Raw genomic sequence first — 71,223 nt, forward strand, 5'->3', positions numbered from 1 at the left:
CTCCTGTGTTCCCACAGAAGTCAAAACAGATTTTTCCCCCCCCCTGGGGAATGCTCCTGGTAAAATCCACAGTACTGCAGATGGAGGGCTCCTAGACTTAAAAAGACTCTTCAGGGCACTATGTGAAAATAGAAGAGATCCTCTGACTTGAGACAGAGCAAGAACCTATGGGGAAATTCTAGACTCCAGAAAAGAATCCAGACCTTTTATATCCATTATAAGAGGGAGCAAAAGGAAAAAAAGTACAGAAATTCCAAGTTGAACACCAAGTTCACAGTCCAGTGTGATGTCAGAACTGGGGACCAGGCAGAGCACATGATGTCAAAGTAGGAAAACAGGATTTCATTCCTTCTCTTCTTCCCTCTCTGTCAGGGTCCAGAGAGAGCCTGGGCTGGGTCTATTTTCTCCAGAATAAAAATATATATACACTCAAAAGTGTCCCAATTCCTTCTTTTTTTTTTTTTTTTTTTTTGAGACGGAGTCTCGTTCTGCCACCCAGGCTGGAGTGCAGTGTCGCAATCTCCGCTCACTGCAACTTCCGCCTCCCAGGTTCAAGTGATTGTCTTGCCTCAGCCTCCCAAGTAGCTGGGATTACAAGCATGCACTACCACGCCTGGCTACTTTTTGTATTTTAGTAAAGATGAGGTTTCACCATATTGGTCAGGCTGGTCTCGAACTCCTGGCCTCAGGTGGTCTGCCCGCCTCAGCCTCCTACAGTGCTGGGATTACAGATGTGAGCCACCGTGTCCGGCCCCAATCCTTTCCTGTTTCTCAAGGCCATGTTTACATTTAGCATGCCCCAGGGACCCTACTCTGAACCTCTCACCATCAACTTCCTCTCTACCCTCTCCCCTTAACTCATAGGTACTGACTGTGAGTCCCCTTATGCTTTGTTATCATGCTCTACTCTGGACTCTACTTGTCTATATTATAAAACTTATAATGCTGAAAGGCATGTAGCTACCTTATCCATCTGTGCATGAATACCTGTCCCTTTTCCTATAGAGAGGTATCAACCCAGGCACACAGTAGCAATTTTATAACCTCCTGTTGATTACTTAATGGAAGTTATTAAATTTTAAAATGAGCCTATTACAGGTTATGTGGATCCTGAAAGAGTAAATGACCACTAGTGGAAATGAAATCAACTAGGCAAAAAGGACAAATCTAATACTTCTTAAACCGAGGAATAGGTAATAGTACCTTTGAGTACTGCTACTTTGAAGGCTATCCTTCCATGAAGGAAATTAAGGACAACTAGAGGAAACAGAGGAATGGTCTTAAGAAAGGAAAAAAGAGGGTAAGGATAAATGGAGAAGCAAGTTGAGGGCACCTGTGGATCAGTTATGGGGATATGCCCATATACGGGTGGTTGCTTCCTACAGATATTGGGTACATTTAGAAGGGAGAGGTCTTTGGGGACCTGGTCGAGAAAAAGTGGCTATGTGATGAGTGGCAGGGATGGGAAGTCAGTGAAGAAGTCAAAGCTCTTGGACAGAAAGAAGAGTCAGGTACGTGGCTTTAATGAGGGAAGCTAAGGGTGCTGGAGATGGAGTAGTAGAAGCAGAAATCCTAGGTCTGCTTGATTGGAATATCAAGGCTGGGATATTCTCTCCCATGGAAGTGGGTCCAGGTGAAGCAAGGAGGTAACCCTGCCTCCCTCTCTTCCTTTCCCATCTCCCACTGATGGATCGGAAGGCCAGGTAACCTTGGCCATTTACTTGTCAGTCCAGGCACATCTCTCTCTGGTCAATGTAGAAATCCATATATGAATCCATTTGGAAGTGCCTGAATAATAATCCACCTGTTGGGATTGTGTCAGGGCAGGTAGGTATGTACAACAGGCTGAGGAACCTTGAGAATCTACCCTTTTCAAACTTAACAACCCTTCTAGACTCCAGAATCCATGGATTTAACTGCTTCTTAAGAAAGCATCCTCTTTGTACTCTCCAAGTCCTGTGTTTGCTTAAACTCACTCCCTTTGCCTGATCTGCTCCTGCAGTCTCCCACAGGATCCACAATGTGCTGGCCTCTGGAGCTTCCCTATTTCCCCTTGGCCAAAATGAAATCTACTTTTATCATCCCAAACTCTAATGAAGTCATCCAGTGAAATCCATACTCATAGAACTCGAGATCCCAAAAGAGCCTGAGAGTTCCTCTAGACTCTCACCCATATCTTATCTCTCCCTGACTCTTATTCTCTCTCCACTGTCAATCACTCACTCCAGTCGTCTTTCTAGAGTCCTTCTTTAACCTTCTTTCCAACCTCTTGACCTTTCCACTATTACTAGTGTCATAGCTCATAAGTATCCAGACTTCACCATCTTCTCCCTTTTCTTCAGCACAAAGTGAATGCATTAAGAAATAAGTAATTTTTTTTCTCCCTTGGAATTGATCAAAGCTACATACAACTGGTTCTTGAATTCTTTTTTTTTTATACAGAGTCTTGCTCTGTCGCCCAGGCTGGAGTGCAATGGCTCGATCTTGACTCACTGTAACCTCTACCTCCTGGGCTCAAGCAATTCTCCTGTCTCAGCCTCCCAAGTAGCTGGGATTACAGGCGTGCACCACCATGCCTGGCTAATTTTTGTATTTTTAGTAGAGATGGTATTTCACCGTGTTGACCAGGCTGGTCTTGAACTCCTGATCTCAAGTGATTTGCCCGCTTGTGGTTCTCAAACTCTTGACACATCAGTTGAGTGGCAGTGTCCACCGTGCCAAAGCCTTCCCAACTTCAGATGACCTGACGTTTTCTTTCGTTTTGCGGGGGAAATGTAAGCAAAAGTTCCTGGAAATTTCTCAGTTAATTCTTACAGGTCTGGAAGGTGGTCTGTAAGGAAGTCTTTGGATGAAGCTTGAAAAGGGTGCAATACTCATCAAAGCAGTGAGTTCAGCACCAGGCAGATTGAATGTACCACCTTCTCTCCCCTCTTCAGGTCCTATCCTTACCACCCATGTGGTCTCAGGGCTTGGGTCATCTAGTATGAATCACAGCAAACCAGGGGTCATAGAAGTTAGAGGTTTATGATGTTAAGTATATGTGCATCTCTTAGTGATGGATGCCTCTTGGAATAGTGAGGAAGAAGGGAGGAAAAATGGAGAAGGCTGTGCCACACATAGACCAAAACAAGAAGGCCCTCTCTTTGAGGGGCCCTCCTCTAGCTCTGTCATTTCCCCATAGAGCAAAAAGCTTATGGAACCGAGAGGATGCTCACCTGGAAACTGCACTGCCACTTCTAGATTACCATGGGTAGCAAGTACCCAAGAACACCCTTTCCAAATGGCTCTAAGCCCATCTCCAGACCTGTGCAGGCAGATATATCCTAAGATATATCTTCCAAAAAATGGACCTTGTCATTGGTGTGCATATACCTGAACCCAAGCATTGGCCAAGGGGCAACGGTTTGCAGGTACATGTGGAGAAAGCTTAGAATTGTGGGCTTTTGTGTCTACTAGACTGAGCTTTCTACCCATTCCTCCATATACTCCTCATTATTTTCTTTTTATGATTACAAAAGCAATCCATATTTATTGTAGAAAATTTTTCAAAAACTGAAAAACAGTAAGAAGCAAATAGAAAATTACCAGCAATTTAATGACCCTGAAATTATCATGTTATCATTTTGGTGTATATGCTCCATGTAGGTGCATCTCCATGGGGGGGGGTGTGTGTGTGTGTCTCTGTGTGTGTCTGTGTGTGTGTCTGTGTATCTGTGTGTGTGTGTGTATGTGTGTGTGACCTACACACAACTAGGCATTCCCTAGTGGTGCCAAACAATCAATATCTTTTATGGGCCCTCCGTTAAACATCGCTGTACTCACAAAGAAACATAAATCCAATTCTATAAATATTGGGAATTTTACTGATGGTAAAATTAAAATAGGAGGAGGAGGTTACATCACTATCATATGGTAACATTCCCTTAAAAATCATCTCTTTATCTTTCCTAAATATTCCACTGTCTTTGACTGCTATACCTCTCTCTCTCTTCTTTCACCAAGCCTCTCTCTTTGCTTTCCTTCTGGTAAAAGCAGTCTCTCTCTCTCTCTCTCTCTCTCCCTCCCTCCCTCCCTCCCTCTCCCCCTCCCTCCCTCCTTCCCTCCCTCCCTCTCTGTCTCTCTCTCTCCCTTTCTCTCTCTGTCTCTCCCTCTCTCTCTCTGTCTCTCCCTCTCTCTCTCCCTCTCTCTCCCTCTCTCTCCCTCTCTCTCCCTCTCTCTCCCTCTCTCTCCCTCTCTCTCCCTCTCTCCCCCTCTCTCCCCCTCTCTCCCCCTCTCTCCCCCTCTCTCCCCCTCTCTCCCCCTCTCTCTCCCTCTCTCTCCCTCTCTCCCTCTCTCCCTCTCTCTCCCTCTCTCTCTACCCCTGAATCTGGCCTTTCTAAACACCCTCAACTTGTGTACCTGTATACTATACTGAGCTACACTAAAGTTTCTATATTTAGCCAAATCCAGCCCATCATACCAGCTCTTCCCCTGGTATATTCCTGGGAGTGGAGCTCGGTTCACGCTGTTTCACACTTTCCTTGGGAAACACTCTGTGTTCTTCTGCAAAGAGGAGTAGGCAATATGTTTTCAGATTCACAGACAAGCTTCTCCTTCCACCGTCTTGCTCCCACCCTATGCTAACCTGTTCACAAAGGTTAAGCAAGCAGTTGGAATTATGGAATCTCCCATCTGGTTTCCTAATCATATTTTTACCATCAGTATCAGGCCCATACTCATGTTTCATCCCCACACTGCTCCTAGCCAGGTTCAGAACCTCTCTCTAGGGTCTCCTCCTCTGGTAACAACAGAAAAGAATGGGTTTACCATGTTTGTTTCTCATTAGCATAAGTGGTTATAAGATGCACCTCATTTGCTATAATTGAAGAAAAGACAAGTGTATTTCCACTCTCAGAGTCCAAGGCAGTCCCAAGTGTGACTTTTAATATGTCTCACACTTTCTGGGCTCTGAGAAGGGCAGGATGCTAGTGCTCAAATGACCACAACAATGACAATTATAAACATTTCTGACATGAGACATGATGTATACAACTGATTGTACCTGTGTCCTGGGTTTATTTGCAATGCCTGCAAATGAATTCACCCTGTAGGGAGATTATTAAAACTACCATGGATATGTTTGAACTGTTGTGAGAATTACCAAAATGTGAAACAGAGACATGAAGTGAGGACATGCTGTTGGCAAAATGGCACGGGTAGACTTGTTCAATGCAGGTTGCCACAAACCTTCAATTTGTAAAAAATGCAATATCTGCGAAGCATAATAAAACAAGGTGCAATAAACGAGGTATGCCTGTATATCCGACTGATTGATGGTGCTGTTGAGTTCAACTGTGTCCTTACTAATTTTCTGCCTGCTGGATCCCATTCATAACTGAGGCATGTTGAAGTCTCCAACTACAGTAATGGATTCATCTATTTCTCCTTGCAGTTCCATCAGTTTCTGCCTCACATATAGTTTTTAAATGTATTTTTAAATGCACATTTGACTTTTTAGAATGTATATATTTAAATGTATATATTTTAAATATATATATATTTAAGGTACACAATTTGATGATTTAATATACATATACACTGTGGAATAATCACCACAATAATTTGTCTATCATCTCAGATAGTTACCATTTTCTTTCTCCCCTTTATTCCTTTCTTGCTTTTTTTCCTTTTTTTTTGGTGAGAATGCTTAAGATACATTATCTTACCAAAGTTCAACTATACAATAAAGTATTGTTAATTATAGTCACATTGCTATTCATCAGATCACAAAAAAATATTGATTATGCACAACTAAAACTTCGTACCCCTTTGACAACTTCTCCCCACTTCTTCCTCCCTCCAGCTCCTGGTTATCACCACTCTACTATCTGTTTCAACGGGTTTGACTATATTAGATCCCACAAATAAGTGAGATCATGCGGCATTTGTCTTTCTGCATCTGGTTTGTTTTACTTAGCACAATGTCATCCAGGTTCATTCTTGTGTCAACTGATAGAGCTGTTATTTCTATCTTGGTGAAAGCTGAATAATAGTCTAGTGTGTATGTATGTGGGTGTGTGTTTACCACATTTTTTAAAATCCATGCATCCATCAATGGACATTTAGTTTGCTTCCACATCTTGGCGTTTCTGCATAATGCTTAAATGAACATGGGCATGCAAATATCTCTTCAAGATCCTGTTTTCAATTCTCATCGATATATATCAAGAAGTAGGACTGCTGAATCACATGGTAGTTCTATGTTTAATTTTGTTTGGAACCTCTATGCTGTTTTCCAGAGCCACTACACCATTTTCATTCCCACCAACAGTGCACAGGGTTCCCATTTCCCCATGTCCTTGCCAACACTTGTTATCTTCTGTTTTGTTTTTGTTTTATGGGAGGGGTGTGTGTGTGTGTGTGTGTGTGTGTGTGTGTGTGTGAAATAGTGGTAGTCCTAATGTATGAGATGATATCTCATGGTGGTTGTGATTAGCATTTTCCTGATGATTAATAATTTTAAGCATTTTTCCAAATAAATGGCCATTTGTGTATCTTCTTTGGAGAAATGTCTGTTTAATCCTTTGCTCATTTTAAAAATTTGATTATTTATTATTCAGGGGGCTGTTATTGAGTTAAAGGAGTTTTAAAATATATTCTAGATATTAACCTCTTATCCAATATCTCTCTTGCAAATATTTTCTCCAATTTCATAAGTTTTTTAGTTTGACGTCACCCTATTTCTCTATTTCTGCTTTTGTTGCCTGTGCTTTGGTATCATATCTAAGAAACCATTTCCCTTTTCAATGTCATGATTTTTTAATTGCTTTCTTCTGGGAGTTTTATAGATGTTTATAAAAAATTAACTTCTTTTTGAGTTAATTTTTGTGTATGGTATAAGGGTCCATACTAACAACATTTATTGAAGAAACTACCCTTTCCCCAATGTACAGTTTTGAAACTCTTATTAAAGATCATTAGACCTTGTATATGAGGGCTTATTTCTGGACTCTATATTCTGTTCTATCAGTCTACATATCTGTTTTTATGTCAGTATTATACTGTTTTGATTACTGTGACTTTGGAAATATGTTTTGAAATCAAGAAGTGTGATGCCTCTAGCTTTATTCTTCTTTCTCAAGATTGTTTTGGCTATTTGGAGTCTTTTAAGATTTCACATGAACTTTAGAATTTTTTTCCTATTTCTACAATAAATGCCATTTGGATTTTGATAGGGTTTGCATTAAGTTCGTACATTATTTTGGGTAGTGTAAATATTTTTAACAATATTAAGTCTACCAATCCTTGAACACAAGATATCTTTCCAATTGTTTTTCTCTCTTAATTTTGTTCAGCAATGTTTTGTAGTTTTCAGTGTACAAGTCATTGGTTAAGTTTATTCCTAACTATTGTAAATGCGATTTAAAACAAATCTATTTGGATTGTTCATTGTTACTATATAAATGCAACTGACTTTTGAGTGTTTATTTTGTTCTATTCTGCAACTTTACTGAATTTGCTAGTCTAATAATTTTTGATGGAGTCTTTTTATATACAGTTTTCTACATATAAGACCATGTCATCTGCAGAGATAATTTTACTACTTCTTCTTTTCCAATTCAGATGCATTCTATTTATTTTCCTTGTCTAATTGCTCTGGATAAGACTTCCAGTACTATGTAGAATAAAAGTGCTGAGTTTGGACATCCTTGCCTTATTGCTGATCTTAGAAAAAAAAACTTTCAGTTTTTCACTATAGCATATGATATTAGTTATGGCTTTTCATGTATGAAATTTATTATGTTGAGGAAATTCTTTCTATTCTTATTAATATATTGTTGAATGTTTTTATCATGGAAAGGTTATTTAATTTTGTCAAATACTTTTCCTATGTCTATTATGATAGTCATGATTTTTTTTCTTCATTCTATTAATATGGTGTATTACATTTATTGACTTGTGTGTATTGAACTATCTTTGCAACCCAGTGATAAATCCCACTTGGTTGTGGCATATAATCCTTTTAATGTGCTGTTAAAATCTGTTTACTAGTATTTTGGTAAGGACTTTTGCATCAATAGTCACCAGGGATATGGGTTGTAGTCTTCTTTTCTTGTAGTATCTTTGTCTGGCATTGGTATCAGGGTAATGCTGGCCTCATATAATGAATTTGGAAGTTTTCTCTGATTCTGTTTTTTTGGAAGAAGTTGAGAAGGATTCATATTCCCTATTCTTTAAATGTTTGGTAGGATTATTCAGTAAAACCATCTGGTTCTGGGTTTTTCTTTGTTGAGAATTTTTTTCTTTGTTGGGAGATTGTATGTTTCTAAGAATTTATTCATTTCTTCTAGGTTAGCCAATTTAAATAAAAATTTCTGTGGCACCAGTTGTAATGTCTCCTCTTTCATTTCTCACTTATTTGAATGTTCTCTACTTTTTTCTTTTTTAGTCTGGCCAAGGATTTGTCCATTTTGTTTATCTTTTCAAAAATCCAATTCTTAGTTTTATTGACTTCATGTTTACTATTTTTCTATTCTCTATTTTGTTTATGTCTGTTCTGATTTTATCATTTTTGCTGACTGTGGGCTTAGTTTTTCTTCTTTTTCTAGTTCTTTGAGGTATAAAGTTAGGTTATTGATTTGAGCTCTTTGTACTTGTTTTTTTTTTGGGACAGAGTCTCGGTCTGTCACCCAGACTGGGGTGCAGTGGCGTGATCTCAGCTCACTGCAAGCTCCGCCTCCCAGGTTCACACCATTCTCCTGCCTCAGCCTCCTGAGTAGCTGGGACTACAGGCACCCGCCACCACGCCCAGCTAACTTTTTGTATTTTTAGTAGAGACAGTGTTTCACCATGTTAGCCAGGATGGTCTCGATCTCCTGACCTCGTGATCCACCCACCTCGGCCTCCCAAAGTGCTGGGATTACAGGCATGAGCCACCGCGCCCGGCCTCTTTGTACTTTTTTAAATGTAGATGTTTATTACTATGAATTTCCCTCTTGGTACTGCTTTTGCTGTATTCCATAAGTTTTGGTATGCTGTGTTTTCCTTTTCATTTGTCTTAAGGTATATTCTAATTGTATTTATTATTCCTCCTTGAAGCAATGGTTGTTCAAGAGAATGTTATTTAATTTTCACATCTTTAAAAGTTTTCTAGTTTTGTTTCTGCTGTTGGTTTCTAGTTTCATTCTACTGTGGTCTGAAAAGACACTTGACATAATTTAAATCTTCTCAAATTTGTCAAAATTTGTTTTCTAATCTAACACGTAATCAATCTTGGAGAAAGATCTGTTTGCTCTTGAGAAGAATATGTATTCTGCTGTTGTTGGGTAGAATGTTCTGTATATGTCTGTTAGGTCCATCTGGTAAACAGTGTTGCTCCAGTTAGCTCTTTCTTTATTGATTACCTGTCTGGAAATCCTATTCATCATTGAAAGTGAGCATTGAAGTTTCCTATTACAGGATTGCTATCAATTTCTCCTTTGAAATCTGTCAATATCTGCTTTATATATTTATATACTTATATTTAAGCTGATGTTGAGTGCACATGTCTTAATAATTGTTTATTCCTGTTGAATTGACCCTTTTATCATTATATAATGACTTCCTTTGTCTCTAGGGATAGTTTTTGATTAAAGTCTATTTTGTCTGATATAAGTATATCCACCCTTACTTTCATTTGATTATCATTTACATGAAATATATTTTTCCGTCCCTTTACTTCTAGCCAATTTGAAGTGAGTCTATTTTAGACAGCATATTGATGGATCTTTTTTAGATAATTGTTCAGCCACTCTGTTTTTGCTTGGAGAATTTAATGCATTTACATTCAAGTTAATTACTGAAAGGTGAGAACTTATTCTGCCTGTGTTGTGGTTGTTTTATTCTTTTCCCTCTCTTTCTGTCTTCCATTGTTATTTGATGATTTCCTGTAGTGATTTGCTTTGACTCATTTCTCTTTATCTTTTATATCTATTGTAGGATATTTCCTTTGTGGTTAGCTCCCAACTTGTGTAAAATATCTTGTAGTTATAACCACCTATTTTAAGTTGGTAACTTCAACTGCAAACAAAAACTTTACTTTGACTTCTCCCATAACCACCCACTTTGAGTACCTGTAGTCAGGGTTTGCTTCTTTTTATATTGTGTGTTTATTAACAAATTTTTATCTTTTACTTTCATATTAAGGTTCAAAGTAATTCATGCATCACCTTCACAGTTTTACATTATTCTGTATTTATATATTTACCTTTCTCAATAAGGTTTATGCTTCCTTATGCTTTTGCATTGCTATTCAGTGCTTTTTCATTTAATTTGTTTTTGTTTGTTTGTTTGTTTTCTGAGACAAAGTCTTGCTCTGTCGCCCAGGCTGGACTGCAGTGGTGCGATCTCAGCTCACTGCAAACTCCGTTTCCTGGGTTCAAGCGATTCTTTTGCCTCAGCCTCCAGAGTAGCTGAGATTACAGGCACCCACCATCATACCCAGCTAACTTTTGTGTTTTTTTTAGTAGAGATGAGGTTTCACCATGTTGGCCAGGCTGGTCTCAAACTCCTAACCTCAAGTAATCCTCCCACCTCAGCCTCCCAAAGTGCTGGGACTGTAGGTGTGAGCCACTGTGCCCAACCTTTCATTTCAATTTCAAGAACCCTCTAAAGATTTCTTATAAGGCAGGCTAGTGGTGACAAACTCCCCCAGTTTTTGTCTAGGAAATGTTTTATCAGTATTTTTTTTAAAGGATAATTTTGCTAGGTATAGTAATCTTAGTTGGCAAGTTTTTTCTCACACTACTTTGATTATGTTGTCTTACTCCCTCCTGGCCTGCAAGTTATCTGCTGAGAAATCCACTGATAATTGTATGGGGGTTCCCTTATATGTGATGAGTTGCTTTTCTCTTGCTGCTTTCAGAATTCCTTCCTTAACCTAGGCTTTTAACAATTTGATTAAATGTATTTCATTGGACAGGGTGATATGGAGGCCAGGGTCTTGGGTCTGTGTCGAGGAGTCTGGCTTTGCATGAGTAGACAGGTCACAGATTGCCAAGTACTTGCCAAATCCCATTTTCTGTTCTTCTTGAGAAAACAGCTAGATTACATTTCCCAATCTCCTTTGCAAATATGTGGGACCATATGACTGTATTATGGTCAATGGAATGTGGATTAAAATAATAAACTTTGCTTCTAGGCCTAGCCCTTTAAAAGCTTCTGTGTGAGCCCCCATGATACCTTTCTTTCCCTATTGCTGGTTGAATGTAGAGGAACCAGTAGAGAAGCCCCTGGGAGATGACAGAGCTACAGATTTAAGGAGCTACATTCCTTGAATCATGGCAAGGATGACTGCCCACTGACCACCCTCAGTGAAATGCATTGTGAATGAGAATAACCTTTCATGGGTTAACTGTATTACCCCATGAGGTTTGTAAAAATCTGCTTGAATATTTGCTCCAGCAATTAACCAAGCTGGTTCATACATGGGTCTAACTGGGAAGGCAGAACTGGGCACCTCTGCCCATGATTGAGTGGGAACAACTGTTGGGACTGCTGAGGATTGCAATGAGAGAAATTAAGTCATAGGGAGGAAGTTTAAAAAAATATGCAGAGCCCTCAGGTTGATGTAGCAGTTTATTTGACAAAAGCTTCAGGGTAAAGAGGTCAAGGAAATAGCAGAAAGGTTACCAGCTAGAGCCAGTGGGTGTCCCCAGAAGGAAGTAGGCAGCACTCTTCTTAGACCAGATGGTCATCCTTCAGCCCACAGTAGTGATCGGCCAATAGAATCTAGGGGTTTAGCATTGATTTAAGGGGCTCTCTAGAAGAGAAAAGTTAGTCAAAAGTCAAGAATCCTGGGATAAATCCATTTCTAAAATTAATAGCATCCTAGGCCCCAGATGAAAAAGGACAGCAATTCTTCTGTTAAATCAGAAGTTACCCACTTTTAAGCAATTTCCCCCAAGAAGTTTGCCAACTGAACAGACAGATAGATACCAGGTCTCCTTGGGCCTGGCTGAGAGTAGAGGGCCCATGGAGACGCCCAACTAAGGGGTTAGTAATTGGAACTTTGGATAAAGGAGGGATGTATGAACTGTTGGGTGATATGTTGAGGGAAGCAAAGGGAACTGAATAAGAGTGAAGAAAAAAGTAGAGGACCTCATGTTGGTGTCTTGGTTTATTTTGCAGTGAGGAGCAGCCTAGGTTTGGAGATAGGAGGACATTGTCTTTTGCTGCCTATTTCTTTAACCAGGATTTGGGTGGCTGCGGTCTTTTGAATAGTGGGTAAGGACCAGTGATGAAGCATGCCCAGGCCCTAGCCTTCCCACCCCAACCAACTCACTCGTTGTCTAAGCAGATGTTTCCACAGTAGGTCCAGCAGCATGTATGATTTGGACGTACACAAGTCATTATTTTAGTACACCTTTTCTCACAGTACTTATATGGAGGCTGTACCCAGCACTGCTCAGTTTCTCTTATCATATCTAGAACTGAGATGGAAGAAGTTAGCAGGGTCCGTCTATTCACAACTCAGAAAAGAAACCTTTACTAAGCTTAACAATCCCTTCTGAAACTTGAGCTCCAAGCCACAAAGTATTTCTCTGCCTTCCAAGAAAATCCCTTCCTCAAATTATAACCAGTGTCTTGTCACAAGACCATCCTTGCATGGCCTGTGTTCCTCCATCTACATGTCCCTACAGCATTTCAGACTCTAAAGATAGGACCTGGGACACCCTGACCATATATGACACCAACCACCAAATTTATTCTCATGTAACCTTAGATTTCAGGGCCTGCAATATCCTCTAACTCCAATTTCCATAGCCAATTTGCAGAATGGGAAACTGAGCCAAGGGAGAATAGAAACTTACTTTTTTCCCCCTTCTTTTTTTTTTTTTTTTTGAGACAGAGTCTTGCCCTGTCGCCCAGGCTGGAGTGCAACGGCACGATCTCAGCTCACTGCAACCTCCACTTCCCGGGTTCAAGCGATTCTCCTGCCTCAGCCTCCTGAGTAGCTGGGATTACAGGAGCACACCACCATGCCTGGCTAATTTTTTGTATCTTAATAGAGACGGGGTTTCACCATGTTGGTTGGGCAGTCTCGAACCCCTGATCTCATGATCCGCCCACCTCAGCCTCCCAAAGTGCTGGGATTACAGGTGTGAGACGCCGTGCCCAGCCATTTTTCTCCCCTTCTATTTGTTTCCCTGATGATGCCACCTAAGAAGTCAGTCTTTCCATAAATTTTGTTTATTTCCCTGGCCCACAACCCTCCTGCTCAGTGCCTTTGTTGTCCACATTTTCTTATCATATGAACCCAAACTTTGACCCACTAAGGAGCCTTTATTTGTCTTTTCCATTTTTCATGTTCTAAAAGACTCTTCCCCTCCAACTAAATTAACGTGTTAAATATTACCCTTTTGGCATTCATCAAAGGCTCACCCAACTGAGGCACAAAGGTTCTGAAAATATGGGCTTGGAGGGAAGCTCTGTGTTGGTTTTTCCTCTACTGGTCTGATATTGGAAAATATTATTTCCTGCTAGCTGATGGAATATAGACAAAAGATATGTTCCCTTTTCACATACCTAGTGTTGCTTTCAGAGCTGAAAGAGAAAACTTAAAGGAATTGGGAACATCTAACCTAATATTGCTTGAATATCTCTACTTAAGAAGAGATCCTTTAAAGCCTGATTCTTGAAATGCAGACCCTGAATCAGCTACAATAGACATCCCAGGACTGGGCAGAGCACCCCATCCCTTTTCACACCACCCACGGGGATCTTTGGTCCAGAAGCTTCCCAGCACAGGCAGAAGCATCACAACTCCAGAGATGAACATGATGAGTAGAAGAATCCAGGGCTTCATGGTGCTCTCTGTGTGTGTTTGGGTTAAGTTCTGGCAGAAGGCAAGTCTTTTCCCAATACTGCTAGAGGTAGAAAATGGATTGAGGAGAATAGGGTAAGCAACAGGGGGAAAGTGCTTATGACTATCATGTTATTCTTTCCCTTTCTAGTACCCAGTAGCATACCAAGCAACTCCCAGGCTAGCCAGTGACTTCCCCAGGTTTCTTCTCATCTCATATTACATACCCCTTCCTTTGCAAAATTATTTCTTTTTAAAATGAATTTCTCCTCTCTGATTAAAAACAATAAATCCTCAGATTATACAATATGTAAAATAAAAAATACAAAGAGGAAATAAATAAGCATTAGCAATTCCACCATCTAGAGATAATCAATATATGTCTATACTTTTATGTTGTAGTCATTATTTTTATGAAATTGGACACATCAAGTGTCCTGATATTTTATTTTGAAGCATATGAAACATGATGATGTAAAGAAGTTTTAGTGAAGATCCTAAGACAAAAGGCACTAAAGCAATTTAAGAGGGAATTACAGATAGATAACAGGACTTGAGAAAAGATGATGGCCAAGAACTGTTAGGGGACTCAAAACTTTAATGCACTAAGATGGTCCAAAGTTGGAGGAATTGTAGAGAAGATTTTGAAGGAAATTTTATTGGTAAAAAGCTTTGCTCATGAAAGCCGGAATGCTGCCTCCTAATTCCAAGTTGAGAGAAAAGGTTTTATGAATACGACTCATTGAGCTTGCTATGTGATCCTAGAAGTCTATGGGAACACAGTAGACTTGAATCATGACTGAAGACTTTAAAGGGTGACTTTAAATCTGGCCAAAGCGGCCTGTAGTAGCAGAGAAGAGGGCTCTAATTTGTGAAGTATCTGAACTGCAAATGGCCAGACGACATTTCATGTTTCCAATGAACCCTTGAAATCTCCCACGAAAGAGTCAAGACCAGAAGCACAGAACCAGCTCATGATAGTATCTATTACACAAGAACTTTCCTACTACTCTTATTGGTCCGTCCTCCCTCTACTCCCTAGGAGACAGAAACTTGCTTTAGTCCAGAGTGGGTGGAGGAATAGAATTACAAAGAGCCAGAGTGGGGGTGGTGGGCGGCGGGGGAGAGAGATTCACCACGTCCTGTTCCATAACTGGAACTTCTGAGGGAGGGAGGAATCCATAGTTCTGAACAATTTATGTAGTTGTGACTAATTTCATGGGCCTGCACATTTTACTTATTATATTGAGAAGATGTTTCATGACTGGAGAATCACATAAAATTTGTGGAGACCTACCTAAATTTTCCTGAAGAAGCAAGGAAATAAACTAACAATTCTGAATGAAATATACAGGAGAGGCAAAAATATGCTCACATCATACAAGTCATGACAAGAATTCAGTCATACATATTATTATCATTTCCTCATATCATCAAGACCTGAATAGTTTCAATTTCTTCTTGTTATAAAAATGTCCTGATGAACCTCCTTATAGTTAAAACTTTGGTACATATATTGTTATTTTTATAGCATGAGTTAATGAAGAAAGATTTCTAGGCAAAAGACATTGTCTTTCCCAGGCTTTGGATAATTGCCGCCACATTTCTCTCACTAAGGGTTAGGTTACATTTCCACCTACCGGATATCAAATGCATGTCCCTCCACCCCTTGTTCTACTCTAGGCTATACAAAGGTAATTTTCATCACCACACTATTTGCTGATGGGTATTTTAAGAGGAAAGAACATGGGCCCCAGAGTCAGATAGGCTTGAATTAGAATCCCAACCCCACCATCTCCTAGCCGTGGAGCCTGGGCCAGCCACATAATCCCCAGAGCCTGGTTTTCCCCATCCATATTACAGAAAAAAATATCAATACTCATCTCATCTCATAGGGTCACTGGGAAGATTAAATAATATGTATGAAACACTAAGCATAGGACCTGGAATATAGTATATACTTCATAAATGTTAACTGTCAGCATTAAGCTCAGAATATCCTCCTCTGGATATTTGAAAACTATTTTCAATTACAATTTTTTTCTTTTTACTTTTTTTTTACACTTAACATTTTAATCTGTTTAGATTCTATGCCTCTGCGTGTGGAGGGAGACGGCGGGAGTTCATTCACTCAATAAGTACTTATTAAGTGCCTAACTATATTCCAAGTTCTGGGTATTGGAATATATTCCAAGTTCTGGGTATTGGAATATATTCCAAGTTCTGGGTATTGGAATATAGTGGTGAACAAAACAGACAAAAATCCTCCCATTTATACAGCTGGCATTCTAGTTAAACAAGATAAGGAAATGCATAGATGGTAATCAGTGGTAAGGAGAAAAATAAGGAAATGGAAGAAAATAAAATAGCCTGCAGCTGAGTGACAGCTGAGGGGTAAGGGAAACTGGAGTATGGGAACAGCAGAAAAATCTTAATAAAATGGAATAGATAGACATTTTCTTAACATTGTAAAAATTTAACTATTGCAATCCAAAATCCAGCGTTCCACATTATAAAACTGAAAGTACTCTCATTAAAATTAGAAATAGGAAAAAAAGATATGCACTATTAAGACTACTTTTTAACATTATTTTCAAGTGTTTAAGCCACTATAATTAGAAAAGAGAAAAATTTGAACTATAAATAATAGAAGAGTGGAAGAGGAACGTAATTACAATGGAAACTTCCCAGCCTTCTCCCATCTACCCCCCCCCCCCATTCTCTATTGCTCTACCTTTCTAGAACCAGATAGGAAGGAAAATAAGAGTCAAAGAAAAGGATAAAATTCTGACATGAATTGCATCATTGCATGAACAAGGCAGTGATTTTCCCTCTGCCTAAAAGTCTTTATATTTGTTCAGAAATTTTCAATGGAGCAGAAGAGATTTCTTTGTGCTGTCCAATGTGGTAGCCACTAGCCACTTATGACTGTTTAAACTCATTAAATTAAATCAAAATTTAGTTTCCAGTCATTTCAAGGATTCAATGGTCACATATAGTTAGTGGCTATTGTCCCCAAAGTCTTTCTCTGATGCTTCTCAATCCATTTATACATAGGACGATGGGAACAGTCTACATCAACCTTTGACTTCTTGTGTGTCCTATTTAACATTCCTTATTTCTCAGGCACGGAGCCTTTCCATCATCACAGAAAGTTCTACTGAACAATGCTGCTCTAGATGAATCCACCAAAATGACTCTGCTGAAAAGCAGAGGTAATACTAGAAAAATTTTAAAGCTGCCAAATTTTTCAGAGGAGACTTTGAAAATGTATTCTCCTCTTAGCTTCTGTGAAATTTGGAAGGTGAAAAATACAAGTTTTAGGCACATGTCATTAGATGTATTGACTTTTAGACAAATCACTTTTAAGAGATTCGAGCAGAGGCAAAAGCAACAACATCTTAGCTTGGCAACTTCATCAAGTCACGCTTAGGTAAGCTGGCAGAGACACAGGTTCTTAATGGAGAAGCTTGGAGAGCAGGAATAAGCATCTAAGAGTAGAACCCCCACACACACAAATATCTGATCTGATCTACAATTTAAGGGCTTCTCTTCTCCTTTCGTTTCTCTCCCTAATCTCCTGCTCTTGCTAGCTACCAATGGCAAGATACTCATTCCTTGAGCCTGAGTCCTTGAGAACCTCAAAGTGTTCTTCTGATTATGTGAATATACCAGCACATGGCAAAACAGGTGAACCATGGAGATACTCTGTTATCTGCTTACAGCCAGGGATGTGAGGGATGAGGTAAGTGGGTGAAAGTGGGCATGGATTGCAGTAGGCCTCTGGATTCCTGGTACCAGCCCTTTGCATAAAGAAGGAGGAATACTGATATACAGTGACAGGAACACCATAAATCCAAAGCATTGGATTCCATGAAGCTGTTTCTTTGTATTCCATAATACCACCCTAGACCCAAGTTTTCCAGAGCTTTGAAATCTGTTCATTCACACGGCCTCATTCTTACTCTAGTTTTCTTTATTTCTTTCTTTCCCCTTGCCCCTTAAAGGTGTTCAGGAATCTGAGGATGCCTAGTCTCCTTTTTTGCACACCCTCAAGTGTACTAAATGATCCCAGACAAAAGAAACATCATTATGCCCAGGCTGGGTACTTCTCAACTTCTCATATACAGAGTGCTGTGAATTTTTTGGTCATCCTGAGACAAACTGCAGGACAATTCAAAGATCCCCCAGGATCAGAAAGACACAGAACTACTGCTCTCCACCAATCTGGCTTTCCAGATAATGTTAAAGAGGACAGAGTGCTGGATTTAGTGTCAGGAATGCTGAAATCTTTAGTTTCTGTCCCTTTTACCTATGGAACCTCAGACAGCTCATGTCACCCCCTCTCAATTTTCTTATTTGAACAAAAGAAACAATAATCCCTACCTCACAGGAATAGTGACACCATCTGGGCTAGGAATTAATCCAAGCAAGCCACAAATAGAAGCTCATGTCTCAAGACCTTTATCCCCACCTACCTCTGAAGGTGTCTGCATTGAGTGTCTGTAGTAACTGGCTGACAGCTCTTTTGTCTGGCCTTTTATTATGAAGTTGTTTGAAGTGGGGCTCGAACTGGGGGCAGAAGAGCAGAAAAACAATGTTCAAAGGCCAGGAACTTAATGGTGATTTTGGTTGTGACCAATTTTTAATTTCTACCCAGAAACTACATGTTGGCTGTATCACAGATTCTTTCCTTTGATATTCACCCATCCAGACGTACTCAATTTTCTAAGGTGCAGGTGGGATCTTCTGATAAGCTGGGAAGAACATTGTGCACCTGGATTGCAGCTCAGGCCACCCCCAGCAGAAGTACATGTCCCCAAAGTCTCTCAAATACATCTCAGTCCATTCATATGTAGGAAGTTGGGAACAGTCTACATTGACCTTTGACCTCTTGTCTGTCCTATTTAACATTCTATCTTTCTCAGTATTGATTCTCTTTTACCAATAAAATCATAACAAGATCTCCCACCAAATGCCCTCTGACTTTTATGTAGCTAAAAAGAGACTGAATAGGAAGAATTTTAGAAAAAGTAGATGACCACCTAGCAAATGAAGGAAGCGACGTGACCAAATCCAGCACCAAGTTCTTGCCATGAGCTTGTTGGTTGAGGTGCAGAGGGATTTGTTCACCAAATGTCAGGGAAGGGCATTATATTGGGCACACAATACACATGATTTGGAGATCACTAGCTCATGAGAAAAGAGAACAGTCAAGTGGGCAGGAGGCAGGGACTTCCAAGGGGTAAACCTTCTCTCAAAGCCTGTCTGCAGGAATATTATACGCAGTGACAGGAGATGTCAATATAAAATTCTTCCTAGGATACAGGCATACCTCGGAGATATTGCAGGTTCAGTTTCAGGCTACCATAAAAAAGGTAATATTGCAATAAAGTGAGCCAAGTGCACTTTTTTGGTTTCCCAGTGCATATGAAAAGTATGTTTTCCTGACGTCTTTTATTTATATATTTATTTAAACTAGAAAATGAAATATTTAATAGTTGAAAGTTGTTTCTCTGAAAAAGCTAGTAAAATTTGCAAACTTCTGATACAAATCTGTATATGTTTCAGTATACAACTGTACCTCTTTCATATTCTAAACAGTTTCTAATAGTTTTCTTATGATGAATTTCATTATTACTTATTAAAATATTAAAAAGGTATGTTTACACTATGCTGTAGTCTGTCAAGTGTTCAATAGCATTATGTATAAAAAATAATGTGCATACCATAATTTTAAAATACTTTACTACTAAAAATTGCTAATGATTATCTGAGCCTTCAACAAGTCATCATCTTTTTGCTGGTGGAGGGTCTTCCCTCAATGTTGATGGTTGTTGACTGATCAGGGTGGTGGTTGCTGAGGGTTGGGGTAGCTGTGGCAATTTATTAAAATAAGAACAATGATGTTTGCCACATCAATTGATTGATCCTTTCAAGAAAGATTTCTCCATAGCATGCAACGCTGCTTGATAGCATTTTATACACAATAGAACTTCTTTCAAAATTTCAGTCAATCCTCTCAAACTGTGCTGCTGGTTTATCTAAGTTTATGCAATATTCTGAATCCTTTGTCATCATTCCAACAATGTTCACAGCATCTTCACCAGGAGCAGATTCCATTCAAAGAAACCACTTTCTTTGCTCATCTATAAGAAGCAACTCCTCATGCACTCAAGTTTTCTCATGAGATTGCATCAATTCAGTCACATCTTCAGGCTGCACTTCTAATTCTCATTGTTGCTATTTTCATCACATTTGCAGTGACTTCCTCCACTGAAGTCTTGAAACCCTCAAAGTCATTTATAAGGATTGGAATCAACTTCTTCCAGACTCCTGTTAATACTGCCATGTCGACCTCCTTCCATGAATCATGGTATCTAGAATAGTGAATCCTTTCCAGGAATTTTTTAATTTACTTTGCCCAGATCCATCAGGGAAATTACTATCTATGGTAGCTATAGCCTTCCAAAATGTATGTTTTAAATAATTTTGACTTGAAAGTCAAAATTATCTCTTGGTCCATGGGCTGAAGAATGAATGTTGTTAGCAGGCATGAAAACATTAATCTCTTCATATAGCTCCATCAGAGCTCTTGAGTGACCAAACAGTGGGCTTAAAATATTCAGTATACCATGCTGTCACACAGTCTTTGCTGTTTCACTTATAGAGCAGAGCAAGAGCAGAGTTAGCATAGTTTGTAAGGGCTCTAAGATTTTTGAAATGATAAATGAGCTTTGGCTCATTATTACTTTAAGTCACCAGCTGCATTGGCCCCTAGCAAGAAAGTCAGTCTGTCTTTTGAAGATTTGAAGCCAGGCATTGACTTCTATCTATGAAAGTTCTAGATGGCATCTTCTTCCAATATAAGGCTGTTGTGTCTTCATTGAAAATCTGATGTCTATTGTAGCCACCTTCATCAGTTACAGTTGACCCTTGAACAAAATGTGAATTAGGGGTACTGAACTCCTGCACAGTTAAAAATCTATGTATAGGCCAGGTGCAGTGGCTCACGCCTGTAATCCCAGCACTTTGGGAGGCCAAAGCGGGCAGATCACAAGGTCAGAAGTTCGAGACCAGCCTGGCCAATAAGGTGAAACCCCATCTCTACTAAAAATACAAAAATTAGCCTGGCATGGTGGCAGGCACCTGTAGTCCCAGCTACTCAGAAGGCTGAGGCAGGAGAATCACTTGGACCCAGGTGGCGGAGGTTGCAGTGAGCGCAGATTGTGCCACTGCACTCTAGCCTGGGTGACAGAGCAAGACTCCATCTCAAAAAAAATTTAAAAAGAAAATCCATGTATAACTTTTGACTCCTCAAAAACCCAACTACTAATAGCCCACTGTTTTATTTTTAATTTTAGAGACAGGGTCTTGCTATGTTCCCTAGGCTTGTCTCAAACTCCCCGCTCCAATCGATCCTCCTTCCTCATCCCCCCAAGTAGCTAGGACTACAGACACACACCACCATGCCTGAAATATTCTTTTTATTGAGATGGGGTCTCACTATGTTCCCCAGGCTGGTCTCAAACTACTGGCTCAAACAATCTTCCCCCACTCAACCTCCTGAGTAGCTGAAAGTATAGGTGTGCACCATCATGCCTAACTAATAGCCTACTGTTGACCAGAAGCCTTACTAATAACATAAACATTTGATTAACACATATTTTGTATGCTATATGTATTTTGTGTACCATTTACTCTTACAAGAAAGTAAGCTACAGAAAAAATGTTATTAAGAAAATCATAAGGAAGAAAAACAGATTTACTATTTATTAAATGGAAGTGGATCATCATAAAGTTCCTTGAGGATGTATAATGAATCCGCACAGTTCAAATCTGTGTTGTTAAAGGGCCAACAGTATCTTAGCTAGATCTTCTGGATAACTTGCTGTGTAGCTTCTCCATCAGCACTTGCTACTTCACATTGCCCTTTTGTGTTTTAGAGAGGGCTTCTTTCCTTAACCCTCATGAACCAACCTCTGCTAGCTTCAAACTTTTCTGCTGCAGCTTCCTCACCTCTCTCAGCCTTCATAAAATTGAAGAGTTGGGGTCTTTCTCTGGATGAGGTTTTGGCTTAAGGGAATGTTGTGGCTGGTTTGATCTTCTGTCTAGATCACTAAAACCTTCTCCATATCAGCAATAGAGCTGTTTTGCTTTCTTATCGTTCCTGTGTTCCCGGAGTAGAACTTTTAATTTCCATCAATAACTTTTCCTTTGCATTCACAACTTGGCTATTTGGTACAAGAGGCCTAGCTTTCAGCCTATCTCAGCTGTTAACATGCCTTCCTCACTAAGATTAATTATTTTTCTAGTTTTTTATTTAAAGTGAGAAATGTGGGACTCTTCCTTTCACTTGAACATTTAGAGTCTGTTGCGGGGTTATTAATTGGCCCAATTTCAATATTGTTGTGTCTCAGGGAATAAAGGGGCTGAGAAGAGGGAGCAAGACTGGCAAATGACCAGTCAGAGCACACACACATTTATTGTTCGCCATGTCCTATGGGCACAGCTGGTGGCACTCCAAAGCAATTACAATAGTAACAACAAAAATCATTGATCACAGATCACCTTACAGATATAATGATAAGAATAATAATAATAAAGTTTGAAACATTTTGAGAATTACTAAAATGTGACACAAAGACATAAGTGAGAACATGCTGTTGGAAAAATAGTGCCAAAAGACTTGCTCAATGCAGGGTTGCTGCAAACCTTCAATTTGTAAAACATGCAACATCCATAAAGCAAAAATTAATTAATAAAGCAAAGTGTAATAAAATGAGGTATGCCTGTATGTTGAGTGCACTGAGGGGCAGGAAGTATATGTCTGGACTCCAGGGACTTGGCTGATGAAGGTGGACCAGTACAGAGACAAAGAGCTTTGGAACCAAGGTAAAAAGGTGTGGGAACAAACTGAAGGAAATTTTGACAGGGACTGAAAATGGTGCCAAACCTAGAGTGATTGAATTATGGATTTCTAAGATATTTATTTATATGGCAGCAAAATGATGTTCCATGCATGACGATCATAGTCTTTTGCTCTGTGTGGCCCAGATGCTGGAGAGCTGAGGAGCACAGTCACTAATGAGTAGCCGAGGAGTGCCAAGGACTCCTGCCACTCATGATTCTGGATCAAGCTATGCAGAATTTAGGACAATCTGTACACTCTTCTATTTTAGTTAAGAATTTCCCAGTGCAGTATCTGAAATACTGTATCCAATAATTCTATATCCAGCAAAGCTATCCTTTCCTGATGAAGGTAAAATAAAGACATTCCCAGAAAAACAAAGACTGAGAGAATTTGTTGCTACCAGGTCTGCCTTTCAAAAAATACTAGAGAAAAGCTTTAAAGCTAAAAAGAAAAGACATCAGGTAGTAATGAGATCTACATTAAGAAACAAAGAGAACAGATAAAAGTAATTATGTAGGTAAATATAAAATCTGATATTAATAATTTTTAACAGATTGGAATGACAACTGTATAAAACAATGATTATAATCATTCAATTGTATTGTTAGGCTTAAAACATAAAGATGTAACATGCATGAAAAATAGCACAGCTGGGCGTGGTGGCTCATGCCTGTAATCCCAGCACTTTGGGAGGCTGAAACGGGTGGATTACCAGAGGTCAGGAGTTTGAGAACAACCTGACCAACATGGTGAAACCTCGTCTCTACCAAAAATACAAAAAATTAGCCAGCCGTGGTGGTGGGTGCCTGTAATCCCAGCTACTCAGGAGGCTGAGGCAGGAGAATTACTTGAACCCAGGAGGCGGAGGTTGCAGTGAGTCGAGATCATGCCATTGCACTATAGCCTGGGTCACAGAGCGAGACTCTGTCTCAACAAAAAAGAAAAGGAAAGAAAAATAGCACAAAAGAGGGAGGAAGGCAGGCATGTAAGTGTAGTTATGATCATCCAGTTTAAATACTTTGTAAGTATTTTTAAGTATGAGAGCCATGGATTATTAAGTAGCGTTATTTGTTTTTCAGACATATGGGATTTGCTTTTGGTATTGATTTTCTATTTTCCTGCATTTTCAAAAGAAAATATTGTATGGCATTAATCATTTGGAATTTTTTAGGCTTTCTTTGTAATCTAAGTCATTGTAACTAAGTACTCAAACCTGCTCAATTGGGCCGGGTGTGATGGCTCACACCAGCACTTTTGGAGGCAGAGGTGGGTGGATTGCTTGAGGCCAGGAGTTCAAGACCAGCCTGGCCAACATGGAGAAACCCCGTCTCCACTAAAATTACAAAAATTAGCTGGGTGCGGTGGCACACACCTGTAATCCCAGCTATTCGGGAGGCTGAGGCATGAGAATCACTTGAACCCAGGAGGCAGAGATTGCAGTGAGCCAAGAGAGCACCACTGTGCTCCAGCCTGGGTGACAGAGTGATACTCTGTCTCAAACAAAAAAAACTGCTCAATCTACAACTTTGTATAGATAATTTATTTTCATTTATTGAGGCCATTTTGTGTGTATGTGTGTGTGTACACATATATACAATTGTTAAGGTTTCTTGATCTGTTTTTCTTTACCAGTATAAAATATTCTTGTCTAAATTGTGTCATGTCCTCTATGTTGAATGTTAATTATATTATATGATATTTAAATTGTTATATCATCTTTCTTTTTAATTCATATTTGGTGGGGCATCCTTTTTTATTCCTTTATTTTAAATTACTTGTTTACTTTTGGGAAATTACACATTGTTAAATCATTTAAAAATTTTAATCTGAGAATCTCTGTCTTTTAATAAATGTCTCTAACCCATTTACCTTTAATAAATATTCTTATAGAAAACAATCTTATGTTAGGGCCTATCTCTGGCATCTTATTTCATATTTTTAATTTATCATGCTTTTTAAATATTTGTTTTTATTTCTCTCTTCAGACATCTATTGGATGAATGAAATATCTTCTACTATTTTAAAAGCCATTATTGTATTCTGATCCCTTAGAGGATTTTTTATTTAAGCCCACATTACTTTTCCACATAGACTTAAAGATTTCTAAAACTTCTAAGTTTTCCTAAAACAAGACAGCTCTTTCAGTATGCTAACTGTTCCCTTTAGTTTACCTTCTGACCTTGATATTTTCTAGACAGTTTTTAGTTCATGATTATAATAGATATTGGTGTTCTCTTATTCTTTCTATCTCTTCCTTCCACTTTCTTCTTAATCCCTAAATTTTTAGACAACACCAAACTTTATGAATTGACTTCTCACTATGCAAAACTGTTGACATGGCAGGCCTGCAGTTGCTATCTTTAAAAGTCCTGCTTACAAGGTTGGCTCTTGGTTGGCATCCATAAGCCTGAATTTTGAGAAAGTTCCCATTGTTCTCAGAACAAACAAGTATGGCTCACTGTGCCTCAACCGTTTGTACAAACAACTTGGTTTATGGTAGATATCTGCTTTTATTTTGGGAGTCTGGAATTTTGGTACATGCTAGGCAGAAGCTGCTATATGACCAGCCCCCAATAGAAACCTTGGACACTGTGTTTGTCTCTCATGAGCTTCCCTGGTAGACAACACTTCACACATGTTGTCACAACTGATCGATGGGGGAATTCAGCATGCCCTGTGTGGCTCCACTGGTCATTGGGAGAAGACACTTGGAAGCATGCACCTGATTTCCTCTGGACTTTGCCCCTTGCACCTTTTCCCTTTGTTGACTTTGCTTTGTAGTCTTTCACTGTAATAAATCATAGCTGCAAGAAAAACTATGTGCTGAGTCCTGTGAGTCCTCCTAGTAAAGCACTGAACCTGGGGATAGCGTTGGGAATCCCCAGCATATTCACTCACATTGCCCATATACTTTTGTATAGTGGTTCTAGATTTATTTTCCTAGTGGAGCACATCCTTCAAGCAGGCTTTCAAAAAGGGTCTTTGTGTGGTAAGCATTCTGATGTTTCGTATGTCTTAGAACAATTTTATTGTGCCCTCATAGTTCAGGATGTAAATTTTCACTTGAAAAGTTTTTACCTTAAACATCTTGAAAATGCTACTCTATTGATTTCTTGTCCTATTGTCACTATTTGAAAGTGTAATCTCAGTCTGATTATTCTTCTTTGGGTGATCTAATCTTTCTCTATAGAGTATTTTTAAATTTATTTGTATTTGATGTTCCTACATTTTATAATGTGGCTAGATATGCAAGTTTTCTTTCTCTATTCTTTTATGATCATTTCCAGTCTGAGATCTTTAATAGTTCTTTCATTTGGGGCAACTTCAATGCATTGTTTCATTAAATATTTTTTAACCTGCTAAATCTTTTTCTTTTAGAACTATTATTTGGATGTTTACACTTATACCTCTCGCTTCCACATACCTTAATCTTCCTTTTTATTTTGAAACAATCTTAAAGTAGCAGAAAAACTGAAAGTACAGTAAAAATAACTTCTTTTCCCTGAAACATTTGAGAGTCAGTTACTTAATGGTGCCCAATCACCCCCAATGCTGTCATGTACATTTTCTCTAAAGAAAGACAAGTTCTTCTACATAAACACAACATAGCCATCAAAATCTGGAAATAAATGATGCCAATATCTACTCTAATCTATTTACATATATTAATTATGTCTATTTTATGCATGATTTTAATTAATTCTGTATTATTTGCTATCAGTCATTCAGTGTGAGTGCAGAAACATTTCATATAAATGTGATGTTCACTGCTAGGTTTGATTTGAAGGCCAAAAGGAAGCATAGGTTTGTTATTCTCATCCCATTAACCAGCTCAACTTGATGGGGGAGGTGATGCAAACCTACACAGATTTGTATTGTCAAACCTAAAACAGTTTAGGTTAAGTTAAGCTAAGTGTGCATGTTTGAGAAATGGCTCAGGAGTGAGGGGGAAACTAATGGATGGGACCAGCTGACAATCTAGCTATGAAGATCTGGGTAAAACACCCAGAGAGAAATTCAGAGGAGCCCAAGCTGACACATTTCATTATAATGGTCATACAGTTATTCACCAAGAAAAACAAAATTAGGCCAGGAAAATAGCAAACAGATGGAAGCTTCAAGGATTTGGGGATTGTTACAAAGATCCCAAAATTAATCTGGATTTTGTTGCATCTTTATTTCAGATGGCACATCAAGCAACTCCTCTTATTCTTTTCTGTTTGTGCAGAAAAATCAGATCTGTGGTGTAGGTTTTGGATGTTTTTAGGCCAGGCGTGGTGGCTCATGCCTGTAATCCTAACACTTTGGGAGGCCGAGGCAGGTGGACCACCTGAGGTCAGGAGTGGCCAACATGGTAAAAATCCGTCTCTACTAAAAATACAAAAGTTAGCCAGGTGTGGTGGCGGGCACCTGTAATCCCAGCTACTCAGGAGGCTGAGGCAGGAGAATCACTTTAACTCAGGGGGCAGAGGTTGCAGTGAGCCGAGATCATGCCACTTCACTCCAGCCTGGGCAACAAGAGAGAAACTCCATCTCAAAAAAAAAAAAAGTTTTTAAATTGACAAGTAGTAATTTTACGTATTTATGTGATACATAGTGATGTTTCAATATGTATAATGTACAGTGATCAGATCAGGGTAATTAGCATACCCGTCATCTCAAACATTTATCATTTCTTTGTGTTGGGAACATTCAATATCTTCCTTCTAGCTATTTGAAATTATATTATTCTTATGTATGCTCATCCTACAGTGCTATAGAACACTAGAACTTATTCCTCCTGTCTAGCTATGACGTTGTATCCTTTAACAAATCTCTCCCACTGGGCACAGTGGCTCACGCCTGTTATCCCAGCACATTGGGAGGCTGAGGCAGGTAGATCACAAGGTCAGGAGTTCAAGACCAGCCTGGCCAGCATGGTGAAACACCCGTCTCTACTAAAAATACAAAAATTAGCCAGGCATGGTGGCACGTGCCTGTAGTCCCAGCTACTCAGGAGGCTGAGGCAGGAGAATGGCTTGAACCTGGGAGGCGGAAGTTGCAGTGAGTCGAGATCGTCCCACCGCACTCCAGCCTAGGCGACAGAGCAAGACTCTGTCTCAAAAAACAAAAAAATCTCTCCCTATCTTCCCCTTCCCACTATGCTTCCTAGCTTCTAGTACCTGCTGTTCTACTTTTTACTTCCATGAGGTCGACTTTTCTCCAGATATGAGTGAGACTATGTGTTGTTTAATTTTCTGTTCCTGGCTATTTCACAGAACATAATGTCCTCCAGTTTCAGCCATGGTGCCATGAACCACAGGATTTTATTCCTTTTTATGGCTGAATAGGATTGTGTTGTATATTTGCATCGTAGTTTCTTTCTCCATTCCTCGGTTGTTAGACACCTAGGCTGAGTCTGTATCTCGGCTATTGTGAATAGTGCTGCAATAAACATGGGGGTACATATGTTGATATGCTGATTTCCTTTCCTTTGGATAAATACCTAGTAGTGGGATTGCTGGGTCATATGGTAGTGGAGTTCTATGTGTAGGCTTTTGAGAAATTGCAATACCATTCTCCATAGTGACTGTACTAATTTATATTCCCACCAACAGTGTATAACAGTTCCCCTTTCTCCACAAGGTCAACAGCACTTGTTATTTTTTGTCATTTTGTTATTATTGTAGCTATCCTGACTGGAGTGAGATGATACCTCATTATAGTTCTCACTTGCATTTCCCCGATGATTAGTGATGTTGAGAGAACAATGAAGTCATTTTTTTCATGTATTTGTTGGTCATTTGTATGTCTTCTTTTGTGAATTGTCTGTTCAGATCATTTGCCCATTTTTTAAATTGGATTGTTTGTGATTTTGCTGTTGAGATGTTTGAGTTTCTTGTATATTCTGGATATTAATCCCCTGTCAAATGAATAATGTATTAGTCTGTTCTCAGATTGCTATGAAGATACTACCTGAGACTGGGTAATTTATAAACAAAAGAGGTTTAATTTACTCACAGTTCCACATGGCTGGGGAGGCCTCAGGAGACTTTAAATCATGTCAGAAGGTGAAGGGGAAGCAAGGCACGTCCTACATGGTGGCAGGAGAGAGAGCTCATGCAGGGGAAACTGCACCTTTTAAACAATCAGATCTCATGACAACTCCCTCGCTACCATAAGAACAGCATGGGGGAAACTGCCCTTATGATCCAATCACCTCCTACCAGGTCCCTCACTGCACACGTGGGGATTAGAGTTCAAGATGAGATTTGGGTGGAGACACAGAGCCAAACCATATCAAATACTTTGAAAATATTTTCTCTCATTCTGTAGATTGTCTTTTCAATGTGTCGATTGTTTCCTTTGCTGTGCAGCAGCTTTTTAGTTTGATATAATCCAATTTACCTATTTTTGCTTTTGTTGCCCGTGGTTGTGAGATCTTATATTAAAAATCTTTTTGTAAGATCATGAAAATGTCCTGAAGTATTTCCCCTGTGTTTTCTTCTAGTAGTTTTACAGTTTCAGGTTTTACCTTTAGATCTTTAATCCATTTTTAGCTGATTTTTGTATAGGGTGAGAGGTGAAGGTCTAATTTCATTATTCTGCATATGGATATCCAGTTTTCCTAGCACCATTTACTGAAGAGACTATCCTTTCCCCAGTGAATGTTCTTGGCATCTTTGTCAAAAAGCAGTTGGCTATAGACGCATGGATTTATTTCTAGGTTCTCTATTCTTTTTTTTTTTTTTTTTTTTTTTTTTTTTGAGACAGAGTCTTGCTCTTGTTGCCCAGGCTGGAGTGCAGTGGTGCAATCTTGGCTCACTGCAACCTCTGCCTCCCAGGTTCAAGTGATTCTCCTGCCTCAGCCTCCCGAGTAGAGTAGCTGGGACTACAGGTGTGCACCACCATGTTCGTCTAATTTTTGTACTTTTAGTAGAGATGGGGTTTTGCTATGTTGGCCAGGCTGATCTCGAACACCTGACCTCACGTGATCCACCTGCCTCGGTCTCCCAAAGTGCTGGGATTATAGGCATGAGCCACTGCACCTGGCCCTAAGTTCTCTATTCTATTCCATTAGTCTACGTGTCTGTTTTTATGCCAGTGCTATGCTATTTTGGTTACTAGAGCTTGGTAGTATATTTAGAAGTCTTGAAACCTGTTCCCTCCAGCTTTGTTCTTTTTGTTAAGGATTGCTTTGGCTATTCTAGGATGTTTGTGGTTCCATACATATTTTAGGATTTATTTTATATTACTGTGAAGAATGTCACTGGTATTTTAATAGGGATTGCATTGACTCTGTAGATGGTTTAGGGTAGTATGGTAATTTTAACAATATTAACTCTTTCCATCCATGAGCATGGGAAGTTTTTCCATTTGTTTGTATCCTCTTCAATTTCTTTTATCAGTGTTTTGTAGTTTTCAATGTAGAAGTCTTTAATTTCTTTTATCAGTGTTTTGTAGTTTTCAATGTAGAAGTCTTTTATCTCCTTGGTTAAATTTATTCCTAGATATTTATTTGTAGCTGTTATAAATGGGATTGCCCTCTTGGTCTCTTTTTTTAACTAGTTCATTGTGCATAGAAACACCACTGACTTGTATGTTTATTTTGTATCCTGTAACTTTACTGAATTTCTTTATGAGTTCTACAGGTTTCTTGGTAGAGTCTAAGTTTTTCTCTACATAAGAGCTTGTCTGCAAACAGGGTAAATGTGACTTCCTCTTTTCCAATTTTGATGTCCTTTACTGTTTTCTCTTTCATGATTGATCTAACTAGGACTTCCAGTACTACGTTGAATAAGAGTGGGTAAAGTGAGCAGCATGCTCATGGAGGGGCATGGAGGCTCCCTAGCCTTTCCTCTATATCTTGTTTCAGTTCTTAGAGGAAAAGTTTTCAGCTTTTCACCGTTAAGTATATTGTTAGCTGTGGGTTTGTCATATATGATCTTCATTATGTGGAGGTGCTTTCCTTTCATACATAATTTATTGAAAGTTTTTATCATAAAGTGGTGTTGAATTTTATCAAATGCTTTTTCTGTATCTACTGAGATTACCGTATGGTTTTGTCCCTGATTCTGTTGATGTGAAGTATCACATTTATTGATTTGTGTACATTGAGCCATTCTTGCATTCGTATGATAAATCCCACTTGATCATGCTACATTATCTTTTTGATGTGTTGTTGAATTGGGTTTGTTAGTATTTTGTTGAGGATTTTTGCACCTATTTTCATCAGGGATATTGGCCTGTGGGTTTCTTTATGCTGTCTTGTTATTGTCTGGTTTTGGTATTAAGGTTATGCGGGCCTCATAAAAGTGAGCTAAGAAGAATTCCTGCTGCATCAATTTTTTGGAATAGTTTGAGAAGAATTGGTATTAATTTATATTTAAAGGGTCATAGAATTTGGTGGTAAAGCCATATGGTTCTGGACTTTTGTTTTGGGGGAGACTTTTTATTACTGATTCAATCTCCTTACTTGTTATTCGTCTGTTCAGGTTCTTCTGTTTCTTTTTGGTTCAGTGTTGGTAGGTTGTATGTGTTCAAAAATTTATCCATTTCCTCTAGGTTTTTGAATTATAAAGGATATCACAAAGGATACAGAGGAAGAGGTGCATAAGGTGAGATATGGGGAAAGGCTAGAGAGCTTCCATGCCCTCCATGAGCATGCTGCTCTCCAACAACCTCTAAGTGTTCAGTGGTAGCCACCTGGAAGCTCTGACTTATACATTTTAATTTGAAATTTCTGTTCAGTTTTGAGTAATTGTCTTTTTTTAGACTAATTTCTAATTCTTTCCATTATAGTCTGAAACTATGTCCTTTGTGATGTAATTCTTTAAAATTTTGTTCAGACTTTTTTTATAGCCTAATGTATAGTCACTTTTTGTACATGTTTTATTCGTGCTTGAGAAAAATGTATTCCTCTAGTTTTTCTATGCAGACTTCTGTATATTTTAATTAAGTCAAGCTTATTAATCATAATGTTCAAATTACCCATCTCTTTACTAAATTTACTACTCTATCAATAATTTGAATGTATAAAGTATAGACCTTCTATATACCCATAAATCCTTCCCCTTATAAATGTCAGTACTTGAGCCTGCCACAATGTTGACTAGACTGCTTTAACAGAAAGCCTCCATCACATAATAACTGAAATACAATATACTTTTTATTTCTTGCTCAAATAATAATTCAAAATGAGTATTCTAAAACAATGGGTATCCTTTTTTCATGTGATAAAAGAAGCCAAGGACCCAGGCTCCTTTCACCTTTTGGCTTCACTAGGCTCTAGAACCTTGTCGTCATCTATACTGAGCTGGTGGAAAAGAAAAAGAGTGTGAAAGAGATTTGCCATCTTCTTAGGGTCTTGACCTAGTAGTGACAAGTCTGTTAGCCAAAATATTTACATTGTGGCACTGGCTGCAAGATGCTTGGGTAAGGAAAATGCAGCTTCTATTTGAGATGATGATTCTCCTCTATATAACCCCTCTTTGCTAGGATAGTTATGACAGTGTCCAGTCTCTAAATTGTTCATTTATGAGTGGACAAAAAGAAAAACTAGGAAAGAGAGAGCCTTTGGGAAGGGTCAAATACCACTCTGTAAACTATAGGTACAAATATCAGAATTTTTGAATTATAAAGGATATCGCAAAGGATACAGAGGAAGGTGCATAAGGTGAGATATGGGGGAAAGGCTAGAGAGCTTCCTTTGAATGTAACTTACAACTGTGGACTGAAGGAGACTGCATTAGGAGTTCAGAATGTCAGAAAGAGGTTCAAATCTTTAGAAGATTATCATCATCAGAGGAAGAGGGTGATCTTCTTCCCAGCTTGCATGCCTATTGGGAGTCCAGTGACCCTAGGTTGTCCCCTCTTTCTCCTGTTAGGGAAGAAGAAACATCTTCACTTCTGAGAGTTCATTTCCTTCATGATATTCAAGGTCAGTGACCACCTCCTCCTGGACAGCCTGCCAAGCCTTTGACTGATAGGTCTCTCCCCCTATCTGAGCTCTAAGATATTTACTATGTTTCTCCATTAGCCCTTCTGTCCCATGCCCTACAATAGTCTCTCTTTCTGTGTGTATATGTGTGTTTAAATTTGTATATGTATATGTGTGTATGTGTTTATATACATTTATATATGAAACAGCTACTTACTCTTTCACTCAGGAATTCTAGCTCTCTCAGTCTAAAGAAATCAAAGATTTATAAATAAAAATACTCAATATGACATTCTCTAGATTATTAGTAATTAGTACAATACAAATACTTGATTATTAGCATTTAAGTGAGAGCTGTGCAATTATGAAAATCCACATTGTGAGAAATACTTACATGATTAAATAAGGGTGGCAAAAATAGATAACAAAAGTTGTTTATATTAAAAGGATTGTTTATATTAAATATGGAGAGAAATTAAAGATAATTCAATGAAACATCAGTTAATTCTAAGCAACTCTTTTTAACAATATATTTTTTCTTTTCTTTTTTCCATAAAACATTTTGTAATTAGAAAGCAGAAATAAATGATATCTTTCATTCTATCGGCAAGAACACAAGACTGGTTATGTGAGAGGAGGAGGCGTCATTCCTGCGGAAGCCCTATCCCACATGACGAAGGACAAGGCCAGGGGCAAGCAAAAGGAGGAAGCAAGGACTCTCTTGCTCTGCCCCGACTTGGCCAGTAGAGGCAGTGAGGAGCTAAAGATCATTCCTTCTTTCCTTCCTTCACTCTCCATAGACAGCTCTGCAGGGAAGTCTGAGACAACCTGGCCAGACTTAGGGCTCACGATCTGGTCAGAGTCATGGCACCCCAGACTCTGCTGCCTGTCCTGGTTCTCTGTGTGCTGCTGCTGCAGGCCCAGGGAGGATACCGTGACAAGAAGAGGATGCAGAGTAGGTGATGGGCTGCTGGATGGGTGAGGGGGAATTGGGTAGGAGGAATGGAGGGCCTGTGTCCAGTCTGAGTAGGACCTAGGAGTTGAAAACTCTCTGCATATCCAGCTCTGACCACAATGTTGTGTAGACTCTGGACTGTCCCAAACCATGGCCCTCCAGCCCCTTAGCTGGCCCTGGGAATAGTAATGGGAATGAAGAAGAAACCTGCATATTTTGCTGTTCCTTCTCAATACTTAGAGAGAAATGGCACATCCCATAGTGAAAGGTGCACCAGGGCTGAGAATCCAGTGGGGAAAGCAAGACAATTATTATTTGATTTATGCACATTTGTGAGGAGTAAAGATTCAGAAGTGGTTATGACGGTAGGTGTAGGTGTAGAATGGGTATAAGTGTAGGGAAATAGGACATAAGACAAGCAAAAGTTGGGGTACACAGAGCCAAGTTAAGGTTATCATCAAAGGGGCAAGGAGAGTGGCGGTGGAAAGGGAACTAAAGAAGGGGCAGGAAGACTAGAGACAGTGACAGTGAGCAGAATAGAGGGAGAGACAAGAGGCAAGTTGATCCTCATCTCTGAATTCTACTGTTCAGAGACTAGGAGAGAGTTTGAAAGATGTCTCATGCTTCTTTGAGCTCTCAGGATCAGACTGTAGATTCTTTGGTGGTGACTTCACCAAGGCCATGACTAGCAAGGGAGATGGAGTTCTGATTGCTGGTGTGTGGAGAAGGTCCAGGAAGCCCAGGCATTGTGGTCTAATGGGGTAAGGTGTACAGTGGAGAGACAGGATTTAAAATATGACCAATCACTAGGATTTGGTGATGGGCAGGAAGGTAGTTCTATGAAGAAGGAATCCAGGAGTATCATGACTGAGACCTGGGTTCAAGGGTCTTGGAGGAGGCTTCAGCTTGAGAAAAATGTTCTCTAGGAAGCTGCATTTATTTACCGTTCTATTCTCCTTGTCAGAAACACAGCTATCCCCAGAAATCAAAGTCTGCCAGCAGCAGCCTAAACTATATCTATGCAAACACTTATGTGAATCTCACCGAGACTGTCAAGCAAATAACATATGCTGTTCTACCTACTGTGGGAATGTTTGCATGAGCATCCTGTGAGTGGGAGAGTGGGCCGGGATGTGCATCCTGCTTCCCAACTCCTCTATCCAAGACTGTGCCCACATCCGAAGCACAAGGACCTCAAGTCACCAGCATAAGAACATCAACAGGAATGCCGCCCTCTCTACTGTCTGAACCCCTTGTCCCCGTCAAATAAACTAGAACAAATGCCCAGGGATCCTACCTCTTTTGCTGCCACTACAGGTGATCATTGAGAGCCCACTGTAGCCCCTACAGATGCCCCACTCGTCTTGCGTCCTGGTGTTCAATTTCTCTCCCTGGCTATGCTTCTCTACCCTCCCTCTCCCTCTTTGCCCCACGTATCCCTGCCAGCCCTCAGGATGCCCAGCCCCTTGCTGTTTTGCTCACTGAACCAGTACTCCCAGGGGGAGGAACTGCTCATGTGCAGCATCTCCTGATGCTAAGGAGAACATTTCTCACCCTGGAGTCAGAAGGACCCATTAAGCATGAGATGGGTGGCAGTTAGAACCCGAGATAAAGAGTGGGAGTCCCCCAAGCACTGCTTTGGTCTCCTTAGCCTTGGTGCACCGCCATCCTATGCTCCCCAATCTCTCTGTAAGGTTCAGATTACTGTCTATCATTAGGATAATGAGTCCCAGGAAGTCCAGCAAGCCCAAGGCCACAAGAGAGTGAGAGGATATGATGTGACTGGAAGAGGGTGTTTCCTCTAGGATCACTTTTTCCTCACTTCTCTCCATTACCTGAGACCAGAGGCATCCTAGTGAGAGTGAGTGCCTGCACCAACCCCAAAGCTTCTCCTATCCAGCACCCACCAATATGGCTACTCCTCTGATGGGACCCATTTTGGGCCTCAGGATCTGACACTCCAGCACCTTCCATTAACTGAATAGTCCTTATCTTTCCCAAGCCCTCTTCCTTAGGGGCCGGTTCATTCTTTTTTCTTTAGATCAAGAGGAACACTAAGGGATGTGGAACAGGTGGTTCATGCTGCTGTTGCTAAGGAGTAATTGGCACAGAGTGGCTATGGGTCTTCCCTGTCGTCCTACTGTGAGTTGGTGGAAATTAATCAGTGGGGTACAGACTCTCCTACTCTGCAATCACAACTCCTCTGAAATGATCCTGGGGCTAGATCCAGGGTTGGGTCACATGTAGCTAACTGGGACATGAAGCCAAATGTGAAGAGGTTTCAGGAGGATAGGCCATGCCCAGAGGCAGGAGTGCAGTGTTATGCTCCAGTCTAGTGCTTCTTGCTGGGTCATTCAATGAAAGAGACATCAGAGAAGAAAACTTCCTTCATCAGACCAGAGGCTGTGAGCCACCTCTGAGGCATCACCGGGCTCTGGGTATCTCAGGCTTGTCTTCACCTTTCTCAAGAGCTTCCCTTGGACAAGGAGGTCTTAGGAAAGAGATCATGATCAACCATCAACACAGACACCATCAGATGTACTCTGTGGGCTGTAAGGGCATGATCTCCAAGAGACCTTATTTGGTGTTTCCTTGGATAGCCTCCCTTACCAAGCATCCTCTCAAGCCACCCCCAAACATGCCTACTAGACACTACAGGCATATCTTGTTTTATTGAGCCTTGCTCTATTGCACTTCACAGCTATAGCGTTTCATACAAATTGAAGGTTTGTGGCAACTCTGCATCGAGCAAGTCATCTGGCACCATTTTTCTAACAGCATGTGCTTACTTCATGTCTGTGTCACATTTTGGTAATTCTCAAAATATTTCAAACTTGCTAGGCGCAGTGGCTCACGCCTGCAATCTCAGCACTCGGGAGGCCAAGGCAGGTGAATCACCTGAGGTCAGGAGTTCGAGACCAGCCTGACCAACATGGTGAAACTCCGTCTTTAATAAAAATACAAAATTATCTGAGTGTGGTGGCGCATGCCTGTAATCCCAGTTACTTGGGAGACTGAGGCAAGAGAATCGCTTGAACCTGGGAGGTGAAGGTTGCAGTGAGCCGAGATCTTGCCATAGCACTGCAGCCTGGGCAACAAGAGTGAAACTCCATCTTAAAAAAAAAATTTCAAACTTGTTTTATTATCATATCTGTTGTGATGATCTGTCATCCATAATCTTGGTTATTACTGTTGTAATTGTTTTGGGACACTATGAACTGCGCCCCTAAAAAATGATGAATTTAATGGATAAATGTTGTGTGTGTGTTCTGACTGCTCCAACAACTGGCCATTTCCCCATCTCTCTCCCTCTCCTCAGGCCTCTCTATTTCCTGAGACATAACAATATTAAAATTAGGCCAATTAATAACTCCACAATGTTCTCTACGTGTTCAAGTGATAGGAAGGGTTCTATGTCTCTCACTTTAAATGAAAAGCTGGAAATGATTACAGTTAGGAAGGCATGTCAACAGCCAAGATATGCCAAAAGCTAGGCCTCTTGTGCCAGTTAGCCAAGATATGAATGCAAAGGAAAAGTTGTTGAGGGAAATTAAAAGTGCTACTCTAGTGAACACATGGATGATAAGAAAGCAAAACAACCTTATTGCTGATATGGAGAAAATTTTAGTGGTCTGGGCAGAAGATCAAACTAACCACCACATTCCCTTAAGCCAAAAACCTAACCAGAGAAAGGCCCTAGCTCTCTCCAATATTATGAAGGCTGAAAGAGGTGAGAAAGCTGCAGAAGAAAAGTTGGAAGTTAGCAGAAATTATTTCATGAGGTTTAAAGAAAGAAGCCATCTCCGTAATATAAAAGTGCAAAGTGAAGCAGCAAGTGCTAACGTAGAAGTTGCAGCAAGTTACCCAGAAGATCTTGCAAAGTGATGAAGATGTCTACATTAAACAACAGATGTTCAGTGTGGAAAAATAAGCCTTCTGTAGGAAGAAGATGCCATCTAAGACTTTCATAACTAGAGAGCAAAAGTCAATGCCTGGCTTCAAAGCTTGAAAGGATAGGCTGACTCTCTTGTTAGGGGCTAATGCAGCTGGTGACTTTAAGTTAAAGGTAATGATGATCATTTACCATTCTGAAAATTCCAAGTCCCTTCAGAATTCTGCTAAATCTACTCTGCCTATAAATAAGACACCATCTTGATGATAGCACATCTATTTACAGCATGGTTCACTGAATATTTTGAGTCTACTTTTCACACCTAGACACATTTTGAGTCTACTTTTGACACCTAGACACCTACTGCTCAAATAAAAAATACTCATTCAAAATACTACTCCCATTGACAACGTGCCTGGTCACCCAAGAGCTCCGATGGAGATGTACAAGGAGATTAATATTGTTTTCATGCCTGCTAACACAATATACATTCTACAGCCCATGGCTCAAGAAGTGATCTTGACTTTCAAATCTTATTGTTTAAGAAATACATCTTATAAGGCTATAGGTGACATAGATAGTGATTCTTCTGATGGATCTGGGCAAAATAAATTGAAAACCTTCTGGAAATGATTCACCATTCTAGACGCCATTAAGAACATTCATGATCGACAGGAGGAGGTGAAAATATCATCACTAACAGGAGTTTGGAAGAAATTGATTCCAACTCTCATGGCTGACTTTGAGAGTTTCAAGACTTCATAGAGGAGCCCACTGCAGATGTGATAGAAATAGCAAGAGAACTAGAGTTAGAAGTTGAGCCTGAAAATGTGATTGAATTGCTGGAATCTCATGATAAAACTTGAATGGATGAAGGGTTACTTCTTTTTTTTTAAGAGATAGGATCTCATTCAGTTGCCCAGGCTGGAGTACAGTGGCATGATCAGAGTTCACTGCAGTCTTGAACTCCTTGGCTTGAGCTATGCTACCACCTCAGCTTCCCTGGTAGCTAGAACTACAGGCATGCACTACTGCCCTTGGCTTTTTTTTTTGGAAAGACAAGGTCTAGCTAAGTTCCCCAGGCTGATCTCAAGTTCCTGGCCTCAAGTGATCCCCTCCTACCTCGGCCTCCCGAAGTGCTGAGATTATTATAGGCATGAGCTATGGCACCCAGTCAAGGAGTTGCTTCTTATGGATGAGCAATGAAAGTGGCTTCTTGAATTAGAAACTTCTCCTGGTAAGGATGCTGAAAACATTTTTGCTACTTGGGAGGCTGGGGCAGGAGGATCACTTGAACCCAGGAGTTTGAGGCTGCAGTGAGCTATGATCCTTGCCACTGCACTCTAGCCTGGGTGTTAAGACAAGACCCTGTCTCTTAAAAAAAAAAATAGCAACTCCTCATCCATGAAAGTTGTATCATTAGACTGTTGAAATGACAACAAAGGATTTAAAATGTTACATAAACTTATGATAAAGCAGTAGCGGGATTTGAGAAGATTGACTCCAATTTTGAAAGAAATTCTTCCGTGGAAAGAAATTCAAACAACATCACATGCTACAGAGAAATCTTTCATGAAAGAAATAGTCAACTGATGCAGCAAACTTTATTGTTGTCTTATTTTAAGAAATTTCCATAGCCACTTTAGTAACCACCACCCTGGTCAGTCAGCAGCCATCAACATTGAGGCAAGACTCTCTACCAGCAAAACAATTATGACTCACTGAAGGTCAGATGATCACTAGCATTTTTAGCAGTAAAATACTTTTAATTATATACACTGTTTTTAACATATAATACTATTGCACACTTAATAGATTATGGTGTAGTGTAAACATAACTTTTATATGCAGCAGGAAACCAAAAATATGTGTGATTCTCTTTATTGTGGCAGTTGGATCCAAACTTGATCTCCAATGTATATCTGCATTAAGAGAGGCTAAGTTAGCCAGGCACAGTGGCTCATGCCTGTAATTCCAGCATTTTGGGAGGCCGAGGCAGGTGGATCACCTGAGGTCAGGAGTTTGAGACCAGCCTGGCCAATGTGGTGAAACCTCATCTCTACTAAAAATACAAAAATTAGCCAGGTGTGGTGGCGCACACCTGTAGTCCCAGCTACTCAGGAGGCTGAGGCAGGAGAATCGCTTGAACCTGGGAGGCAGAGGTTGCAGTGAGCCGAGATTGCACCACTGCACTCCAGCCTGGGTGACAGAGGGAGACTCCATCTCAAAATAAACAAACAGAAAAACAATGAGAAGCAAAGTTACCTGCCAGTGGCCACATGGAGAGTAAACTTCCATGTCCAAATCCAGAGCACTTTGCCATGTAAACACACTATGGGTTCCAAACTGCTCTATTTCCTGTCACTGGTGCAAGTGCCATGAACTATGAATTTTACTAGAAGCAGTTGCTCCAATCACTGGTGTCCTGACCTATGTTCCAGAGAGCTCTCTGGACAGCCTACCCTGCCCCAGGGAACTCAGAGGCTACACCTAGAATATTGCAGCTGGAAAGGGTGCCTATTTGGTTATGACTGTGTGCTCTGTCTTATATGGAAGCATCTGTATACCTCCATATTATTTACAGTAGGGTGGTGAGGAATCCTGGAAGACTTTGAACTTCATGGAGATATAGGAGGAATCAAATGCCTATTCTGCCAAAATCTGGATCTCCAAAATGTTAAGTCCTAGTCATCAGAGAATCACAGATGAGGGTCTGGACTGTTGGTGACCACATGCATAGTCTTATGATTCCCACTGCTTTTGCATTATTTGTTCTCTTCCTATGCTCCAGACATGCTCCTTCAAGATGGCGAATGCAGATGGGAGGACCCTAAAAGAATACTCCCCACCTCCGATGTCACGGTATTGGCCAGCTCCTGCATCATTTCCATACTTTGGCCACAGCTGATGCTCATAGTGAGTCCGTAACTGATGCTGTCATCAGCAATATGTGCCCCACCCAACCTCTAGTTCATCCTAACAAACCTAGGATGCCTAAATCATGCAGTACAGAAGGTTATCTGAAATGCAAGGGTTGGGTTTAGGTGCTAAGTGCAATATCTATCACCAAGAAAAGTCCATTAGCCAAAAATATAGTTGAAATAACTATGACATGAAGCATTCAAAGATAGTCTTCTATCCAGAGGAAGTCTCTTATAACTCTCCCATTAAATATACATTCTTTAGGATTATACCCATCAGTTAATGTGTCCAGTGTCTTAACTTGGGAAGAGTTCACTTCCTGAAAATTTTTAGTGACAGAGGGTAAAATGTAGCAGTAAGTATCTGAGTGAAAGGGCACTAAACTTCAGATTTCTGAGGCTATTCTGGATCATTGTGGCTAGTACATGGTGACACCTTGCCATGTTGATTCAAGTATTCTATTATTTAAAGTCTTCTTGGATTATAGTTTTTAAATTAATTTATGTTTTAATTGACAAAAAATTATATATATTTATCATGTACAATATGATGTTTTGAAACCTGGATACATTGTGGAATGATATTGTGGAATGACTAAATCTAACTAATATATGCATTACCTCACTTATTTTTTATGGTGAGAACACTCAAAATCCACTCTCTTAGTAATCTTCAGGAATACAATACATTAACTGTAGTCCCCATGTTGTACAGCAAATCTCTTAGCTCACTTCTCCTATCTAACTGAAATATTGTATCTCCAACATCTCCCCAGCGTCCAGCCCTCAGACCCCGGTAGACACCATTCTACCTTGTTCCTGTGAATTGAATTTCTTTAGATTTCATATTAAAGTGAGATTATGTGATATTTATCTTTCTGTGCCTGCTTATTTTACTTAACATAATGCTCTCTAGGTTCGTCATGTTGTTGCAAATGACAGGATTTCCTTCTTTTTAAAAGCTGAGTAATATTTTATTATTTATATATGTTGATGCTTCCACATCTTGGCTGTTATGAATAACACTGCAATGAACATGGAGTGCAGATATCTCTTTGGCATACTGATTTTATGTTCTTTAGATATATACCCAGTAGTCTAATTGCTGGATAATATGGTAATTCTATTTTTGTTTTTTTCAGGAACTTCCATACTATTCTCCATATGGGTATACTAATTTGCATTCACACCAACAGTGGGCAAGAATTGCCTTTTCTTCACATCCTTGCCAGCCCCTAGGATAGTCTGTCTAATTGATAATAACCATTCCAACAGGTAGGTGTGAGGTGATAACTCATCATGGTTTTAATTTGCATTTCTCTGATGATTAGTGATGTTGAGCATTTTTTTTTCATCTACCTATTGGCTATGCATATGTCTTCTTTTGGTCCTTTGCCAATTTTTTAATCAGGTTGTTTGCTTGCTGGTGAGTTGTTTGAGTTCCTTACATATTTTGGATATTAGCCCTTATCAGATGCATGGTTTCTAAGTATTTTCTCCCATTCCATAGGTTGTCTCTTAACTCTGTTAGTTGTTTTCTTTGTGGTTTGATATTATCCCACTTGTCTATTTTTGGTTCTCATTGCCTAGACCAATGTAATGGAGCTTTCCTTCTATGTTTTCTTCTAGTACTTTTACAGTTTTAGGTTTTACATTTAATTATTTAATCCATTTAGAATTGATTTTTGTATATGATGTGAAATTAGGGTCCAATTTCATTCTTCTGCATGCGAGCATCCAGTTTTGCCAAGAACTTTTATTGAAGAGGCTGTTCTTTGCCAGTTGAGTTTTATTGGTATCTTTGTCAAAATCAGTTGACCATAAATGATTCTGTTTGTTTCTAGGTTCTCTGTCATATTCCTTTGATCTATGTTTCTGCTTTAAATGCCAGCATTATACTGTTTTGATTTTTATAACTTTGTAATATTCTTTAAAACCAGGTAGTGTGATATGTTCAGCTTTCTTGTTTTTGCCCAAGATAGTTCTAGCAATTTGGGATCTTTGTGATTCCATATAAATTTTAAGGTTTTTTTTCTATTTCTGTGAAAAATGTCATTGGAATTTTGATATGATTGCATTGCATCTGTAGATCACTTTGGGTAGTATGGACATTTTAACAATATTATTAATTCTTCCAATCTGTGAAAACAATATCTCCACTTATTTGTGTCTTCAATTTCTTTCATCAATGTTTCAGTTTCCAGTGTACAAGTTTTTAACCTCCTTGTTTAAATTTATTTCTAAGTATCTTTTTTTTGGTAGCTATTGTAAATGGGATTGTTTCCTAGACTTCCTTTTTGATAGCTCATTTTTTCCTTTTTGATAGTTCATTTTTACTGTATAGAAATGCTACTGATTTTTTGTATGTTGATTTTATGCCCTGCAACTTTATCAAATTTGTCCATTATTTCTAAACAGTTGTTTTAGGGTTTTCTGCATATCAGAGCATGTCATCTGCAAACAAGGACAAATTAACCTCTTTCTTTTCAGTCTGAATGCTTTTTATTTATTTTTATTTTTTTTATTTTTATTTTTTGAGATGGAGTCTCGCTCTGTCACCCAGGCTGGAGTGCAATGGCACGATCTCGGCTCACTGCAAGCTTCGCCTCCTGGATTCACACCATTCTCCTGCCTCAGCCTCCCGAGTAGCTGGGACTACAGGCACCCGCCACCGCACCCGGCTAATTTTTTTTTGTATTTTTAGTAGAGACGGGGTTTCACCGTGGTCTCGATCTCCTGACCTTGTGATCCGCCCACCTCAGCCTCCCAAAGTACTAGGATTACAGGCGTGAGCCACCGCGCCCAGCTCTTGTATTCTCTGCCTAATTGCTCCAGCTAGCACTTTCAGTACTATGTTGAATAGAAGTGACAAGAAAGAGTGGGCATCCTTGCCTTATTCCTGACATTAGAGGAAAAGTTTTCAACTTTACACCATTAAGCCTGATATAAGCTGTAGGCTTTTCATATATGGCCTTCATTGAATTGAGGTACGTTCCTCCTTTACCTAATTTGTTGAAAGTTCTTATCATGACAGCGTGTTGAATTTTGTCAAATGTTTTTTCTGCATCTGAGGAGATGATCATATGGTTTTTGTCCTTTGTTATATTAATGTGGTGTATCACATTTCTAGATTTGTATATGTTGTATTATCGTTGGATCCGAGAGATAAATCCCACTTGATTTTGGTACATAATATATTTCATGTGTTATTGAATTAGTTGGCTAGTACTTCGTTAAAGATTCTTATATATGTTCTATTAGGCTGTTCTTGCGTTGCAAAAAGGAATACTCAAGATTGGGTAATTTATAAAGAAAAGAGGCTTACTTGGCTCACGGTTCTGCAGGCTGTGCAAGCATAGTGCCAGAATGTGTTTGGATTCTGGGGAGGCCTCAGGGAGCTTTTACTCATGGCAGAAGGCAAAGCAGGAGCAGGCACCTCACATGGCCAGAGTGCGAGCAAGAGAGAGAGGGGGCAGGGAGGTGCCACACACTTTTAAACAACCAGATCTCATGAGAACTCATCATCATGAGGACAGCACCAAGCCATGAGGGGTCTGCCCCCATGACCCAAACACTTCCCAGCAGGCCCCACCTCCAACACTGGGGATAACAATTCAACATGAGAATTGGTTGGAACAAATATTCAAACCATATATATTCACTATGGGTATTGGCCTATAATTTTCTTTCTTTTTTTTTTTTCTCACGCTTAATTCACTTTATTTTTCTTGTATAAAAACCCTATGTTGTAGCCACAGCTGGAGCCTGAGTCCACTGCACGGAGACTCTGGTGTGGGTCTTGACGAGGTGGTCAGTGAATTCCTCATAGGGGGACCTGGTAAATACAGTCTCCTTCCAGAGGTCGGGGGTCAGGTAGCTGTAGGTCTTAGAAATGGCATCAAAGGTGGCCTTGGCGAAGTTGCCCAGGGTGGCAGTGCAGCCCCGGGCTGAGGTGTAGCAGTCATTGATACCAGCCATCATGAGCAGCTTCTTAGGCACAGGTGCGGAGACGATGCCAGTGCCCCTGGGTGCAGGGATGAGGCGCACCAGCACAGAGCCGCAGCGGCCTGTCACCTTGCAAGGGACGATGTGGGGCTTGCCGATCTTGTTGCCCCAGTAGCCTCTGCACACGGGGACAATGGAGAGCTTGGCCAGGATGATGGCCCCACGGATGGCGGTGGCCACCTCCTTGGAGCACTTAACACCCAGACCGACGTGGCCATTGTAGTCCCCGATAGCAACAAACACCTTGAACCTGGTGCGCTGGCCGGCACGGGTCTGCTTCTGCACTGGCATAATCTTCAAAACCTCATCCTTGAGAGAGGCCCCCAGGAAAAAGTCAATGATCTCTGATTCCTTAATGGGCAGGGAGAAGAGATATATCTCCTCCAGGGACTTGATCTTCATGTCCTTGACCGAGCGGCCCAACTTGGTGACAGGCATCCACTCCTTATCCTCGGCCTTGCCTTCGCGAGCTCCGCGGCCTTGGCCCCGGCCCCGTCCACGGCCGCGACCCCGGCCCCGGATGCCACTGCCGAAACCTCCGCGGAAGCCACCGCGGTTCCCCATCCCAGGGCCACCAGGGCCTCCGGGTCCCCCCGCTGCACCGGCGTCATCCGCCATTTGGTGTTTTCTCGGAAAAGAAGTAATTTTCTTTATCTGTAGTGTCTTTGTCTGGATTTAGTATAGAGGTAATGCTCACCTTGTAAAATGAGTTTGGATGTATTTCCTCTTCTTCCATTTTTTGGAAGATTTTGGAAGGATCAATATTAATTCTTTATAAATGTTTGGTAGAATTCAGCAGTAAAGTCATCAAATCCTGGGCTCTTTTTTTGATAGGAGGCTTTTATTATTGATTCAATCTCCTTACTTTTTATTGGTCCTTTCAGATTTCCAGTTTCTTCATGATTCAGTTTTGATAGGTTTATGTGTCTAGGAATTTATCCATTTCTTCTTGCTTGTAAAATTTTTTGGTATGTAATTGTTTATAGTAGTCTCTTACAGTACATTGTTGTTTATCTGGTATCAGTTATGTCTTTTTTCTCTGTGATTTCATTTATTTTAGTCTTTTCCCTTTATTTTTCATAGTCTACCTAAAGTTTTGTCAATTTTATTTAGCTTTTCAAACACCTGACTCTTAGTTTCACTGATCTTTTCTATTATTTTTCTATTTTATTTATCTATTACATCTATTTTTGCTCTGGTCTTTATTATTTTTTTCCTTCTGCTAAATTTGGACTTGTTTGTTCTTGTTTTTCTACTTCCTTGAGGTATAACATTAGATTATTTCAGATATTTCTTCTTTTTTGATGTGGATATTTATTGCTTATCTAAACTTTCCTCTTAGAGTTGCTTTTGCTGCATCTCCTAAGTTTTAGTATGCTGTGTTTCCAGTTTTGTTTGTCTCAAGATATTTTTAAATTTCCCTTTTAATTTCTTCATTGACCCATTGGTTATTCGGAGCATGTTGTTCAATTTCCATGTGTTTGTGAATTTTCAGAAATTCCTCCTCTTATTGATTTCTAGTTTTATACCATTGTGGTCAGAAAATATAGTTCATATGACTTCAGTCTTTGTAAATTTGTTGAAACTTATTTTATGGTCAAATATATTATCTATCCTGGAAAATGTTCCACGTGCACTTGAGAAGAAAATATATTCAGCTGCTGTTGGATGGAATGTTCTGTATGTGTTTGTTAGCCCATTTGGTCTAAAATCTAGTTCAAGTGTGTTGTTTTCTTGTTGATTTTCTGTCTACATGATCTGCTCATTGCTGAAAGTGGGGTATTAGAGTCCCCTATTATTATACATTATAGTGTAACTCTCCCTTCAGATCTTTTAATATTTCCTTTATATTTAGATGCTTCAATATTGGATGAATACATATTTATCATCATTATATTTTCTTGATGAATTGACCTCTTTATCATTGTACAATCATTTTCTTTGTCCTGTATTACAGTTTTTGACTTAAGGTCTATTTTGTCAATATAAACATAGCTACCCTTGAGTTCTTTTGGTTTCTCTACCTTTTTCCACCTCTTTACCTTCAGTCTATGTGTGTCCTTAAAGGTGAAGTGAGTCTTTTTCAGGCAGCATATAAATGGGCCTTGTTTTTTATCTATTCAGTCACTCTATGCCTTTTGATTGGAGAATTTAATCTATTACATTCAAAGCAATTGTTGAGAAGGAAGGGCTTACTACTGCCATTTTGTTAGTTGTTTTCTGGTTATTTCGCAGATCCTTTATTCTTCCTCTCTTACTGGCTTCCATTGTGGTTTGATGGTTTTCTGTGGTGTGATTTGAATCTGTTCTTTTAATCTTATGTATGTGTGCTATTGGTTTTCACTTTGTGTTTACCATGAGGCTTTCAAAAAACATCTTAGAGTTATAATAAACTATTTTAAGCTGATAACAATTTAACTTCGATAACATAAAAAACTATAAGCTTTTTTGGGCGGAGCGGTGGTGGGTGATGGGTGCAGTGGCTCATGCCTTTAATCCCAGCACTTTGGAGGCCAAGGCAGGTGGATCACTTGAGGCCAGCCTGGCCAACATAGAAAATCTCATCTCTGCTAAAAATACAAAAAGTTAGTTGGGCGTAGTTGCACATGCCTGTAATCCCAGCTACTCAGGAGGTTGAGGCACACAAGAATCACTGGGGAGGCCGAGGCAGGCGGATCACGAGGTCAGGAGATCGAGACCATCCTGGCTAACACGGTGAAACCCTGTCTCTACTAAAAATACAAAAAAAAATTAGCCGGGCGTGGTAGCGGGCGCCTGTAGTCCCAGCTACTCGGGAGGCTGAGGCAGGAGAATGGCGTGAACCCGGGAGGCGGAGCTTGCAGTGAGCCGAGATCGCGCCACTGCACTCCAGCCTGGGCGACAGAGCGAGACTCCGTCTCAAAAAAAAAAAAAAAAAAAAAAAAAAGAATCACTGGAACCCAGAAGGCAGAGGTGGCAGTGAGCCGAGATCATTCCACTGCACTCCAGCCTGGGCAATAGAGCAAGACTCTGTCTCAACAACAACAAAAAAAATACGGTACACTTTTTCTCTACTACCACCATGCCCTGCATTTTAAATTTTTGATATCACAGTTTACATCTTTTTATATTGTGTGTCCCTGAAAAATTATTGTGGCTATTAATTTTAATAATACCTTTGTCTTTCAACCTTCGTACTAAAGATATATGTGATTTGCACACCACCATTCAGTATTAGAGTATTCTGAATTTGACTGTGTGCTTACTTTGACCGTTAAGTTTTATATGTTTTATGTTGCTAATTAGTATATTTTACTTTAAGCTTGAATATTCCCTTTAGTATTTCTTGTAAAATCAGCCTGGTGATGGTGAACTCCCTCAGCTTTTGTTTGTCTGGGAATGTCTTTATCTCTCCTTCATTTCTGAAGGATAGCTTTGCAGGGTATAGTATTTGAGCTTGACAGGTTTTTTTCCTCCAGCATTTTAAATATAATATATCATCCCACTCGCTCCTGGCATGTAAGGTATCTGCCAAGAAATCTGCTACTAACCTTATTGGAACTTTATTATATGAGATTTTTTTATTTTCTCTTGCTGCTTTCAGGATCCTCTCTTTGTCCTTAATTTTTGACAGTTTGGTTATCAAATGTCCTGGTGTAGTCTTGTTTAGATTGAATTTCATTGGACAATTTTGACCTTCCTGTACCTGGATATTTATATTTGTCTCCCAATTTGGAAATTTTTCTGCTAATATTACTTTAAATAACTTTTCTACCCCTTTGTCTTTCTCTTCTCCTTCATGAACTCCCATAACTTGGTATTTGATCTTTTGATGCTGTCCCATAAACCCTGTAAGCTTTCTTTTTTGTTGTTGTTGAGTTTTGTTTGTTTGCTTGCTTGGGGCTTGCTTGTTTTTGAGACAGGGCCTCAGTTCTGTCACCCAGGCTGGAGTGCAGTGGCACAATCATGGCTCACTGCAGCCTTGACCTCCCAGGCTCAAGTGACACTCCCACCTCAGCCCCCCAAGCAGCTGGAGCTGGGACTACAGATGCATGCCACCATGCCCAGCTAATTTTTTTTGTAGAGGGCAGGGGTCTCACTTTGTTGCCCAGGCTAGTCTCAAACTCCTGGGCTCAAGTGATACTCCCACCTCAGCCTCCCAAAATGCTGGGATTACAGGTATGAGCCACTACACCCAGCAATCTTATAAGTTTTCTTTATTCCTTCTCATTCTCTTTTTCTTCTCTGACTGTATATTTTCAAATAACCTATCTTTAAGTTCACAAATGCTTTCTTCTGCTCAATTTCTTATCTATTCCATTTTTCATTTCATTGTATTTTTTAGCTCCAGTTTGATTGATATTTGATTTCTGTTTGATATGTTCTATAATTTCAATCTCTCATTAAATTTATCATTTTGGTCATTTTATTGTTTGCCTGATTTGATTGAATTGTTTCTCTGTATTTTCTTGAAGTTCACTGAGTTTCCTTAAAACAATTATTTTGAATTGTCTGTCAGGCAGTTCATATATCTCCATTCCTTTGGTATCAGCTACTAAGAGATCACTGTATTCTTTGGTGTTCTCCTTGTATTTTTTTTTCTTATTGCCTTACATTAATGTGTGTGCATTTGAAGAAATAAGGACATTCAGTCTTTGAAGACTAGTTTTTTCTGGGGAAGCCCTTCATCAGTCATCCGGAGGTTCGGGAGAGGCCATTTGGCATGATCCAAGGTCATACTTGCTGCTAGAGTCCTCAGGCAGGCTGGCCTGGTTCCTGGGTCAGGAGGTGGGTGGGCCTGGTGCTTGAGTCCACAGGGTTGGGCCTGAAGGCTGGATCCACTGGGGTGAATCTGTTGATTGGGTCTGCAGGAATGGTGTTGGAGCCAGGGTTCATGAAGGCAGGCCTGGACCTTGTATCAATGAAGGCTAGCCTCATGCCTGGGTATGCAGGAGCTAACCTGGCTCTGGGATGGGCCGTGAGCCTGAATCTACAGGGTCTGGCCAAGTTCTGGGAGGGGGATGGCACCTGGGACTATTGAGATGGGTCTGGAGCCTGAGTACCTCATGGCTGTCCTGGAGCTTATGTCTGCAGGGGTGTTCTTGGAGCCTCAGCCTATGGGATCCAGCCTAGAACTGAGTTCTACTGGGGTGGGCCTGGACCCTGGATCTGCTGTATCAGGCCTGGACTCTGGGTTCACTGGACCTTGGGTGCACATGGACTGGCCTGGAGCCTACAGTCAACCTGGTACTGGGGCTAGTGTGGAGTTTGGTTCACAAGGGCTGGTCTGGAGCCTCAGATCATGGGCACTGACCTGGTGCCTAGAGTCACTGGAGCTGTCCTGGAGCCTAGAGCCAAGAAGCCTGGTCCAGCTCTGGAGTCTACTGAGACTCTTGGACCTCCAGTCAAATGGAGGGTGGTGCTATGGAGACTGGCCTGGCACTGTGCAGGCCTGAGCCTGTGTCTGTGGGTATCTTCCTGGTGTTTAAGGCCAGGGATGCTGATCTGGCACTGGAATGGGTGGGAAGCCTGAGGCCACGGGGGTTGGCTTAGTACTGAGTGGTCCTGGATCTTGTATTTGTAGAGCCTGGCCTGGAGGCTGAGTCTGCACATGCTGGTCTGAGGAGTAGGGCTGTGGGAATCAACCTGGTGCTGAGGTAGACTTGAAGCCTGAAGCTATGAGGGCCAGCCCAGTGCTGGAGAAGGTCCAGAGCTTAGGGCCTTGGGGTCTGCCTGGCCCTGGGATGGGCTTGGAACATGATTCTGTTGGGGCTAGCCTGAAGCTAGGACTGCTGGGGCCTGTCTGCCACTGGGGCCGCTAGGGTTGAGCTGGCACTAGAGCAGACCCGGAGATCAAGTCTGCTAGGCAGACCTGGAGCCTGGGGCTGCTGAGGTCAGCCTATTTGTAATTTCTTTCTTCTGACAATTAGAAACCTTACTCAAATTATCTTCCAGTTATTTACTTATTTGTTTAAACTTGTATATATGGAAAGTAGTTTTAGAATTGTTTATCCATATCTCCGTGAGAAACCATTTACCAGACACCTGCTCTCTAAACAACTGAGTGAAAGTGCTACTGAAAATTCCCCACATTAAAAATGGGACAGAAATAAAATTCTGTTCTGTGAAGCCCATGAAATTAGCTTATCAGTTCTAAGCTTATCAGATGGGACAGCAAAAGTTGGAAGGTAGTCTACAATGTAGGAGAGGAACAATACTGGGGATTTGTAATAAGGGTACTCATGGGTGGTGGGATGAGCTGAAAAAAGGCAAGGCCACTACTGGTAAATAAGTTTATTTGTCAAGTGTTTGCTGTTGTCCAGCTCTCAGTAAAAATAGACTGGTGTTCCTAAAAGTAGCCACAGGGTACTACTATAAGACCTCTTAAACATTTCCCAGCCCACACAGGTGGCAGCCTGGTGGGAAGCTACGGTTTTAGTAATCTTCACTGGTTTCCTGTAAAACAAAAAGGTTAGATTTTTAGAGGCTAGAGAACTCTGAGAAACAAGCATTCATTCCCCCTGCTTAATAGTATCCATGTTCACCAGACAATGGGACAAGAATACTTTAACATAACAACAGGAGTTGTCCACTTCTGAGTAGGTGAGGTATTGGTCTACTGAACAAAAAAAGGTGGAGACTTTGGGCCTGGCTGAGCCAAATGGCCCATGGGAAAGTCTGACTATGGAAGCAGTGGTTAGAAATCTGGACAAATTTAGGAAAAATAGCAAACTATGGTGTAATACAAAGAAGACAACACAGACAGGTATTGATTATATAATGAAAGAAACAATGGGGTCTAAGCTGGTGTCTTGATTTACTCGCCAGTGAATTGCTTTCCAAGTTAAAGGGACATCGTCTTCTGTTATTTTTGTACCTAGAATTTGGGGTACCTCAGTCTTCTGTTTAGGAATAACAGCCTCCGAGAAGGGAATGAGAATCAGTGAAGATATACACCCAAGCAAACAGCTCCCAACTCACGACATTTATCCAGCAGATGTTTCCACAATAGGTCCAGCAGCATGTGTAATTTTTGTCTTTACATCTAAAGGCTTTAGAACACTTATTAGTACATTCTTTGACATTTGGCTTTCCCCAGCATTCTTCAAGTAACAATTCCTTCCCTGAAATTGAGATGAGATGGTCAAAGGTTGATAGTATGTTTCAGCCAAGAGCGGAAAGAAAGGCCTTTCATACGTTTAACAGTTCCTCCTGGAATCTGGGCCCCAAATTCCAACCAAGATATCTATTTGCCTTTTAAGGGAATTGCCTTCATGAGCCTCCTCAAATTCCTGTCATTATACATTCACTGACCCTATTGCCTCTTCACTGACTTCTTTTCCTTCTCGACCTCTGCAGGCTTTACCAGTGTTGCAGGCCTCTGGGTCCTCTCTGAGCATCCCAACGATAAAACTCAGTCAACCCGGAGCATTCATGTAACCTCCTATAAAATCTGCATTTACATAACAGGAGATCTCAGGGCCCGGCATATCTTGTAGCCTCATTGCAATGCCTATTTCACAGAGTGGGAAGCTAGGCCAGGTCAAGTAAGAAACAGATTCTCTCCCTTTTTCTTTCCCTACTTGCTGACTCTGTGTTTAATAACTCAGCCTCTCTTCAAATTCTTATCTCTCTCACTCAGTTTTCTTAGCCCCTCTATTCACCCCATTTTCTCATCATATGACCCCCAAGGTTGCCCCACTAAGAAGTGATCTCAAGCCTCTTTCCTAACTTTTCACATTCTGAAAGCCTTGCCACTGAAACTAAGGGTATGTATTAAGAAATGCCCATTTGGTACTCATATGACAAAGTATATGCAGCTAGGGCACAGGGATACCAGTATAGAGCTACAGGATTAGCTCTATACTGACATCTGACCCTCAAAGACAGCCTAACATTGGAAAATATTTTTATGTTTATAGCTTATGGTATATATACACACACATATGTGTTTGTATATATATATATATATAGAGAGAGAGAGAGAGAGATAGACAGATATTGCTATTTTAAAGGTTAAAAGAGGAAGCATTGAAGGACCTCAGCTTAGGGATTTCTTGAATCTCTGTGCATACAAAATTGTCATTCTCTGATGGGTGATACTACGAAGGTGGGTCCTGAGTCAGATACAGCGGACAATGAAACCCCCTCCCTTGTTCAGAAACAAGCTCATCCCCCTCCTGTGGCCCCTAATCCAGCCTCACCACCTACTGTCATATCTTTTCTTCCTCATTTCTCCCAGCACAGACAGTAGCACCATACAGAAGAATGTCATGAGCATGGGTATCCAGAGCTTCATGAGGCTGACCATATGTGTCTGAATATATGTTGTCGGAAGGATTATTTTTCTTCCCCGTTGCTGCTAGAGATCAAGACATATAAATAGGGAAAGAGAGGTGTGAAGCAAGAGAAAGTGCTTGTCGAATTTCTTCATTCTTTATCTTCTCACTATTCCCCCTAGGCCTCTGCCTACCCAACAACTGGCACACCTAAGCTGAGCGTTGGCTTTGCCAAAAGGAATCCCTCCATCTCACACCTCATGTTTTCCTTTTGCTGGAAAAAAAATGTAACGTGTTGCCTTATTTTGATTAAAACATAATTCAAATTCAGCTTAAAAAAAATTTTTTTTAATCTTTTATTTTAGGTTTGGGGTACATGTGAAGGTTTGTTACACAGGAAAACTTGTATCATGAGAGTTTGTTGTACAGATTATTTCATCACCCAGGTATTAAGCCCAGTACCCAACAGTCATCTTTTCTGCTCCTCTCCCTCCTTCCACCCTTCACCCTCAAGTAGACCCCAGTGTTGGTTATTCCTTCTTTGTATTCATGAGTTCTCATCATTTAGCTCCCACTTATAAGTGAGAACATGCAGTATTTGATTTGAACAAAATTCTTTTTGAAAATGTATTCAACATTTATTGAACACCTACTATGTGCCCGGCACTATTATACACCATATATAGAGAGGGTCCTTAACTTATGATGGTTTGACATACAACTTTTCAACTTTATGATGGTGCAAAAGGCAATACACATCCAGTATAAATCGTACTTTAAGTACCCATCAACCATTCTGGAGGGTTTTTTTTTTGTTTTGTTTGTTTGTTTGTTTTTGCTGTTGCATAATATTCCATTCTGTGAATATGTCACACAATATTTATTCATTTTCATGAAAATGAACATTTAGGGGCTGAATAGGAACAGCTCCAGTCTACAGCTCCTAGCGTGAGCGACACAGAAGACGGGTGATTTCTGCATTTCCAGCTGAGTTACCGGGTTCATCTCACTGGGGAGTGTCAGAAAGTGGGTGCAGGACAGTGGATGCAGCACACTGAGCATGAGCCAAAGCAGGGCAAGGCATTGCCTCACCCGGGAAGTGCAAGGGGTCAGGGAATTCCCTTTCCTAGTCAAAGAAAGGGGTGACAGACGGCACCTGGAAAATCGGGTCACTCCGACCCTAATACTGCACTTTTCCAACGGTCTTAGCAAACGGCACACCAGGAGATTATATCCCGTGCCTGGCTCAGAGGGTCCTATGACCACGGAGCCTCACACGTTGCTAGTACAGCAGTCTGAGATAAAACTGCAAGGCAGCAGTGAGGCTGGGGGAGGGGAACCCGCCATTGCCGAGGTTTGAGTAGGTAAACAAAGCAGCCAGGAACATGAACTGGGTGGAGCCTACTGCAGCTCAAGGAGGCCTGCCTGCCTCTGTAGACTCCACCTCTGGGGGAGGGCATTGCCAAACAAAAGGCAGCAGAATCCTCTGCAGACTTAAATGTCCCTGTATGAGAGCTTTGAAGAGAGTAGTGGTTCTCCCAGCACGCAGCTGGAGATCTGAGAACAGACAGACTGCCTTCTCAAGTGGGTCCCTGACCCCCGAGTAGCCTAACTGGGAGGCACCCCCCAGTAGGGCAGACTGACACCTCACACAGCTGGGTACTCCTCTGAGACAAAACTTCCAGAGGAACAATCAGGCAGCAACATTTGCTGTTCACCAATATCCGCTGTTGTGCAGCCTCCACTGCTGATACCCAGGCAAACAGGGTCTGGAGTGGACCTCGAGCAAACTCCAACAGACCTGCAGCTGAGGGTCCTGACTGTTAGAAGGAAAACAAACAAACAGAAAGGACATCCACACCAAAACCCCAACTGTACGTCACCATCATCAAAGACCAAAGGTAGATAAAACCACAAAGATGGGGGAAAAACAGAGCAGAAAAACTGGAAACTCTAAAAATCAGAGTGCCTCTCCTCCTCCAAAGGAAGACAGCTCCTCACCAGCAATGGAACAAAGCTGGACGGAGAATGACTTTGATGAGTTGAGAGAAGGCTTCAGACGATCAAACTACTCTGAGCTAAAGGAGGAAGTTCGAACCCATGGCAAAGAATTTAAAAACCTTGAAAAAAAATTAGACAAATGGCCAACTAGAATAACCAATGCAGAGAAGTCCTTAAAGGAATTCTGATGGAGCTGAAAACCAAGGCATGAGAACTATGTGACAAATGTACAAGCCTCAGTAGCCGATTCGATCAACTGGAAGAAAGGGTATCAGTGATGGAAGATGAAATGAATGAAATGAAGTGAGAAGAGAAGTTTAGAGAAAAAAGAATAAAAACAAATGAACAAAGCCTCCAAGAAATATGGGACTATGTAAAAAGACCAAATCTTCATCTGATTTGTGTACCTGAAAGTGACAGGGAGAATGGAACCAAGTTGGAAAACACTCTGCAGGATATTATCCAGGAGAACTTCCCCAATCTAGCAAGGCAGGCCAACATTCAAATTCAGGAAATAGAATGCCACAAAGATACTCCTCGAGAAGAGTAACTCCAAGACACATAATTGTCAGATTCACCAAAGTTGAAATGAACGAAAAAATGTTAAGGGCAGCCAGAGAGAAAGGTCGGGTTACCCACAAAGGGAAGACCATCAGACTAACAGCGGATCTCTCGGCAGAAACTCTACAAGCCAGAAGAGAGTGGGAACCAATATTCAACATCCTTAAAGAAAAGAATTTTCAACCCAGAATTTCATCTCCAGCCAAACTAAGCTTCATAAGTGAAAGAGAAATAAAATACTTTACAGACAAGCAAATGCTGAGAGATTTTGTCACCACCAGGCCTGCCCTAAAAGAGCTCCTGAAGGAAGCACTAAACATGGAAAGGAACAACCGGTACCAGCCACTGCAAAAAAATGCCAAATTGTAAAGACCATCAAGGCTAGGAAGAAACTGCATCAACTAACGAGCAAAATAACCAGCTAACATCATAATGACAGGATCAAATTCACACATAACCATATTAACCTTAAATGTAAATGGGCTAAATGCTCCAATTAAAAGACACAGACTGGCAAATTGGATAAAGAGTCAAGACCCATCCGTGTGTTGTATTCAGGAAACCCATCTCACATGCAGAGACACAAATAGGCTCAAAATAAAGGGATGGAGGAAGATCCACCAAGCAAATGGAAAACAAAAAAAGTCAGGGGTTGCAATCCTAGTCTCTGTTAAAACAGACTTTAAACCAACAAAGCTCAAAAGAGACAAAGAAGGCCATTACATAATGGTAAACGGATCAATTCAACAAGAAGAGCTAATTATCCTAAATATATATGCACCCAAAACAGGAGCACCCAGATTCATAAACCAAGTCCTTAGAGACCTACAAAGAGACTTAGACTCCCACACAATAATAATGGGAGACTTTCACACCCCACTGTCAACATTAGACAGACCAACGAGACAGAAAGTTAACAAGGATATCCAGGAATTGAACTCAGCTCTGCACCAAGAGGACCTAATAGACATCTACAGAACTCTCCACCCCAAATCGACAGAATATACATTCTTCTCAGCACCACACTGCACTTATTCCAAAATTGACCACATAGTTGGAAGTAAAGCACTCCTCAGCAAATGTAAAAGAACAGAAATTATAACAAACTGTCTATCAGACCACAGTGCAATCAAACTAGAACTCAGGATTAAGAAACTCACTCAAAACCTCTCAAATACATGGAAACTGAACAACCTGCTCCTGAATGACTACTGGGTACATAATAAAATGAAGGCAGAAATAAAGATGTTCTTTGAAACCAATGAGAACAAAGACACAACATACCAGAATCTCTGGGACACATTCAAAGCAGTGTGTAGAGGGAAATTTATGACACTAAATGCCCACGAGAGACAGCAGGAAAGATCTAAAACTGACATCCTAACATCACAATTAAAAGAACTAGAGAAGCAAGAGCAAACAAATTCAAAAGCTAGCAGAAGGCAAGAAATAACTAAGATCAGAAAGGAACTGAAGGAAATAGAGACATAAAAAACCCTTCAAAAAATCAATGAATCCAGGAGCTGGTTTTTTGAAAAGATCAACAAAATTGATAGACCGCTAGCAAGACTAATAAAGAAGCAAAGAGAGAAGAATCAAATAGATGCAATAAAAAATGATAAAGGGGATATCACCACCGATCCCACAGAAATACAAACTACCATCAGAGAATACTAGAAACACCTCTACGCAAGTAAACTAGAAAATCTAGAAGAAATGCATAAATTCCTTGACACCTACACCCTCCCAAGACTAAACCAGGAAGAAGTTGAATTGCTGAATAGACCAATAACGGGCTCTAAAATAGAGGCAATAATTAATAGCTTACCAACCAAAAAAAGTCCAGGACCAGATGGATTCACAGCCAAATTCTACCAGAGGTACAAGGAGAAGCTGGTACCATTCCTTCTGAAAGCATTCCAATCAATAGAAAAACAGGGAATCCTCCCTAACCCATTTTATGAGGCCAGCATCATCCTGATACCAAAGCCGGGCAGAGACACTACAATAAAAGATAATTTTAGACCAATATCCCTGATGAACATTGGTGCAAAAATCCTCAATAAAATACTGGCAAACTGAATCCAGCAGCACATCAAAAAGGTTATCCACCATGATTAAGTGGGCTTCATCCCTGGGATGCAAGGCTGGTTCAACATATGCAAATCAATAAACATAATCCAGCATATAAACACAACCAACGACAAAAACCACATGATTATCTCAATGGAGGCAGAAAAGGCCTTTGACAAAATTCAACAACCCTTCATGCTAGAAACTCTCAATAAATTAGGTATTGATGGGATGTATCTCAAAATAATAAGAGCTATCTATGACAAATGCACAGCCAATATCATACTGAAGGGGCAAAAACTGGAAGCATTCCCTTTGAAAACTGGCACAAGACAGGAATGCCCTCTCTCACCACTCCTATTCAACATAGTGTTGGAAGTTCTGGACAGGGCAATCAGGCAGGAAAAGGAAATAAATGGTATTCAGTTAGGAAAAGAGGAAGTCAAATTGTCCCTGTTTGCAGATGACATGATTGTATATCTAGAAAACCCCATTGTCTCAGCCCAAAATCTCCTTAAGCTGATAAGCAACTTCAGCAAAGTTTCAGGATACAAAATCAATGTTCAAAAATCACAAGCATTCTTATACACCAATAACAGACAAACAGAGAGCCAAATCATGAGTGAACTCCCATTCACAATAGCTTCAAAAAGAATAAAATACTGAGGAATCCAACTTACAATGGACATGAAGGACCTCTTCAAGGAGAACTACAAACCACTGCTCAATGAAATAAAAGAGGATACAAACAAATGGAAGAACATTCCATGCTCATGGCTAGGAAGAATCAATATCGTGAAAATGGCCATACTGCCCAAGGTAAATTATAGATTCAATGCCATCCACATCAAGCTACCAATGACTTTCTTCACAGAATTGGGAAAAACTACTTTAAAGTTCATATGGAACCAAAAAAGAGCCCACATCGCCAAGTCAATCCTAAACCAAAAGAACAAAGCTGGAGGCATCAGGCTACCTGACTTCAAACTATACTACAAGCCTACAGTAACCAAAACAGCATAGTACTGGTAAAAAAAAACAGAGATATAGACCAATGGAACAGAACAGAGGGCTCAGAAATAACACCACACATCTACAACCATCTGATCTTTGACAAACCTGAGAAAAACAAGCAATGGGGAAAGGATTCCCTATTTAATAAATGGTGCTGGGAAAACTGGCTAGCCATATGCAGAAAGCTGAAACTGGATCCTTTCCTTACACCTTATACAAAAATTAATTCAAGATGGATTAAAGACTTAAATGCTAGACGTAAAACCATAAAAACCCTGGAAGAAAACCTAGGCAATATCATTCAGGACATAGGCATGGGCAAGGACTTCATGACTAAAACACCAGAAGCAATGGCAACAAAAGCCAAAATAGACAAGTGGGATCTAATTAATCTAAAGAGCTTCTGCACAGCAAAGGAAACTACCATCAGAGTGAACAGGCAACCTACAGAATGGGAGAAAATTTTTGCAATCTACCCATCTGACAAAGGGCTAATATCCAGAATCTACGAAGAACTCAAACAAATTTACAAGAAAAAACCAAACCCATCAAAGAGTGGGCAAAGGATATGAACAGACACTTCTCAAAAGAAGACATTTATGCAGCCAAAAGACACATGAAAAGATGCTCATCACCACTGGCCATCAGAGAAATGCAAGTCAAAACCCCAATGGGATACCATCTCACACCAGTTAGAATGGAGATCATTAAAAAGTCCAGAAACAACAGGTGCTGGAGAGGATGTGGAGAAATAGGAACACTTTTACACTGTTGGTGGGACTGTAAACTAGTTCAACCATTGTGGAAGTCAGTGTGGAGATTCCTCAAGGATCTAGAACTAGAAATACCATTTGACCCAGCCATCCCATTACTGGGTATATACCCAAAGGATTATAAATCATGCTGCTATAAAGACACATGCACACGTATGTTTATTGAGGCACTATTCACAATAGCAAGGACTTGGAACCAAGCCAAATGTCCAACAATGATAGACTGAATTAAGAAAATGTGGCACATATACACCATGGAATACTATGCAGCCATGAATACGGATGAGTTCATGTCCTTTGTAGGGACATGGATGAAGCTGGAAACCATCATTCTCAGCAAACTATCGCAAGGACAAAAAACCAAACACTGCATGTTCTCACTCATAGGTGGGAATTGAACCATGAGAACACATGGACACAGGAAGGGGAACATCACACACCAGGGCCTGTTGTGGGGTGGGGGGAGGGGGGAGGGATAGCATTTGGAGACATACCTAATGTTAAATGACGAGTTACTGGGTGCAGCACACCAATATGGCACATGTATACATGTGTAACTAACCTGCACGTTGTGCACATGTACCCTAAAACTTAAAGTATAATAAAAAGAAAATGAACATTTAGGTTGTCTGCAGTGGTTTCACTGTTGAAACCATAAAACTAAAGCAGCCATGAACAAGTACACTATTCTTCTGCACATGAATGAGAATTGTTCCCCCTTCCATCCATGCTTAATTTTTCTCTTTAATGTTTTTTATTTTCAGTACAGTATTAAATACATTACATGAGCTATTCAACACTTTATTATAAAATAAGCTTTGTGTTAGATAATTTCGCCCAACAGTAAGCTAATGTTAAGTGTTCTGAGCACATTTAAAGTGTTAGCTTACAAAATTCTTAAAACATAAAAAAGCACATAGAAGAAAGTGAAAATATTTCTAGCAATTCCACTATATCGATGTATAATATTCTATCTTTCATATGTGCATAGATATAAATATAGATTTTTTATAAAACAAAATTATATAAGCTTGCTGTTATATAATGACTTTTTGATAACTATTAAGATATAACTGACATATAAAAAACTATAGGACATATTTAATGTATACAACTACAATGAGTTTGAAGACAAGTATACACCCATGTAATCATCATCACAATCTAGGCCATAAACATATCCATCACCTCCAATAGTTTCCACTGGCCTTTTTACTTATTATTTGGTGTGTGTGTGTGCAATAAAAATAAGACCTATCATCTTAACAAATTTTTAAGTTTGCAATACAGTATTGCTAACTAAGGGCACTATGCTATACAACAAGTCTCTGAGATGTATCCATCTGGTATAACTGAAATTTTGTGCCCTTTGACTAATATCTTCAATCTCTCTGCTTGTTATTGGTCTGTTCAGGGTATCTAATTCTTCCTGATTTAAGTTAGGAGGGTTGTATTTTTCCAGGAATTTATCCATCTCTTCTAGGTTTTCTAGTGTATGTGTGTAAAGGTGTTCATAGTAGTGTTACATGATCGTTTGTATATCTGTGGTGTCAGTTGTAATATCTCCCGTTTCATTTCTTAATGAGCTTATTTGGATTTTCTCTCTTATTTTCTCGGTTAATCTTGCTAATGGTATATCAATTTTATTTATCTTTTCAAAGAACCAGCTTTTTGTTTCATTTATCCTTTGTATTTTTTTGTTTCAATTTCATTTAATTCTGCTCTGATCTTGGTTATTTTCTTTTTATCACACTTTAAGTTCTGGAGTACATGTGCAGAATGTGCAGGTTTGTTATATAGGTATACATGTGCCATGGTGATTTGCTGTACCCATCAACCCGTCATCTACATTAGGTATTTCTCCTAATGCTATCCCTCCCCCACATCCCCCGCTGACAGGCCCAGGTGTGTGATGCCCACCCCCCCGTCCATGTGTTCTCATTGTTGAACTTCCACTTATGAGAACATGCAGTGTTTGGTTTTCTGTCCTTGTATTAGTTTGCTGAGAATGATGGTTTCCAGCTTCATCCATGTCCCTACAAAGGACATGAACTCATCCCTTTTTATGACTGCATAGTATTCCATGGTGTATATGTGCCACATTTTCTTAATCCAGTCTATCATTGATGGACATTTGGGTTGGTTCCAAGTCTTTGCTATTGTAAATAGTGCTGCAGTAAACATACATGTGCATGTGTCTTTATAGCAGCATGATTTATATTCCTTTGGGTGTATACCCAGTAATGGGATTGCTGGGTCAAATGATATTTCTAGTTCTAGATCCTTGAGGAATCACCACACTGTCTTCCACAATGGTTGAACTAGTTTACAGTCCCACCAACAGTGTAAAAGTGTTCCTATTTCTCCACATCCTCTCCAGCACCTATTTTTTCCTGACTTTTTAATGATCTCCATTCTAACTGGTGTGAGATGGTATCCCACTGTGGTTTTGATTTGCATTTCTCTGATGGCCAGTGATGGTGAGCATTTTTTCATGTGTTTTTTGGCTGCATAAATGCCTTCTTTTGAGAAGTGTCTGTTCATGTCCTTCACCCACTTTTTTATGTGGTTGTTTGTTTTTTTCTTGTACATTTGTTTCAGTTCTTTATAGATTCTGGATATTAGCCCTTTGTCAGATGAGTAGGTTGCAAAAATTTTCTCCCATTTTGTAGGTTGCCTGTTCACTCTGATGGTAGTTTCTTTTGCTGTGCAGAAGCTCTTTAGTTTAATTAGATCCCATTTGTCAATTTTGGCTTTTGTTGCCATTGCTTTTGGTGTTTTAGACATGAAGTCCTTGCCCATGCCTATGTCCTGAATGGCAATGCCTAGGTTTTCTTCTAGGGTTTTTATGGTTTGAGGTATAACGTTTAAGTCTTTAATCCATCTTGAATTAATTTTTGTATACGGTGTAAGGAAGGGATCCAGTTTCAGCTTTCTACATATGGCTAGCCAGTTTTCCCAGCACCATTTATTAAATAGGGAATCCTTTCCCCATTGCTTGTTTTTCTCAGGTTTGTCAAAGATCAGATAGTTGTAGATATGCGGCGTTATTACTGAGGGCTCTGTTCTGTTCCATTGATCTATATCTCTGTTTTGGTACCAGTACCATGCTGTTTTGGTTACTGTAGGCTTGTAGTATAGTTTGAAGTCAGGTAGTGTGATGCCTCCAGCTTTGTTCTTTTGGCTTAGGATTGTCTTGGTGATGCGGGCTCTTTTTTGGTTCCATATGAACTTTAAAGTAGTTTTTCCCAATTCTGTGAAGAAAGTCATTGGTAGCTTGATGTGGATGGCATTGAATCTATAAATTACCTTGGACAGTATGGCCATTTTCATGATATTGATTCTTCCTAGCCATGAGCATGGAAGGTTCTTCCATTTGTTTGTATCCTCTTTTATTTCATTGAGCAGTGATTTGTGGTTCTCCTTGAAGAGGTCCTTCACGTCCTTTGTAAGTTGGATACCTAGGTATTTTATTCTCTTTGAAGCAATTGTGAATGGGAGTTCACTCATGATTTGGCTCTCTGTTTGTCTGTTATTGGTGTATAAGAATGCTTATGATTTTTGAACATTGATTTTGCATCCTGAAACTTTGCTGAAGTTGCTTATCAGCTTAAGGAGATTTTGGGCTGAGACAATGGGGTTTTCTAGATATGCAATCATATCATCTGCAAACAGGGACAATTTGACTTCATCTTTTCCTAATTGAATACACTTTATTTCCTTTTCCTGCCTAATTGCCCAGGCCAGAACTTCCAACACTATGTTGAATAGGAGTGGTGAGAGAGGGCATCCCTGTCTTGTGCCAGTTTTCAAAGGGAATGCTTCCAGTTTTTGCCCATTCAGTATGATATTGGCTGTGGGTTTGTCATAGATAGCTCTTATTATTTTGAGATACATCCCATCAATAGCTAATTTATTAAAAGTTTTTAGCATGAAGCGTTGTTGAATTTTTGTCAAAGGCCTTTTCTGCATCTATTGAGATAATCATGTGGTTTTTGTCTTTGGTTCTGTTTATGTAATGGATTACATTTATTGATTTGTGAATGTTGAACCAGCCTTGCATCCCAGGGATGAAGCCGACTTGATCATGGTGGATAAGCTTTTTGATGTGCTGCTGGATTCGGTTTGCCAGTGTTTTATTGAGGATTTTTGCAGCAATGTTCATCAGGGATATTGGTATAAAATTATCTTTTATTGTAGTGTCTCTGCCAGGCTTTGGTATCAGGATGATGCTGGCCTCATAAAATGAGTTAGGGAGGATTCCCTGTTTTTCTATTGATTGGAATAATTTCAGAAGGAATGGTACCAGCTCCTCTTTGTACCTCTGGTAGAATTCGGCTGTGAATCTCTCTGGTCCTGGACTTTTTTTGGTTGGTAGGCTATTAATTATTGTCTCAATTTCAAAGCCTGTTATTAGTATATTCAGAGATTCAACTTCTTCCTGGTTTAGACTTGGGAGGGTGTATGTGTCCAGGAATTTATCCATTTCTTCTACATTTTCTAGTTTATTTGCATAGAGGTGTTTCTAGTATTCTCTGATGGTAGTTTGTATTTCTGTGGGATTGGTGGTGATATCCCCCCTTTATCATTTTTTATTGCATCTATTTGATTCTTCTCTCTTTTTTTCTTTATTTGTCGCAATGCTAGTGGTCTATCAATTTTGTTAATCTTTTCAAAAAACCAGCTCCTGGATTTATTGATTTCTTGAAGTGTTTTTTTGTGTCTCTAACTCTTTCAGTTCTTCTCTGATATTAGTTATTTCTTGCCTTCTGCTAGCTTTTGAATTTGTTTGCTCTTGCTTCTCTAGTTACTTTAATTGTGATGTTAGGGTGTTGATTTTAGACCTTTCCTGCTTTCTCTTGTGGGCATTTAGTGCTATAAATTTCCCTCTATGCACTGCTTAAAATGTGTCCCAGAGATTCTGGTACGCTGTGTCTTTGTTCTGATTGGTTTCAAAGAACATCTTTATTTCTGCCTTCATTTTGTTATTTACCTAGTAGTCATTCAGGAGCAGGTTGTTCAGTTTCCATGTAGTTGAGCGGTTTTGAGTGAGTTTCTTAATCTTGAATTCTAATTTGATTGCACTGTGGTCTGAGAGACAGTTTGTTGTGATTTCTGTTCTTTTACATTTGCTGAGGAGTGCTTTACTTCCAATTATGTGGTCAATTTTAGAATAAGTGCGATGTGGTGCTGAGAAGAATGTATATTGTTGATTTGGGTGGAGAGTTTTGTAGATGTCTATTAGGTCTGCTTGGTGCAGAGCTGAGTTCAAGTCCTGGATATCCTTGTTAACCCTCTGTCTCGTTGACCTGTCTAATATTGACAGTGGGGTGTGAAAGTCTCCCATTATTATTGTGTGGGAGTCTAAGTCTCTTTGCAGGTCTCTAAGGACTTGCTTTATGAATCTGGGTGCTCCCGTATTGGGTGCATATATATTTAAGATAGTTAGCTCCTCTTGTTGAATTGATCCCTTTACCATTATGTAATGGCCTTGTCTCTTTTGATCTTTGTTGGTTTAAAGTCTGTTTTATCAGAGACTAGAATTGTGACCCCTGCTTTTTTTTGCTTTCCATTTGCTTAGTAGATCGTCCTCCATCCCTTTATTTTGAGCCTATGTGTGTCTGTGCACATGAGATGGGTCTCCTGATTATAGCACACTGATGGGTCTTAACTCTTTATCCAATTTGCCAGTCTGCATCTTTTAATTGGGGCATTTAGCCCATTTACATTTAAGGTTAATATTGTGTGTGAATTTGATCCTGTCATTATGATGTTAGCTGGTTATTTTGCCCATTAATTGATGCAGTTTCTTCATAGCATTCATGGTCTGTACAATTTGGCATGTTTTTGCAGTGGCTGGTACAGATTGTTTCCTTCTACGTTTAGAGCTTCCTTCAGGGCCCTTGTAAGACAGGCCTGGTGGTGACAAAATCTCTCAGCATTTCTTGTCTGTAAAGGATTTTATTTCTCCTTCACTTATGAAGCTTAGTTTGGCTGGATATGAGATTCTGGATTGAAAATTCTTTTCTTTAAGAATGTTGATTATTGGCTCCCACTCTCTTCTGGCTTGCAGGGTTTCTGCCTAGAGATCTGCTGTTAGTCTGATGGGCTTCCCTTTGTGGGTAACCCGACCCTTCTCTCTGGGTGCCCTTAACATTTTTTCCTTCATTTCAACTTTAGTGAATCTAACAATTTGTGTCTTGGGGTTGCTCTTCTCGAGGAGTGTCTTTGTGATGTTCTCGTATTTCCTGAATTTGAATGTTGGCCTGCCTTGCTAGGTTGCAGAAATTCTCCTGGATAACATCCTAAAGAGTGTTTTCCAACTTGGTTCCATTCTTCTCATCACTTTCAGGTACACGAATCAAATGTAGATTTGGTTTTTTCACATAGTCCCATATTTCTTGGAGGCTTTGTTCATTTCTTTTTACTCTTTTTTCTCTAACTTTGTCTTCTCGCTTTATTTCATTAATTTGATCTTCAATCACTGATACCCTTTCTTCCACTTGATCCATTGGCTACTGAAGCTTGTGCATGCATCACGAAGTTCTCGTGCCATGGTTTTCAGCACCATCAGGTCATTTAAGGTCTTCTCTACACTGTTTATTCTGGTTAGCCATTCATCTAACTTTTTCTCATGGTTTTTAGCTTCCTTGCAATGGGTTCAAACATCCTCCTTTAGCTCGGAGAAGTTTGTTATTATAGACCTTCTGAAGCCTACTTCTGTCAACTCATCAAAGTCATTCTCTGTCCAGCTTTGTTCCATTGCTGCCGAGGAGCTGCGATCATTTGGAGGAGAAGAGGCGCTCTGGTTTTTAGAATTTTAAGCTTTTCTGCTCTGGTTTCTCCCCATCTTTGTGGTTTTATCTACCTTTGGTCTTTGATGTTGGTGACCTACAGATGGGGTTTTGGTGTAGATGTCCTTTTTGTTGACGTTGATGCTATTCCTTTCTGTTTGTTAGTTTTCCTTCTAATAGTCAGGTCCCTCAGCTGCAGGTCTGTTGGAGTTTGCTGGAGGTCCATTCTAGACCCTGTTTGCCTGGGTGTCACCAGCAGAGGCTGCAGAATAGCAAATATTGCTGCCTGATCCTTCCTCTGGAAGCTTCATCCCAGAGGGGCACTTGGCCATATGAAGTGTCTGTCGGCCCCTACTGGGAAGTGACTCCCAGTTAGGCTACACAGGGGTCAGGGACCCACTTGAGGAGGCAGTCTGTCTGTTCTCAGAGCTCAAACACCATGCTGGGAGAACCACTGCTCTCTTCAGAGCTGTCAGACAGGGACGTTTAGGTCTGCAGGAGTTGTCTGTTGCCTTTTGTTTAGATATGCCCTGCCCACAGTGGTGGTGACTATAGAGGCCTAGGCCTTGCTGAGCTGCGATGGGCTCTGCCTAATTTGAGCTTCTCAGCCACTTTGTTTACCTACTGAAGCCTCAGCAATGATGGACACCCCTCCCCCTGCCAGGCTGCCACCTCGCATTTCGATCTCAGACTGCTGCACTAGCAGTGAGCAAGGCTCCGTGGGTGTGGGACCCGCCAGGCCCGAGAAAGAATCTCTTTGTCTGCCAGTTGCTAAGACCTTGGGAAAAGCACAGTATTTGGGTGGGAGTGTCCTGATTTTCCAGGTACCATCTGTTATGGCTTCCCTTGGCTAGTAAAGGGAAATCTCCCAACCCCTTGCCCTTCCCAGGTGAGGCGACACCCCACCCTGCTTCCGCTCACCCTCCATGGGTTGCACCCACTGTCCAACCAGTCCCAGTGAGATGAACCAGGTACCACAGTTGGAAATGCAGAAATCACCCAATCTTCTGCATTGATCACGCTGGGAGCTGTAGACCAGAGCTGTTCCTATTTGGCCATCTTGGAGCCGCCTCCTCCATGAGTATTTCTTATCAACCTGAGCCTTATCTTACATGATCATACTACAGTTATCAACTTTGTTAAATTTAACCTTGATCAAACATACTTTTATCTATTCTATCATGAGTATTAAATTTTATCACTTCACCCAATAATGTTCTTTTTCTTTTATGAAATTCAAATTTTGGAAGAATACAGCCAACCTTTTCTTTGAACTGAATAGTCCTTAGTTGGGGTTTATCTGAGATTTTCTTAAGATTAGATATAAGTTATGTATTCTCGATGGGAATAGCATGTAGATGATGCTGTGTCCTTCTCAGGATATCATATGTGGAGGCACACAATGTCTATCCATGTTATCTTTCTCTGTCTCAGTTTCTCCATTTGAACAACATAAACAATAATTTATTCCATAGAGGGATAGTGTTGGCATGATGCAGGGGCATGATTTGGGCAGGGAACCCATCCAAGCAAGACAAAGGTGAAAGGTTTTACAGGCTCACACTTCCAGCCCCAGGACCCTGACCCCCACCTACCTTTGAAGATGTTGGAGTTGGAGGTGCTGAACCCTATTTGGCTGGTGGCTCTTCTTCCTTGCCTCTAGGAACCATGGAGCCCCTACACAGTGAGTAGGTGGTGAGCAAAACCAATCAATTATGCAGATCTTAGTCATGCTTCTGGTTGTGGCAGATCTGTAAGTTCTGTCCCAAACCATAAGTTGGGTACATATAGAACATTGTCCCTGAATTCCTATTCAAGGAGTACTTTCTTCTTTTTGCTGCAGGCAATATAGATACAGACAGAACACTGTGGACCTGCAGAATCCTCTGCTCCCCTAACACACACACAAGTCTGGCTGATTGTGGACACTCAGACACAAGTCTGGGTGATTGTGGAGTGGAAGGAGGATCTACATATCTATTTTTTTTTCTAACATTGTGTGAGGACCTTCATAAAGTCTCATCCATCTTTATATTAACTTCTCCATTGCTAGCATCAGCCTAACACCACCTTATCAGCAATCTCTTGTGACTTTTGTGAGGAAAAGAGAGATCTCTTCCAAGAGGGCTTCGAAAATATCACATAACATGTAGATTTTAAATATATAGACTTAAACTATACTCAAATCCTACCTCCCACTTACTCTAGGAAAGTCACTAATCATCTCTGTGCCTCAGTTTCCTCATTTTTAAAGTGAGAATAGCAGTACTTTCTTCATAGGATCTTTGGGAGGATTCCATGAGTTATTTTGTGTTAAACACTGAGACCCAATGTCTGGCATATAAGCAGTGCTATGTATGGTTTGCTAAATAAACCAATAAAACACTTATTGAAGTGTTCAGAATCACCCAGTTGGACACCAAATTCACTATGAGTCAAATATTTAACATGTATTAACCAATACTCTCAGTGACCCAGTGAGTTTAGTGCTAAATATTTATATTTTGCCAATGCAGAAACTGAAGCATCGAGGAGCTAAGCAACTTGCCCAAGGCCACACAGCCAATAAGTGGTAGAAACAAGATTTGAAAGGAAGTGAATTCAGAGCCAGGTATGCCAGATGGTGAAGCCCACAGCTTTTCCTGGGCCTCAGAGCCACGATACATCTTGGGCTTATTCCCATCACCAAGAGCGCTCTCTCTAGATACCCTTACAGTGCTAGCAGAGGGGCATAATGGGAAGGGAAATTTCAGGAGCTGAGCTGACTGTGAGAGCTCTGAGTAAGTCTTGACTGTGTCTAGGAATATTCCCAGAGTTGTTTGGTTGGGATGAGAAAGTGGGAAAGTGGGAGAGAAGCAAAGCCTGTGGATTGTCCTAACATTTTCTTCTCTAGTTCTATTTCCTTGCCTCTTCCCACTTTACAACATACTCTTGGCCTTGTCCTCTTCCTGGGACCCCTCATCAATTTATATCATTTACTTCTCTCCGTAGGAAAAAAAAAGAAAAAGATTTCTTTTCAGGATGTCATTTTTTGCTCTTGTACTAATAAAAGAGCAACTCATGCTTAGTGCATAAATTTTGTAAAAATATGAAAATGACAATTAAATTTAAAAATAATTGTTAATCTTGTCAACCTATGCTAACATTTGTGCATATATTCTAGTAGACTTTTTCTTATGTACATATATGTTTTTATATAGTGGATAATCCTGTGACTATTTTTAAGTTTAACATTTACGATAAATATTTTCCTGTACTCCTAAATATTTTCAAAAATTTCATAGATTGGTAGATTACTCTGCCAATTAATCACCAGTTGTTGACAAGCTTGGTGGTTTCAGTTTTTCCCTATTGTAGAAATTCACTATTAGTTACATAATGATAACTAAATCCTTGAGTATTTATTTATTTATTCCTTGGGAAAGCCAATAAAAGTAGAAATACACATAATTCAATCTGTGCATAAATATTACCAATTCTCTCTTCATAATGTTTAGGCTATACTTGTACCAACAAAGAAGTGGTCTAAAAATGTCAGACCATTTCCTTCATCTTGACCCTGACATAGACATTCAGAGGATTCAGATGGTAGGTCAGAGGAGCCAGCAGGCTATTGACTATTCACAGTTGTCTAGTGCCACAATCACAGGCCTTACACTCATCCGATGTAAACTTAAAACCCATCTTTACAGAGGCAGATACTAAAAAATAAAAATTAACATTAAAAAACCATCCTTATCATTTGCTAACTCCATGACCTTGGGTAACTCATTTCACTTCTGGAAAACTCCATTTAATCACATGGAAAAATTATAGTACAGGCATACCTCAAAGATATTACAGATTCAGTTCCAGGCCACCCTAATAAAGTGAGTCAAACAAATATTTTGGTTTCTCAGTGCATATAAAAGATATGTTTACACTATACTGTAATCTACTAAGTATGTGACAGCATTATGTATAAAAACAGTGTACATATCTTAATCCAAAAATAGTGTATTGATAGACATCAATACCAAGAGCTCTCAAAACCACACACTTACATGTGCTTGTTAGTACATGCTCCTGTTCCTGAATGACTTTTTGGTAAACAACAAAATTAAGACAGAAATCAAGAAGTTTTTTGAAACTAATAAGAACAAAGATACAACATACCAAAATCTCTGGGACACAATTAAACCAGTGTTGAGAGGAAAGTTTATAGCACTAAATGCCCACATCAAAAAGTTAGAAATATCTCCAATTAACCTAACATCACACCTAGAGGAACTTGAAAAACAAGAGCAAACCAACCCCAAAGCTAGTAGAAGAAAAGAAATAACCAAAATTAGAGCTGAACTGAACAAAATAGAGATAAGGGAAATCATAAGAAAGATCCATGAAACCAAAAGTTGGTTCTTTGCAGAATAAATAAGACTGGTAGACCACTAGTTAGACTAATAAAGAAAGAGAAAATCCAGATAAACACAATCAAAAATAACAAAGGGGATATTACCACTGACCCCATAAAAATACAAACAAAAATCAGAGACTATTACAAACACCACTATGCACACAAACTAGAAAACCTACACAAAATTGATAACCTCTTGGAATCATACAAACTCCCAAGATTAAACCAGGATGAAATTGAACAGACCAATAACAAGTACCAAAATTTAATCAGTAATTTAAAAAAAACTTACCAACCAGAAAAGGCCCTGGACCAGATGGATTCACAGCCAAATTCTACCAGACATATAAAGAAGAGCTGGTGCCAATCCTGCTGAAATTATTCCAAAAACTTGAGGAGGAGGGACTCCTCCCTAATTCATTCTATGAAGTCAGCATCATTCTGACATCAAAACCTGGCAGAGAGACAACAGAAAAAGAAAACTTCAGACCAATATCACTGATGAACATAGATGCAAAAATCCTAAACAAAATACTAGCAAACCAAATCCAGCAGTACATCAAAAAGCTAATCCACCACATTGTTTCCTGTTGGGAGCTCCCTGCAATACCCGCCCCCACTCCCCCCTGCCCCACAAAAAAATGAATTCACCACAATCAAGTAGGCTTTATCCCTGGGAAGCAAGGTTGATTCAACATATGCAAATCAATACATGTGATTCATCACATAAACCAGACTTTAAAAAAAGATCATCTTAATAGATGCAGAAGAGGCTTTTGATAAAATTTAACATCTTTTCATGTTAAAAACCCTCAAAAAACCAGACATCAAAGGTACATACCACATAATAGTAACAGTCATCTCTGACAATCCCACAGCCAACATCATAATGAATTGACAAAAGCTGGAAGCGTTCCTCTTGAGAAGC

General features: G+C 40.0%; 4 protein-coding genes across 10 annotated transcripts; 1 reads left to right on the forward strand and 3 right to left on the reverse strand.

The window, feature by feature from the left end:
• Window positions 1–11,577: 11,577 nt before the first annotated feature.
• Window positions 11,578–34,989, reverse strand: WFDC9 (WAP four-disulfide core domain 9). The gene is made up of 5 exons (XM_001156299.4): window positions 34,908–34,989; window positions 18,301–18,394; window positions 13,735–13,883; window positions 12,302–12,449; window positions 11,578–11,779 (listed from the first exon to the last, which is right to left on the reverse strand). Exons 3-5 carry the CDS (start codon window positions 13,823–13,825, stop codon window positions 11,749–11,751), a joined length of 270 nt encoding a protein of 89 aa, XP_001156299.1. The 5' UTR covers window positions 13,826–13,883; window positions 18,301–18,394; window positions 34,908–34,989; the 3' UTR covers window positions 11,578–11,748.
• On the forward strand, window positions 33,445–34,901 carry WFDC10A (WAP four-disulfide core domain 10A). Of its 2 annotated transcripts, none has more exons than XM_003316968.4 (2): window positions 33,445–33,610; window positions 34,575–34,901. In XM_003316968.4, exons 1-2 carry the CDS (start codon window positions 33,520–33,522, stop codon window positions 34,721–34,723), a joined length of 240 nt encoding a protein of 79 aa, XP_003317016.1. In that variant the 5' UTR covers window positions 33,445–33,519; the 3' UTR covers window positions 34,724–34,901. The 2 variants fall into 2 exon arrangements, with proteins under 2 accessions (XP_003317016.1, XP_001156364.1); XM_001156364.2 differs by having other exon boundaries at window positions 33,519–33,610; window positions 34,593–34,796.
• Window positions 34,990–44,121: 9,132 nt separating the features above from the next.
• Window positions 44,122–45,050, reverse strand: LOC458285 (small ribosomal subunit protein uS5-like). The gene has a single exon (XM_054675022.2). The coding sequence runs from the start codon at window positions 45,044–45,046 to the stop codon at window positions 44,165–44,167; it is 882 nt and encodes a 293-aa protein (XP_054530997.1). The 5' UTR covers window positions 45,047–45,050; the 3' UTR covers window positions 44,122–44,164.
• Window positions 45,051–50,686: 5,636 nt separating this feature from the next.
• On the reverse strand, window positions 50,687–70,701 carry WFDC11 (WAP four-disulfide core domain 11). 6 transcript variants are annotated; one of them, XM_016937335.3, is made up of 5 exons: window positions 70,588–70,701; window positions 67,498–67,579; window positions 52,619–52,766; window positions 51,285–51,531; window positions 50,687–50,863 (listed from the first exon to the last, which is right to left on the reverse strand). In XM_016937335.3, the coding sequence occupies exons 3-4, from the start codon at window positions 52,716–52,718 to the stop codon at window positions 51,314–51,316; spliced, it is 318 nt and encodes a 105-aa protein (XP_016792824.1). In that variant the 5' UTR covers window positions 52,719–52,766; window positions 67,498–67,579; window positions 70,588–70,701; the 3' UTR covers window positions 50,687–50,863; window positions 51,285–51,313. The 6 variants fall into 6 exon arrangements, with proteins under 6 accessions (XP_016792824.1, XP_016792826.1, XP_016792821.1 ...); XM_016937337.4 differs by having other exon boundaries at window positions 51,392–51,531; window positions 52,619–52,769; window positions 70,588–70,700; XM_016937332.3 differs by having other exon boundaries at window positions 52,619–52,769; window positions 70,588–70,700.
• Window positions 70,702–71,223: the final 522 nt, after the last annotated feature.

Source organism: Pan troglodytes, chromosome 21 (genome assembly GCF_028858775.2).
Source record: "Pan troglodytes isolate AG18354 chromosome 21, NHGRI_mPanTro3-v2.0_pri, whole genome shotgun sequence".
Lineage (NCBI taxonomy): Eukaryota > Metazoa > Chordata > Mammalia > Primates > Hominidae > Pan > Pan troglodytes.

Bases quoted from the DNA above. Each gene is read 5' to 3' on its own strand.
- WFDC11 (XM_063803225.1), bottom strand. From the start codon at position 52,718: ATGGTCAGCCTCATGAAGCTCTGGATACCCATGCTCATGACATTCTTC. The intron at 51,532-52,618 runs GTAGGTGGTGAG...TCTCAATTTCAG, and splicing joins GAGGAAGAAAAGATATGACA to GGAAGGAATTGTTACTTGAA.
- WFDC10A (XM_003316968.4), top strand. From the start codon at position 33,520: ATGGCACCCCAGACTCTGCTGCCTGTCCTGGTTCTCTGTGTGCTGCTG. The intron at 33,611-34,574 runs GTAGGTGATGGG...TCTCCTTGTCAG, and splicing joins TGACAAGAAGAGGATGCAGA to AAACACAGCTATCCCCAGAA.
- WFDC9 (XM_001156299.4), bottom strand. From the start codon at position 13,825: ATGAAGCCCTGGATTCTTCTACTCATCATGTTCATCTCTGGAGTTGTG. The intron at 12,450-13,734 runs GTGGGTGGTGTG...CTTCCATCTCAG, and splicing joins CTTCTGGACCAAAGATCCCC to TTCTAGATATGATAAGAGAA. The intron at 11,780-12,301 runs GTGAGTTGGTTG...TTTCTCTTCTAG, and splicing joins AACATCTGCTTAGACAACGA to AGAGCCCCTTAAATCAATGC.
- LOC458285 (XM_054675022.2), bottom strand. From the start codon at position 45,046: ATGGCGGATGACGCCGGTGCAGCGGGGGGACCCGGAGGCCCTGGTGGC.